The sequence below is a fragment of the Triticum aestivum genome, chromosome 3A (assembly GCF_018294505.1).
Source record: "Triticum aestivum cultivar Chinese Spring chromosome 3A, IWGSC CS RefSeq v2.1, whole genome shotgun sequence".
Classification (NCBI taxonomy): domain Eukaryota; kingdom Viridiplantae; phylum Streptophyta; class Magnoliopsida; order Poales; family Poaceae; genus Triticum; species Triticum aestivum.
Window position 1 is genome coordinate 20,115,307 of NC_057800.1, and position 72,089 is coordinate 20,187,395.

The following is a 72,089-nucleotide window of genomic DNA, read 5'->3' on the forward strand; positions in this document are numbered from 1 at the left end:
GGAAAGGTCTGATGAAAGTCAAACAATCTCTGTTTAATAGGATGAAGTTTGTTATTGGAAACGGCACTAGTACACGTTTCTGGGAGGATACTTGGCTTGGCGAGACACCCTTGGCCATTCAATATCCGTCTTTGTACCGTAACGTTCAACGACGAGAGGTGTTCGTCGCATCAGTATTTCAATCTATCCCCCTTAATATTCGGTTCCGGCGGACGCTAGCGGGCAATCCTTGGGAAGAATGGCTCCGTCTAGTTAGGAGACTGATGGAGGTCCAGCTTTTTCAACAACCCGATGAATTACGCTGGAAATTGACTAAGTCTGGAGTATTCACTGTTAAATCAATGTATATTGATGTTATTAATTCGAACTCCATTCCTACCTCCAAGCATGTTTGGGATGTCAAAGTTCCTTTAAAAATAAAAGTGTTTATGTGGTTTGTGCATAAACAAGTTATTTTAACCAAGAACAACTTGATAAAGCGTAATTGGACAGGACCTACTAGGTGTAGTTTCTGTGATCGGGATGAGACAATCAAACACCTTTTTTTTGATTGCCCGTTGGCCAAAGTGCTTTGGCAGACGGTCCATATTGCTTTTAATATCAATCAACCGAATTCTGTTAACGCGTTATTTGGGACATGGCTTAATGAGATTGAGCCTGACTTAGCGAGACACATTTGGGTTGGAGTTTGCGCTTTGCTGTGGACTATCTGGACTTGCAGAAATGATTTGGTTTTTAACAGAATATCATGTATCCAATTTTTGCAGGTTATATTCCGTACTACGACATTGATCCGTTCGTGGTCGCTACTCACCCCGACGGAGGCCAAGGAGCATTTGGTTACTGGATCTTTCCGCTGGGAGATGGTAGTTCGGAATATCTTCAACCGGTTTGGATGACGGTCATGTAATAGGATAGACATTTAGTTTACTTACCTAGCTTTAGCCAGCCGGTTGTGGCATCTGTTCATGGCTAGTTGGTGTTTCTAGCCACTTTTTAGTTATGTGTGAGCTTTCTTTGATATTCATTACTTTTGGAGACTTTGGAACCTTGTTCGCACTTCTTTATTTGGTTAATAAGATGATCGTATGCATCATTCTGATGTAAAGATAGAGGAGTCTTCCTTTTCGAAAAAGAAAACACGATTCAAGTGTTTTGGGACCAACTTTTGTGCTAGGAACAACTCTCCGTCGAGGATGACATTTGCGGAGTGCTTCCGCGTGCGACCCAAGTCGCTACAGTTCCGCTTCATTTCGGTGGTGAAAATAATATTGGTTTTAATCAGCGATCTGTACATATTACTATTGCTTAAGTTAAACCTGGACAAAAGATTTGACTCTATCTTATATCAGGTTCATCAAAAAGTCAAGTAATTGGATCGTAGTTTTGGTCTGTGATTGACGTTCTTCTCGGTTGTCTCAGCTCCGGTGCGAGTCGTATGCTCGGTGCGCTCCTGAGGCATCTCGACTTCTCCATGTCGTATCCTAGAAAAGGCTCCATCACATTCCAGAGTACTCGCTGAGGTGCTGCTGGATACTGGATAAGGCCCACTAACACCAAAGCAGGAGAGTGCTCTAGAACACGGTAGCACCTTCATGGGCCGAAAATGGAAACAAGGAGAAGCTCCTGGAGCCAAACGCTCATCAAATGCAGAGTAGTCGAGATGCTTCAAGAGCAGCACCTGCGACGCTATATATCTGGCCTCCCATCGCCCTGTACCCCAACTCAAATCAGTTTCAAGCAAAAGCAGACAACATCCAACGATCCACAGAATTTTCCGAGCGCACAAGCCGAAGCAATCAACACCACGATGTCGATCGTGAGGCGGAGCAACGTGTTCGACCCCTTCGCCGACCTCTGGGCTGACCCCTTCGACACCTTCCGCTCCATCGTCCCGGCGATCTCAGGCGGCAGCAGCGAGACGGCCGCGTTCGCCAACGCCCGGGTGGACTGGAAGGAGACGCCCGAGGCGCACGTCTTCAAGGCCGACCTCCCCGGCGTGAAGAAGGAGGAGGTCAAGGTGGAGGTGGAGGACGGCAACGTGCTCGTCGTCAGCGGCGAGCGCACAAAGGAGGAGGAGGACAAGAACGACAAGTGGCACCGCGTGGAGCGCAGCAGCGGCAAGTTCGTCAGGCGCTTCCGCCTCCCCGAGGACGCCAAGGTGGAGGAGGTGAAGGCCGGGCTGGAGAACGGCGTGCTCACCGTCACCGTGCCCAAGGCCGAGGTCAAGAAGCCTGAGGTGAAGGCCATCCAGATCTCCGGCTGAGTATTCGGGTCTGGTTCATGTGTGTGCGAGTTCTGCAACCTAAAAGTATGCTACAGTCGTGTCTTTGTTCTTGCCGAGTCTGACGAGCCATCTCTGTATTGCGTTTCTTTTCCCTGTCGTGTCTGTACTCTGTACTTGTGTAATCGCCAACAGATTTGGCGATGAATAAATGAGAAGTAAATTGTTCTGATTTTGAGTGCAGTGCAGAATTTGCATACACAAAAATTGAATATTGTTTTTGCTTGTGTTTCGGATGGACACGGAAAACTTGGCCACTGACAGGCTTTGTTCTACACAAACATCTGCTTAAAGAATGATCGATACACTGAATGGTCTTCTGTCTCACATTCAGCTTTCATTAAGCGTGGGTCTACACTGATCAATACCCTGAATGCCCTGAATGTTGATTGTGTGACTTCTATCTCACCTTCAGTTTTCTTGGTTCTTTCTTGAGAAATACCTTCAGTTTTCTTTGATCCTTTTCCTTTGAAAAGTACATTTTTTTTTGTACACACACCCATATCATCACACATATATTAACTCAAATGAAGTCCAAACTTAAGAATTATCCCGGCCAATGGGTTGAAAATAATGGGTTGAAAATCTACTACTCCCTCCGTTTCTATTTAGTCCACGTATTAACTTTAGTCAAAGTCAAGATTTATAAACTTTGAGAAAATTTATAAAAAATATATTAATATATACAACAACAAATCAATACCATCAGATGTATTATTGAATGTACTTTCACATCATATAAATTTATTATAGAAAATGTTTGTACTTTATTTATAAACTTGGTGAAACTTTATGAAGTTTGACTTCAATCAACTCTAATATGTGAAGTAAATAAAAACAGAGAAACTTCCAGTAATTTTTCTTAAGACAACCCTGCCCCCTCCCGCAAGCGTACTCGGGGGAAACCCTAGCGCGCCACCACTCGACTCCTCCAGCCTTTCTCCCTCACCGTCACCGCGATAAAGCCCAGCTGACGTTAGTGGCAGCAGGGATCTAACCTCTCTATTCGCAGTTGACGGCTGGCGCGGAACGACGCAGCGCCAGGAGGCGTTGGACTGTCGCAAGCCTGGCGGCACAACATCCACCCTGCTGGGTCGTGGCGGCTCTACCTGCCGGCGGTGCAATGGTGAACTGGCCCCTGGCGGCGATGCGGTGGCGAACTGGGCCCCTAACGGCGTGTGGCGGATGCGGAGTAGCGGCCTCTTTAGGCGGTGACATGCGGGACGGACCAGACCAGATCAAGCGGATCTCGCGCCGGCGGCCTATCATGTAGAGGGGACTGCTTGCGGCCTGGGTCACAGGCGACCTGCTCTGACATCGCCGACGGCGGTGGATGATGAGCGTCCAGGTGGGCGAGTAGCGACGGCTTGCTTTTCTGTGCGTCGGCGCAGGCTGTGGGTGGCATGGGCCGCGAACGGCCACCCTGTAGTGGTAGGTGGTGGCAGTGGCGCGGTGGGGGACGGCCGTGATCTTCCCCTCCATTCGTCTGGTGCCCCGACCCGGCGCCTGGAGGCGAGCTCCATCGGTCAGTGGCAGTGGCTGATGCTCTAGGCACCTTCGGCGGCCCGGTGGTGGTGGGAGCGAATCCGAGAGGGAGGCAGGGGCCCCCTGGCAGTCCCGTTGCTGAAATCTGGAGAAACCAAATTGGTCATGGCGGAGGTTTGGGTCTTCGGTGGTTGGGGTGGCTGCAGTTGGCGGCCGTCGTTCACTTCCCCTGCCTTGTACGGGTCGACTGGGCCCTGTCCTCACCAAGGAGCTAGATGTGGGGCTCTTGGCGATGCCTTTTGCCACTTCACCAGTTGTTGGCGTCCGGATGCAATGGTGGCGGCGGAGGGGAGATCCGGGATGCCGGGGCAGCGACCCTTGGTGGTGGGAGCCACGATGCTCATGGGCGAAGCTCGCGGCTTAGGTGTGGACACAGCAATCATGGCAGTGTGGGTGACGTGGTGGTCGATGTTTTAGGCGATCGTTCGTGGTCTTGGAGGCTGGGAGGCATGCTGGGTACAGATTCCTATCTGGCTTGTCTAGACAGACGACGGCGGCATTCAAGGATGTCCATGAAGGCATCATCACGGCTACTCTCTTCAGATCGCTCCGTATGAAAACCATGATCCTTTAGATTGAGCGGCAACGGCGCTTTGGTGTTGTTGCTTTACTGAAGACTTCAGTGGAAACCATGATACACTTTACATACGCATCTCATTTCAAATTTTAAGAAAAGACAAAGTGGTTCGGCGTCCTATACCGTATCTTATATGGTGTGATTTCAACATATTTAGTGATGCTCTTTTTAGTGTAAAAGCCGCAAACACTGAAGCATAACTCAAATATATAATTGCAAATTAGTCTGGTGTAGATGCTAGGCTGCCTTCGGCGACGCGCAACCGCAGACTCCGCCTGCGCCACCCGCCCTTGCCTTGGAGTCGAATGAAGCGCTCAGGTTTGGCCAGTCCCGCTTGGAGAAGTTGGTTGCTAAGCCAGCGTCGACGGCGTCTGATCGTAGGTCCTGGACCGATACAAGGCCTAAGCATCCGCAAGCGCAGGTCCGCGAGGACCCAGGCCGACATGCCGTCAACCTTCACGTACACGGTACACCGCCCAACGCACCTTGTTGCGACGCTTCTAGTGCTCCGCCTCGTCGAGGCATTTCTTGGATGAGGATGAGGACGTGTCGCGACCACCGAGGTAGTAGTGGAGGCATGGGGGCGGCTTGGAGGATGCCTGGAAGAAGGGCTCTTCCTTATTCACGACGATCGGGCGCCACTGGCTGGCCGACTGCCAACACGACGGAGATGCGGACGCCTGCTCCTTGTGGCGGCCCGTGATATGGACGACGCGACTACCCAGCGAAGATGCCGTCTCCTCCTTCACGTGACGTCCGATTTGATTTGAATGCCACGTTGGGGCTCGGTAGATGGCGACACCGGATGCAGTTCGGTGTTGCGTCTTCTCGTTTATTTAGGATCAACTAATTCTAATCCTTACTTCCTAATGCATCAAACAAGAGATCAGAACAATCTAATATTTTTTATTAAAAGGGTATATTCTAATCTTCATCTTTTTTTGAAGGGTTCTAATCTCCATCTTTAATCCATCAAAATCTATATATACAAAAAATTGTGAGGTCTACCGAAGCAAAACTTTGTTTTCATTGTCAAAGAGTGCCAAAAAGGGCCTCGGCAACATTCTTTTCAACATTTGATGTTAGATAATCCGCTAGCATTTGACGCTACCGAGTGGTTAGTTGACTGGCTATGGAATCTATGGATGACCAAATCAGGTGAAAACTGCAGGCCATCCGTGAGCAAGTCTGCAAGTGCGCGTCCTCTTTCTAATAATTGTACCTTACTCCTATATATAAGTACTTCCTCCATTCCTAAATACGTATATGACCTTTTAGACATTCCACTATGAACTACTTCTTCCGTTTCAAAATAGATGACACAACTTTGTACCAACTTTGGAACGGAGGGAGTACATACGGATGAATATATACACACTTTAGAGTGTAGATTCACTCATTTTGCTTCGTATGTAGTCTATAGTGGAATCTCTAAAAGGTCTTATATTTAGAAACGGAGGAAGTACATTACTACTCCTATATATAAGTACAGTGTGATTACTTATAATATGAATGTTGATCGGTTCAACTTCTGAATTCAATCTTTTCGTCAACTTGAACTGACTATATGTATATTACAGTGCCTATCCTGGAATTTGCTCCTAGTACATACACCTACCATTTGAATCATTGCCAAGCTCAGAAATGCAGAGTTACTGCAACCATGAGCCTGTACTTATTAGTAAGATGAATCACCTCATTAGCAAACTCTATGCTATATACAACTCATCCGATCGACAGGGCGGCCTTATTTCTTCAGAATCAATACAAAGCACATCATAACCCGCTAGCATTCGATGCTACCGAGTGGTTAGTTGACTGGCTATCGAATCTATGGATGACCGTGTCAGGCGAAAACTGCAAGCCCTCCGTGAGCAAGTGCGCGTCCTCTTTCTGAGAAGCCTTCTTTTTCATGCTCTTAGATTGATAGTCTCCGTCCCTGACGCAAGTCAGGATCTCCACCACCTCCTTGATCGACGGCCTCAGGTCCCTCTCCATCTGCAGGCACTGGAAGGCCACCTCGGCCACGCGGTCGATCGTCCTCTTCGTTTCGGGATCGGTGTCATAGCCGAGCTCCGGATCAACCAGCTGAACAACTTCATGGTTCTGAATCCTGTTGAGAGCCATGTTGGCCAGGTTGATCTCACTGTGGCTCCTGCTCATGTCCACAGCAGGCTTTGAGGATATCAGCTCCACCAACACGACACCAAAGCTGTAGACGTCGCTCTTGTCGGTCAGCTTGTAGCACTGGTGGTACACAGGGTCGACGTAGCCCGGTGTGCCCTGTGGAACAGTCGAGACATGGGTGACCTCGAGCGGGAACAGGCGTGACAGCCCAAAGTCTGCAACTTTGACATGGAAGTTATTGTCCAGTAATATGTTGGTTGTCTTCACATCCCTGTGTATGATCTCGACTGCATGGAGGTAGGCCAGTGCTTCAGCCGTTTCTATGGCAATGTTCAGCCTCAGAGGCCATGTGAGGCCTCGTTCCGCCGAACGGGATCCATGAAGATGGTCCGCGACGGTCCCATTTGCGATGAACTCGTACACCAGGAGAAGGTCACGGCTCATCCGAGACGTGCAGCCATATAGGATGACAAGGTTCTGGTGGAGCAGGCGGGATAGGATGTCAACCTCATTCAGGAATTGCTCAACCCGTCTGTAGTTGTTCTTGTAAAGGCGTTTCACCGCAACTACTCTCCCATCCTTGAGTTTTCCTGAATGACAAAATGTTCAAAGTTGTCATTGCCAAGTGAATTAAGGGCAAGATAATTTTATCAGAGAATACACTTGAGAACAGAGCTCCTAGCATCTGTAATTTACGTATAAGATTGAGAAGCAACGAGTTTCTGAAAACATGTGTTTTACCTTTATAAACAGTTCCAAAGCCACCATCACCAAGCTCCCTTGAAGCACTAAATCCATCAGTAGCCACTTCGAGTTCCTCAAAAGTGAAGATATGAGGAGAACCACCCAGCTCAAGGTCTTTACTGTATGTCGTCATTGAAGATCCACTTCGCATGAACTCATTTGAACCCATAGCTTTTTTCTTCCTCCTTCGTTGGTGCAAGACATAGATGACGAACACCATTAGTGCAAGAGCAGCGCCTAGTGATCCAACTGTTCACAACAAATATAACGCATTAGCAACATGAAGCAACCAAGGGATCTGATTAATTCTTCATCACGAGATTTCACCCCCTTATTCTCCATATTCTGGTACAATATGGAGCACAGGAAATAAGAACCGAAGGAATAGATGGGCCGAACAGCTTCAGAGTTGATTGACACTCACCTACTATGAAAACTGTTTTCGTCCTTTTACTGTCCCCTGCATAAGAAGAGTCTGTAAATATCTTTGCAGTTTATGAAGAAATAAACAAGTATGAGTAATCACTTGACAAATGAAAAGAGCATTATGTAGGATGACTTGGTATTGTCATGATAATTTTGCGAGGTTCTACATAAAGTCGAACTCCCTTTTGTGACTGTTTAATGAGGAAAATCCAGCAACAGCTGAATTTCAGACTCACAACTGACGGTAGCAATGTATACTAAGAAAAAATTCATAGAAGCCACAATCATGATACTTAGATCCTAAAAGTGACACCAGAAATAACGGATTCATACATTTGGCAGTAGGTCAAAATCTATAAAAAAAAGCAACTGTGCCATCATAGTTTTCAAGAAAACAAACAGAGTTGAATAGATAGTTCCATTGAAGCTAGCTTGGTGCCTTGCTACAGAGAAATTTTAAATGGAATGCTGTAAGCTGCCATAATGATTGGCATCGCCCCACTATTCTGCACTCATTAAGCAGTGTTAACACCCAATTACCATGTGCATCAGCACCGCTAAGTATCAACTGAAACTAACCACAGTGCCCGATTCAACTTTACACCCCTAATTCCACAACAAACAGTTGCAACAACTCTGACTTCCACATGTTTGAAAAACGGGCCAGGGCACAGAAAAGTAAGCGCATCGATCGGCAATTACGGGGAATAGTCTGTTTGGAACCGTCAGTACGGCATCTTTGTTGAATAGCGTTGTTGACTAATTCAACATATGCATTTGACTAGGAACCCATAGGCTCCAATCATCCAACGTCTCAATCAATGGGCTAACTTCATCACTAACTACCAGAAACAAAATAGTAGTCTGCAGGAGCTCCAAGAAACCAAGCAAGCACTCTTTTTTTCCCGCAAAAAAGAGAGTTGAAAGAACAACAAAATATCAGTGTCCAATCAGCATTCTATGTTCCTCCTACCAACAGCGACGTAAAACGCAGTAAATCTGTTCTTGACAGCGATTCAATGGCAGATGGCAGTGTCAAAATTGCTACCTACGTCAGGCATTTTGGGAGTCACTGAATCGGTCGCTAGCACTTGAAGTTTTGAGGGGATTAGCTTGATCAAAGAACTACTTAGTTATTGACTAGGGAAATTCATGGTGGCGGTGTCAGTTAATTTTCGTCAACTCACCGCACATCTCAGGGTACACGTCGCCGGAGCAATGGCAGGAAAACCCGGTGCCGTCATTGGCGTACCTGCACTGACCGCCGCTTGCCTCGCACTTGGGGCAATTATCCGACGGCACCGTCCACTCAAGCAGGAACCCTTGCTTCATGCTCCGGACGTAGTCGTCGCCGCCCGGAAAACCAAGAACCGGCACGACGGAGAGACGGCAGGCCGGCAGGACGGGTTCGCGGTGACTGCCGTACTCCCCGCCAAGGCGGATGAAAGACTCGTTGGCGCAACCCGTGCGGTTGAACCCTGGCGGCGTCACCTTCTGCTCCGTGCACTTGTCGAGGACGAGCAGCTCCTTGTTCCTCTTGCTGATGACGAACGGACTCAACCCGAGACCCAGCGAGATGTTGAACCAAAACTTGGGGCAGCCGTCGTGGAGCGGCAGGTTCCTGTCCACGGCGAGGAAGGAGGAGTTCTCGGCGAAGACTTGAACGACCTGGTAGGCCCCGAGTATGGAGCGGCTGAGGAGAGCTTGGCTGCCGTTGCAGTTGAGCTGGAAGGACGGGGAGCCGCAGGGCGGCCGGCCGGGCTCCTCCAGCCAGAACGGGTAACTGATGTTCAGGTCGCCGCATTTCTTGGGCGAGCAGGCCGCAGCGGCCGGCGCCGGCAGCTCGAGAATTGAAGCGACGAGCAGGAGCAGGAGGAGAGGGGGCTGGAGCGGCGGCATGGATTGTGGTGGGGATGGCTGACTGACCGGAGCTGGCGAGGACTAGTTAACGGGACAGAATGGAGGGTGGGATGTGCGACTTGGGGAACAAGGACGGTGGCCAGAGCGGCTTGACCGGTCAGAGTCAACGCTCTATTTCTTTCCCATTTCCGTTTTTTAATCAGTGTCCCTTAGATTTCGGGGAAGCCGTTGGACAGCGGCAATGCCGCGGCGGCGGCCAAGTAGCGCCAACCATGGCCCGCCACGGCGACGGCTTGCCAACCCGCCATTAATTTTGCATGGCCCGCTGGAGAAGGGAAGCTGAGGCCAGATTGTTTGTTTCCTAGGAACTCGATAGAAAATGATTAATTCAACGACTGAACTCACCGCTACCGGCAGCACTCGGCGGCCGCCATGTGAGGAGGAATCCATCGCTGATGAGCTCTATGTAGTCGCTGGCATTCACCTTCCCAGCCGCCCCAAGCACCGGCACGGCGGTGACGTTGCAGCCCGGTAAATGGTAGCTGCCGGCGATCACGCCCGTCGCGTTGTAACGCCCCCCTGCGCGGACAAAGGTGTTGTTCCGGCACACCGTCGCCGCCAGCCCCGCTCGGCGCACCGTCGCCGGCGACGGTGCCCCGGCGCAGTTGTAGAAGATGAGGTTCCGGTTGAGGCCGCTCATGGAGAACGGAGGGCCGATTTTGCTGGCGGTGTTGGCCTTGGGCACGTGGCATCCTCCCTCGCCGGTGAGATTGAAGTCGCCGAGCTTGTGGACGTCGGAGACGAGCAGGGAATCATTGTTGTAGAATATGTTGAGGATCTGCACACCGAACCCGCGCTCGTAGTACCCGAGGTAGGGGACGCCGTCGGTGCAGTGGACCTGGAACCCAAACTGCGCGCACTGGTTCTCCTCATAGCCCGAGACGACCCCGAACGGGGCTGAGACGGTCACGTTGCCGCACCGCTCCGGCTCGCAGGCCGCCGCCGCCGCGACGAGCATCCGTGCCGGCATCGTGGAAGCGACGATGACAACGACGACAACGGAGACGAAGAGGCAAGGCCCAAGGCGCCATGGGAACATGCGAGGGAGGATGATTCTGGTAGATGGCTTAGGTGAGTAGCAGGATAGGTAATTCTTTGGGCACACAAGGTGGATGGAGGAGGATATAGAATTGTATCAACTGAGATACTCATCGTACCTACCTACTACGTATATGGACATCCATCAGGGAAGGGGGGTCAGTGAGTGATCAGCCGGAACATTTGACCGCTGCAACGAACGTCCACACACGCCCATTTCAGTCATCCCATGTCGTGGTCGAGCAGTGAGGCGACTGGACCGGATAAGGTGCGAGCCCGGGCTCCTCGTGTCGATCGGCTGCGGCTAGTGCACGCTCTTGTCGGCCATGGACCCATGGGTGTGAGCTAGCTGGATACGTACTTGTGTGAGGACTGGTAACAGTGGTCGTACACGTGAACCGGTGAAATGTAAGCGCATACTGGTATAGTACATGCATGGACACCTTTGACAGTACTCCAATTAGCTGACCGTACGTATTGACAGTTTTGACACGAACTTTCCACACAATGGCGTACGTGTGCTCGGTACCTACCGGCTTACAGCATATACTAAGTCCAATGTTTAGCATGTTTTTCAAAATCCGAAATTTTCACTAGAAGACTGATGAATCGCGTATGAACCTTTTCGACACTACTGTCAGCCAGTGCCAGACTTCAGGGCTGAGTGTACAAATTGGGGTGATCCAGTCTTGGGCCGTAGCCTAGCAGTAACTTTGTTTCCACTTGTGCTAATGTATGAGCATCTACTTGTGTAAATTAGAACCCACTTGTACTTGGGAGTAATTTACCTTACATCACTAATCAGTCGTACTAGTACGGTCCTAGTGTAGTAGTTGCCGGCGAGAGAAAGAACTCTTTGTTTGCATAATAAAGGGGGGAAAAGCACCCGCGCTGTGAACTGAGAGCGAGAAAAATCGATCTAGTTACATGGGCAGACGCAGAGACCCACAGAAACGATACTACAAAGATCACCCAGGTAAAAAGGCAAATGCCAGGATAAGTTTACTGTGGGTCAAAAAACAGGATCAAAAGATAGACAGGCACTGCCGCCCAGCTCATCAGAAACTAACGGCGGCGCTACACGTTTACCCGACCATCACTCGTGGCCACAACGAGGTCATGCAGCTACCGCACGCAAGGATGAAATGCACCAACACGACAGACAGCCTACGGAAGATAAAAAGGGTACCAGCACTAACTTGCGCAATGCCAACATGATTGCCGGCCAAGATGCATTGCACCGGAGAAAATCTAGCTAGAACAAGCATGTGTTGCCAGGACGTGCCAACTTGGCTATGGTCAAGTGGACGCACGCACAGCCTACTGAGCGAGCAGGAAGGTGGAAATGCCGCGCCGGCCACATCCATCCGCCGCCACAACCACGTACGGCCTTATCCTCTAATAAGAGTGGCATGATTCGATTGATAGCTTGCTTGATCGGATAAGGGAAATCCAAGGCAAGGCGACGCACGCACTGCGCGTCCGTCGTCGTAGCCCAGCTACAAACTGGATCAAAAGATGATTTGGTGGGTGAACTTACGTGGGAGCTCCCATGTCAAGAGGAAGCCATGGCTGATGAGCCGCTTGTAGTCGCCCGCGTCAGCCTTGCCGTATGCGCCCAGCACCGGCGTGACTGCAGCGTCGCAGCCCTCGTAGCCACTGTAGCCGCTCGTCTCCTCGCTGTAACGGCCTCCCGCTTTGGCATACACCTCGCTCCCGTTCCCGCACCTCATCCTCGTCGGCACCAGCTCTCTCTGCCGGCGTGCCAGAGCCGCTGCTCCCGCCTGCTCCGTGCAATTGTACAAGACGAGGTTCAGGTTGATGGTGGTGTTCCAGACCGGGAATTCGCAACTGCTAGAGGCGTTCAGCAATTTCAGCTTGCCTACATCAACCACGTGCAACCTTTCTTCCTCATAAGAGATGTTGACGATTGCAAAGCCGTAACTGAGGGGTACAGAGCTGAGTAGAACTGGAGTACTGCTGTTAAAGCAAGTGACCTCGAAGTCCGGGTAGCCACACGGTCTTCCCGTCTCCCAGTCATTGAGCCAGAAAGGGTCGGAGATGGTGAGGTTGCCGCATCTCTTGGCCAAGCCCGAGCAGCCTGCTTCCACCTGCTGCACAGCCGCCACGACCACGAGCACCAATGGTAGCCAGAGGGCCAAGAAGAACCAGCAGCTCGGAGCCATAGGTGTAGAAGATTTGGGAAGATTAGAGTGAACAGCAAAGGAGGACCGTGGCTGGAAGGGTGGTCATAGGCTACAGGTATGAGAGAATACGGTTGGACGGAGCACGAACGATATATGGCGACGGACGGCGAGTGAGCGGACAACATTAGATTGGAAAATTGGGGCAAATGATCGTCATCCACAAAATATACCCCGAGTGAACACATGGCCTAGTATAGCCATGACTTATCAAACTTCAGGGTTCCCCTTTGACGAGGTAAGCCATGATCATGACCTTCTTTTAACCAGTGATGTGACTTCCGAACCAGGATGCTTCGGCAGGTTCTTTCCGGTTCCGACTACTTCACGCTCTTGTCTGCTATCTAACCAGGTTATAATCCTGGTACAACCTTCACACTTGGCTGGTATAGAACCATTAATTTTGCAATTCACACTTGCCTGGTACTCCCTCCGTAAACTAATATAAGAGCGTTTAGAATACTAAAGTAGTGATCTAAACATTCTTATATTAGTTTACAGAGGGAGTACCTACTATTAATCTTGTCTCACAAGGCCTTATAAACCAGCCAATTGTGTAGGACTTATAGACTGAGTTTTTTTCTCCTATGAACCTGATAAGTTTCAAAACCGTCTGAGTTAACACAAGATTAATTGGCATTATAAACCCGGGCAGCGGGAATAATAACAAGTATCCAATGAATAAAGCCTTTTAACCTACAGTTGCATATTTAAAAATTTAAACACAATTTGTTTTTATAATGTTAGACTTTGTGATGTGCGATATAGCCAGCATAGGAAAAAACAACTTCTTAGCCAAGTTACAAATAGCAAATCCATGGAATGATTTGGGCCTTTTTGATCCAAATGAATTACAATGGATTGTGTATAACTTTAGTCTTCAGAATTCTTTCTATAGGACATGCTCGAATCTAAAGATTATAACCCTTATAATTTTTTCTACTCATCGCCTTGTGCCCCAATTCCCAAGAAAAATCCTCCTTGCATTGACTTGTTATAAGGTTTTACTGTTTTTTTTTTCACAAAAGGACGTTAAATAAACTATCAGGGTATGCACAATCAATGCACACTACCATGCTGCAAGAAAATTCTAAGTCCATGTGATGTAACAAAACAACTCTTATTTCTGTGGTTACATTTAAGAGCCCCCGAAACACAAATGGATTGGCGGTCTGCGACCAAGGACAGAAAACAGTGTCACAGGTGACCCTTGCCAACAGATTCCCTTCACTATCGCACGGCAATCCCTACCGTACAATTGCACCGTAGACCCAGACTTCACGAAAAATCCTAGTCCTGCCTTAGGTTGGAGTGAAGAACGGGCACAGATGGCATGCAAATATGAGTTATTCTTTTCTTTATAGTCATTTTCTGCATTGTTATCTTTCTTTTTTGTTTTCTTTTTTGCAGGAATACCTTTCTGTTTTCATATTCACCCTTTTTCCTTTTTTCTTTTACATTTACTTCTAGTTTTCTCTCTTATTTATTTGTCTTTCTTTCTTATTTATTTCCATTTCTTTCTTAAAAGTACCGTCTTACTATATGGATTTAGTTATTTGTTTATTTTTTACTTTCTTACTCTCCTTGTTTTCAAATAGATAGATACTTGTTCTGAAATGCATGTGCATCTCTTTTGAGATACATTATCAATTTCTTATAGGCATGAACAATTATTTCCAAATATTCTGAAATTTTAAAGTTAGTTTAAAAGGTTGGTTTAAGTATGACATAAGTATATTTTTATACACAAACATCCAACATCTCCTTTTGATGTATTTTTGTATGTTATTTCATAAAAATGGTTTCCAAGAGTAAAAAAATTAAATATAGAAGTGTATCATTTTTATAAAAATAAGTTGTATTAGTAGGCTGCATAACAGCCGCCAGAAAAAAATATAGGCCGGAGCTCCATGACTAGACCAAAATTGCCCTAGAAAAAAATATAGGCCCACTAGTCCGAGCTTTCCATAAAGTCTACTATTTGCCGGTGGGCTGTTAGTGGATCAGTTAACAAGTAGTCCATGATGTCAATATTGGCCGTCGTCCAGACTTCAGAAGTTCATCCCCTCAAAAGAAAAAGAAAAAACATTTGAGAAGTTCAGAGTTCAGTCAGACTAGGCATAAGCCGAGAAGCCACTTACTATTCTGTACCATACCCCAGTTGAATGAACATCTAATGGTCCGCACGGCTACGTACGAACCTACTGAGAGCACTGGTTGACATAGCTAGGAATTCGATTAAAAGATTATTTGACGGGGTGAACTGAACTTACGTGCAGGGTGAGGAGGGGGCAGCTCCCATGTCAGGAGGAAGCCATCCCTCATGAGCTGTTCGTAGTCGCTCGCGCTCGCCCCCGCGGACGAGCCCGGCACCGGCACGATGACCGCGTCGCAGCCCTCCAAAGCGTAGCTGCTGTAGTTCCCGGTTGGGTCGTACTGCACTCCCGCACGAACAAGCACCGTTCACTCGTTCTCGCACCTCACTCTCGTCTCCACCAGTTCTGTGTCCTGACGTGCCGCGGCTGCTGCTCCGTCCTCCTCCGTGCAGTTGTACAGGATGAGGTGCAGGTTGACGGAGGCGATCCTGAACGGGCCGTTCAGTTTGACTGAGGTGTTATAGAACACCCCACGGCACTTGTTGGTGGTGTTCAACACGCCCAGCTTGCCCATATCAACTGCATAGAAGCTGCGTTGCTTGTAGGAGATATTGAGGATTTCAAAGCCCTGGTTGAGTGGTATGGAGCTCCGTAGAGCTGGAATACTGTTGTTGATACAAGCGACATCGAAGTCCGGGTAGGGATCAGGACCGCATGATCTTCCCGTCTCTCTGTCGGTGAGCGAGAACGGATGCAAGATGCTGACGTTGCCGCACTTCATGGTCGAGCAGTCTCCCCCCTGCTGGTCCTCGGCCAACACGAGCATCGGCGGCAGCCACCACACACCGATGAAGAATAAGAACCAACAGCAGCTGGGAGACATCCGAGCAAAAGATTTGGAGAGATTGCAGTGGATAGCAAAGGGTGGTACCTGGATTTGCTGGTCAGGGGCTATGGCTGTGGGAAGGTAGACTACACGTATAAGAGATAATGCCGTGGTGGAAGCACGAACCATATATATATGGGGACCTCGAACGAGCAGAGTATTACTGGTCATTTGACTGGAAATTTGGGACAAGCGATCATCGTCCAGGAAGTTTCCCAATAGACACCATGGACTAGTAAGCCATGACTTAATCAAATCTGTAGGTAAGGTATGCCATGACCTCCGTGAGCCCATGATATCACTAGAACCAGGACCAGGATATTTTGTGCTCTTCTTTAGACATTTATCTAATCTAATGAAAAGAACTTCTAACCTTCGCTTGCACATTTCTACATCTAGACATTGTATAATGTGCGACCTGGCCTGCGTATGAAAACCAACTTAGAGATAGCAAATCCATAGAATGATCATGGTCTTTTTTATTCAAATCACTTACAATGGGTTTTGTTTTCATATTAATCCTTTTTACTTACCTTTTGTTTTCATATTAATAATTTTACATTTTCACCTTTTACTTTTGATATTTTTGTTATTTGCTTATTTCTTCACTTTTTAGGTCAATTTTTAAAATTACTGACTTACTATATGAATTTATTTATATGTATATTTATTTGATTTTTACTGCACTTTTGTAGTAAATATATATTATATATACACTTCCTTTTGAAGTCTTGAACCCTTTTCTTCAACATGAATATTTGTTCTGAAATGTATGAACAACTCTTTTGACATACATGACCATTTTTCTTATAATTATGAATAGCTATTTTCAAATATATGGACATTATTTAATTAGTATAAAAATTAGGTGTACATATGAAACGAAATTATTTTACATGAATATTCGACATATTCTCTTGATGTATTAAAATGACTTTTTATAAGTCATTGCATTAAAAAGACAGTATTTTTTTTAAATATAGAAGTGTACCACATAGGCGCACTTGCTAAAAAACCATAGGCCGACTAACAAGCGTTGCTAAAAAAAACTAATGAGCAAAGCACCGTGGTTAGGCCGAAATTGCCCAAGAAAAATAAACATAGGCCCACTAGTCCAAGTTTCACAGTCTGTTTTCCACTGGGCTGTCAAGAGGATGAGTGAACAAGCCCGCGATGCCTATGTTGGCCGTGCTGCAGAGTCGAGCAGTTCAGAGTTCAGTCATCGTGACTAGGGACAAGTTCTGTCAGAGGACTTTGTTCTGAACCATACCCCAGTTCAACTGGTTAACGAATGCCTAATGACGTACCTAGTGAGAGCACTGAGCTAACATGATTAATTGCTTGCTTCGATTAGGGAAATCCAAGCAAATTAGGGACTGCGGCTAGCCGAACTAGAATAAAAGATGATTTGACTGGGTGAACTTACCTGGAGGATGAGGAGGGGGCAGTTCCCATTTCAGGAGGAAGCCACTTTGGATGAGCCGCTCGTAGTGGCTCGCGTTCGTCTTGCCAGACGGCAAGCCCAGCACCGGCAAGACGATTGGATCGCAGCCCTCCAAAGCATAGCCGGAGTAGTTCCCGGTGCGGTCGTATGGCACTCCTGCGCGAACAAACGTGTTGCTCGTGTTCACGCACCTCATCGTCTTCGCCTGCACCAGTTCTTTTTCCCGGCATGCCGTCGCCGCGGCCTTCTCCGTGCAGTTGTACAAGATGAGTTCCAGGTTGACGGGGGAGATCTTAAACTGGCGGCCCAGTTTGGCAGAGGTGTTCCAGATCGGCAAGCAGCTGTTGAAGATGCTGGGTGGGTCATGTAATAATTGCAGCTTGCGCAGATCAACGACGCGCAAGTTGCGTTCCTCATAGGACATGTCCATGATTGCAAAGCCGGCGTTGTTGGGCACGGAGCTCGGTAGAAGTGGATAAGTGCTGTTATAGCATGTAAGCTCGAATTCCGGCGGTCCAGGTGAACCACATAATCTTCCCGTGTCCCAATCAGTGAGCCAGAACGGGTGGGAGATGGTGAGGTTGCCGCACTTGGCCGAGCAGCCTTCCACCTGCTGCTCCTCAGCCGCCACGAGCACCAGTGGTAGCCACCAAACCCAGGCGAAGGCGAGGAACCAGCAGCTCGGAGACATGGGCGTAGAAGATTTCAAAGATTGCAGTGCGCACCAAAGGGGATGCATGACTGGGCTACGGGAGATAGGCTAGCTACGCGTAAGATAGAATAGCGTGGTCGAAGCACGAACCATATAAGGGGACGACAAGCAAGACAGAACATTTGACTGGAAAGTTTCTCCAAGCGATCGTCCTCCACGAAATTCCCCAATTGACTGACCCCTTAGACTGGAAAGCAATGACTTATAAACCTGAGGCCTTGAGAGTTACCCCCTTGGCCCGTAAGCCATGACCATGACCAGAGAGACCCCGTATGTGACTTGAACCAGGATGCTTATTAGGTACGCTGGTTCTGTCGGTTCCTGGTACTCCATGCTCTTGTTCTACGGCATTCACACTTGACAGGTAACTATCCGTAGGAATGAAGATCCTTGTACTGATTGGCTATTGGGGTTGCGCATTTTAGAAATTGAGTGCAATTTTCCTGTCTGTGCAGGGGAGACGTCGTCCGTTCAAACCTAGAGCTCACACATTTTACTTTGCGTCATTTTAGCCTCTGTAACGTGCAACTTGGCAAAGTTCTAAATAGTGGTTTTTTCCAAGGACTTGAAAGCATTAAACCCATTTCCAAACTGATTCTTTACAACGTCTTTCTAATATATATTTTTAAGCAACGAGCCTTCTCATGGATTTTCATTATAGAAACCGCCATAACTTTTTAATCCTGTTAAGAAACCAACTATCCAGTGCAACGAGCCTCAAATAAGACTCAAAGATGACACTCGGATAAAAGTACGAGCGAGGATGTGGGTTTATGTATTTGCCTAGGTGACCCAAAACAAGGTTCACAGGCTATGCTGACAAACCCTATTCGACGCCCATTAAAATGTCGGCATAACACAAAAGAGGATGCATAATTGGGTCTAGCACATCTCCTGGTTCGGTCAGTTTTATGTTTTGTTCTTTTCTTTTCATTTTTTGGGAATTTCCTCTAGTTTTCTGTTTTTCTTGTTTCCCATGTTTTTAGGTGGTATTTATTTTTTCTAATTTTCCTTTTTGTATCAGTTTTATATTTATTTTATACATATTTCCTCTTTTGATTATTTTTCTTCGGTTCATTAAAAATTATGAAAACTCTTTAAACATCTGAATATAATTTTCTCCATATGTGAAAAAATAAAATATGTGATGAACATTTTATTTCACATATACAATTTAAAAAAAATTCCATGGATTTTTTATAGATGAATACAATTGTTTGTATGAATGAACATATCTTTCATTTCCCACAATCTCTTGTGCACTTCTTAAAACTGATATTTTGACAACATTTTGAAATCTTATTAAGAAGAATACATTTTTCGCAAAAAGAAACACGGGCTAACATGGGTTGTGGCAACAGCTGGCCCAAATAGCTGCTTGTGGTCGTTTGTCCACCTATTTGACGCCTAAGAACTCCGCTACGCCAGACAGAATTCCACTGTTGTGGGCCAACGCATTGTAATCCAACGGGCTTTAGCTACATGTCAGTCAGCTGAATTTTGATTTCGAGTCAGTCGATTTTGAATGAAGGACGGAGGAGGAAGGGCCTCGTCGGAGAGAAGGAAGGGGCTCGCCGTCAGCACCCTATTATCTATCTTAGGATTCAAGGTGGTTCAGGGGAGGGCGGGGCGGCGAGGCGGTCGCAGGAGCGCCGCCGGCCGCGGGGGGCGGGGGCCGGTGGAAGCTGGCGGCTCAGGGGTCAAATTTGAGGTTGAAGAGAAACAGTGCATGCTCAGAGGTTGAAGATAAAGTTGTGGACGTTGGATCTTGATCCAACGGTTGAAATAGAAAATTGGAAATCGACTGACCCTTTAAATTTTTTGACTGTCTTGTAGCCACTCCCAATCCAACCATCCAAACGTTCCAAATAATTAATATGTTGTCTGAAGCTGAAAGTGTGACTGTGTCTCAAAATGGAAAATTCTGAAAGTGTGACTGGTCTCTGACTGGATTACTGAACAAGTGCGTGATGCCAATTTTGGCTGTTTATACGGCCGACTTCGGGAGCTCAGTTCAGACTAACTAGGGCCTGTTTGATTCACTGGATTTCTAAAATGTAGGAATAAGAAGAACAAAAACTATCAACTTCATCCTAATCCTCGGTTAGTGAGTAGTAACATGTTTGATTGTTTGATCGATTATGGGAATCCATGAAAGTTACTTAGGCACTCCACGTCCTAGCTTAGCTACGAACTTTGATTAAAAGATGATTGGCCGGTGAACTTACGTGTAGGGGGTGGATCCCATGTCAGGAGGAAGCCATCGCTGATGAGCTGCTCGAAGTGGCTCGCGTTCGCCGAGCCCGACGAGCCCATCACCGGCACGACGATAGCATCACAGCCCTCCAAGGCGTAGCCGCCGTAGTTCCCCGTCTCATCGAAACGCACTCCCGCGCGAACAAACACGTTGCTCGCGTTTGCGCATCTCACCTCCACCAGGGCCGCCCTCTTCGTGCACTTGTACAAGATGATGTTCAGGTTGGCAGGGTTGACCTTAAACGGCACTGCCAGCTTGCTGGAGGTGTTCCAATTGGGGAAATTGCAGGTGCCGTTGGTGACGTTGAAGTCTTCTTCTTTGTGTACATCAATGACACGCAAATTGCGGTCCTCGTACGAGATGTCCATGATCGCAAAGCCAGTGAATCCAGAGCTCCGGAGAAATGAAATGTTGTTGTTTGAGCAACTGACCTCAAAATCTAAGGGACCACACGATCTTCCCGCCTCCCTGTCAGCGAGCCAGAACGGGTGGGAGATGGTGAGGTTGCCGCACGTCTTGGCAGAGCTCGAGCAGCCTTCCCCTTCCTGCTCCTCAGCACCAGCGACCGTCAGTGGCATCTCCCATGCTACTACCCAGACGAACACCAAGAACCAGCAGCTGGTAGTAGCCATAGGAGCAGAAAGATTTGGCCGTGGGGCGGTGGAGAAATGTGTATGAGAGGATATCGTGGTTGAAGAAAGATATATGTGGACGGATCCTATGGTGGTACGAACGAGTGACTGGAAAATCGGGGCTAAGCTATCGTCATCCACGAATTCCCTCAACCACCGCTTGGACTTGTAGGCCATGGTTTCTGAATTTCTAATCCTAACACACCATTGACGGGTAAGCCATCAACATGACCTCTGTGTGCCCGCGATGTGACATGAACCTGGATGCTTATAGGCTGTTTGTTTCCATACCAGCTACTCATGCTTTTGTCAGCTATCTAAATACAAGATCCCTTTGACCCTTTATCAAGGAAAATTTAGATAAAATACCAGATTCTAATATCTGTACAACATTCAGACTTTCAGTATCCGATGAAAAAGAAGATCATTTATTGGGTTATTGGTTTGTGCAAGTTAAAGAATATGTGTGTAAAGATCACATATTCACGTACTTTGTCTTTCAAGTACATCTTGTTCATGGATTCCTGGATCATGATAGGTGTGTAAAGATCACATTTTTCAGGGAAAACAAAAACTACCCTCCATCTCAGGCGAGGCCATGCACGGAGTGCGCCTGATATGGGCTGGCAGCATCGCAGCCTTCTCAGAATTGAGGGGAGTAAACCAAGGGTGCGTCTCACGGTGATGTTACAGGACACACAGATTAGCAGCGAGTAACCTCGCTGGAGTTGGTTGGAGCATATAGATCAACGGTGCCTGACAGAAATACTACATTATGCGGGAGGTCGCTTGCCAACGAGCACGAGAACAAAACGAGATGAGATGGAGAAGGGGAGACAGTGGCATGTTGCATCTCAGCCAATGGCGGAGCCAGGATGGGCTGATGACCAGGGTGAAAAACAAAGGGCCGAAAACCCAGTTTCAAGGTATGTTTTCAGCTCTTGGTTGCTTAAACAGAAAACAATAAAAGCAAAATGCTGCTTTTTTTTCAATGTTATATTCCAACTAGACGCGATGCTCATTGTACCAATAATCAATATCACTGGGCTTGAGTTGGACTAATACGAGTGATATTATCAGTTGTTCGAGTTGAAGGACTCGTTTCCGTGGATCCCTTGGTTTGAACTTAAAAAGAAAATGTTATTGTCTTGTTTCGTTTTTGTTTATTCATCTTACGTCCACGTAAAGTTGTAAAATTATATAGATTTTTTTTACTAAATGTCTAAATCGGTTTCCATGTTTATGTTGCAAATGGGGAAGCACAAACAAGAATTAAATATCATCATCATTCATCAAACAGAGGCATCTAAGCAAGCAACAATGAGATTTGGAAGAGGTGAGATGGCAGTTTTGTGGGATGGCCGGATGGGGGAATACCTCCGTGCAACGGCGGAGCTGGGGCCCTGAGGCGGAAGAACGAAGGGACCGGGGTGGGCTGCTCCTGGCCTCCTGCGGTCCTGCCTCCTGGCAAAGGCCGCCTCGCCCGGCATCCTGCCGCCTCCCGGGGTTCGCCGCCTCGACGAACATGTCCACAGCCAAGGAGAAGGGGATCGAAGGGGAGCACGACCGCACGAGCACGACGGCGGGCGGCGGCGGCCTGGCCGGCAGGGTAGGGTTGGCAAACGATAGCTTCTCGGTCGCTAGGTGGTATTGGGCCAGCCTTCTCAGACCTGAGGCCCAGCTAGAGGATTATGAGGAGTGGGCTGCGCCCCAGGCCGATCTAATTTTTCAAACTATGGGCTTGAAATTTTTCTGATGGCCCAGACCATTGCCTGGGCTGCCTGGAGGGGACCCCAGCGCCTCAACAACGGCATTCCGGCAGGCCAAACTGCCTCTTCCATAGCATCGACTGGCTCCCTCTCCTCCAACGTGACGTCGGCACTGCATCTCCTCCGCAGTCCACGGCGGTGGCAGCGCGGCTCTCCTACACAGCAGCATGACGCTTGCTTTCCTCCGCCTCGGCACCGGTCTAGCGGGATAAGTGTCGGCAAATGCGCTTAAAGCAGGATGTATTCTCCTCTCTTTTTGTTCCTCCTAGATGGAGATAGAGGGAGCTCCTAAGTGGCGCCGCTCACGCGCCCCCTGTTCTGGGCCGGCCCTGCTCGATTGCTTCAACCGCCACCTCCCAGATCGCTCTAGCGGGTCGCTTCACCGCCCCACTGCTGCCAGATCGCTCGAGTGGCACAGTACAGGACCAGCCCCTCAAAAAAACTAGTCGTGGTTGGCCAGTTGACTGGTCAACCGGACTTTTAAAAAAATATGATTAAAAAATAAAAATTGTGAATTCGAAATTGTTTATGGATTTTTATTCTTTTTAGCAAACTTCAAAAACGTTCATCGAACTTGAAAAAAGGTCATTGAACTTGAAAAAAAGTTCACCAAATTTGAAAATGTTCAACAAATTTGTAAAAATTCATCATTTTACTTGAAGTTCATCAAATTTGTAGAAAATGTTCGTCCATTTTTAAAAAAGTGTTAATCAATTTCGGAAAAAGTTCAACAAATTTGAAAATAGTTCATCAATTTTGAAAAAACGTTCATCGGATTTGCAAAAAAGTTCATCGATTTTGAAAAAAATTCACGAATTCAAGAAAGGTTCACAAAAAAAGTTCATCAAATTTGAGAAACGTTCATCGGATTTGCAAAAAGTTTATGGATTTTGGAAAAAGTTCACGAATTCAAAAAAGGTTCACAAAAAAAAGTTCATCAAATTTGAGAAACGTTCATCAGATTTGCAAAAAATTTATCGATTTTGAAAAAAGTCCATGAATTCAAAAAAGGTTCACAAAAAAATGTTCGCGAAATCAAAAAAGGTTCACAAAATAGAAAAAAGAACAAACAGAAGAAAACTGGCGAAAAAAAGAAAGAAAAGAAAACAGGTTCACGTTCTTTATTTGAAGAACTGTGAAAGATGCTCTCAATCGCCAAAGGATGTTGACCCCGGTGGTTACTGTGCAGGTAAGGAGACTGTGTGGTGAAGGGTTCGAATCCTCCCCTGTGCACCTTCTTTTGAAAGAATTTCGAGTAGAAGGAAAAAAAAGGGTAAGACGGGCCAGCCCAGTGCGATCTTATACTTAATTAGTAGGAAAAACAAAATTATCCTTCGTAGCTTTTAACTCCACACAAATTTCTTTCTCTATAGGGGAGAAGTCCATTTCAAACCTAGAGTTCACACATTTATTGGGATTATTAGCATTTGCAACGTGCTACTTGGTTGAGTTAGAAGTTGGACTAGTACAAATACTTAATTAGTAGGAAAAACAAAATTATCCTTCGTAGCTTTTAACTCCACACAAATTTCTTTCTCTATAGGGGAGAAGTCCATTTCAAACCTAGAGTTCACACATTTATTGGGATTATTAGCATTTGCAACGTGCTACTTGGTTGAGTTAGAGATTATGAATTTCCAAGAACGTATTTTTAGGGCTTAAATTCTTTTATTCAAACGGCTATCTAAAAACGCGTAGAATCTAAATGCTTAATATATTTTATTCAAGCTTACGGATTGAGTGTTTTTTTAGTAGCTACTGTTCTTAAGCTATGCGCGGGAGCTAGTTGTGGTCCTTTTTTTTTGTGTGTGTTTGTTTGTTTCAGTGTCCTTGTAAGCTTGAACCTGCCGGTCGTTTGGCCAGCTGAACCCTCTCTTGTTATTAATATATTACATGCAGTTCTTCTGCATGGATCAAAAAAGAAGTATCGAGCTTTTTTTTAAGGGTAAGAAGTATGGAGCTAATGTCAAAGATAATATTCTCACCTTGTTTTTTTGAGACAAGATAATATTCTCACCTGATGGCCAATAGCTCAATACCTATCATTGTGGGCCGAAGAGATGTAATTCAGCCGAAAGTCCTATTAGTATATAGATATGGGCTTAACAGGCCGTACGTCCGAAAGTGTATGGAGGACTGGGCTCTGACTGGACTGAACAAGTGCAGCATGCGAATTTCGGCCGCAGTGCTAAAAAAAACAAGATTCAGAGTTTTTTTTCTCTACGTTCAGAAGCCACTTGTTGTATACCCAGTTCCACTTGTCCAATGACGCGTTCATAAAATAAAACTTGTCCAATGGTACACGCGTCTACGTACCTACTTTTTTTTAGATAAGTATACCGTACCTACTTTTTTTTAGATAAGTATACACGTACCTACTTTTTTTTTAGATAAGTGTACACGCACCTACTGACCGCACTCGTTTACATGCCCACCACAAACCGAATCTTCTGGCAGCTACGTACTAGACCTAATACTTGATTCTGTCTTCAAATTTCAATGGACAAACTGCACTAATAACTAGTGCTGTCGCCCCTCTGCTCCCACCGAGATCGAGTAAACCTTGGAACGAAATGCGTAAAAGTTGGGTAAAACCTTGGAACGAACGGAGAAAGGAGACGACCGCGCGCGCGCGTTTACGGGACGATCTCTCGTGCCGGCGCACAGCAATCCACCAGTCAACCGTCAATGGCGCCGCCACCAGCGATGTACTCATCGTGTTATTAGCCGGTCAGCCGCCTGAATATCTACCGGGGGAGAAGAAGAAAAGCCAACGGTGAAATCTTCCAGGGGCCTACGGAAGATCGGGACGGCAATGCATGGCTGGCTAGCGCGACGACAATACGGCACCATGCGGCGGAAATGCAACGAACCAGGGAGGAAGATCAGACTAATAATCAAACGCGCACGTGCCAATACCGCTATCCGTCTCGGCGCCCGCTGATTGGTACAGTCGAGTAGATGCAAGTGGCGGCGTGGGCGAACTCACCGGCGCATGTCGGGCCGCGCAGCTTCCCGCCGGGGCAGAGGCAGGCCAACGCCCCGATCGCGTTCCTGTACCGGCACTGGCCCCCGCTCGCGACGCAGGCGGGGCAGTCGCCGATGCCGCCGGTGCCCGCCCAGTCCAGCAGGAACCCGGCCTTGAGGAGACTGCTGTAGTTGGCCGCCGTCGACACCGCCGCCTCCGAGCCGAGCACCGGGAGGTACGTGTACGTGCAGTTCCCCGTCTGAATCGACGGCGGCGTGTCCCGGTCGTACCTCCCGCCAAGGTAGGCGAAGATGGGTCTATCGCAGGTGGCGGTGGCGTTCGCATACCCGCGCCCGCCCGGCTCCGTCCCCTTGCAGTCGAAGAGGAGGCACAGGGCCATGTTGCTTGGGCTGATGTTGAACGGGCTGAGGGCCAGGCTGGACGACATGTTGAAGTCGGCGCGGCACACGCCGTCCACCCGCCCGGAGAATCTGCTGTGAGAGGCCACGAGGGAGCTGGCGCCGTAGTCGATGCTGAGGACCTGGATGGCGGAGCCACGCATGGACGCCGAGGCGTTGCCGCCGCCACACCAGAGCTCGAAGGCCGGATGGCCACAGGACGGCTCCGGCGGGGGGTGGCTGGGCGCGCCGAGCCAGAACGGGTACTTGATGGTGAAGTTGCCGCACGCCACCGGCTCGCACTCGGCGTCCACCACATGTACATGGTGAAGGAGGAAGAGGAGGAGGAGCGAGGCCGGGAGGCTGACCACGGCCGGAGGCAAGGGATGCGCCGCAGCCATCTAGATTTCTAGAGTGGATGATGTGTGCTGCATGTGTCTCTGGTTGGGATGCGAAACAATGGAGTCTTTGGTGGGAGGATGTAGAAGCTAGCTAGGTGGACGAAAGGGGAAATGCCAATGGTGTGCGCCTTTGTTTGACTGCTCTTTTTCTATACATTGGACTTTCTTTTATCAACAGGACTGGGAAAACCGGTGCTGCCTCCTGACTTTTGAGGGCTGACAGGGGAAAAGAAAGCTCCACCTTGTGTGGTTCTAACAGTGTTATTTTCGAGCTGCATATGTGGTTCCAAATTTGTGATTGCGATGTGTATGTTGCCGGTAATTTAATTCCGGGGTTTATGTCATATGTGCCGGCCGGCCTGCCGCATATGTGGACAACTCCTCCATCATGTGACTGTGATGAGCTATTACTAGTGAAAGGTTGGTGATGTTTGTGATCAGGAGGAAGGTAGAAGAAAGTCATGGATTAGTTTGTAGGTGGATGGAACTACCTTATCCCAAAAGCATCACATCAGGATAAATTTGGGGCAGTGTTCTTTTGCGATAATCATACTTCAGTTTTTTTTTTTGGGTAGCAACTAAAGCTTATTCATCTACCAAATGACGGGCGACTATGTGTTCTTCCAATTTCGGCCGATTTCACGAATTTCGGTGATATTTTGGCAAAATGTTGCATGGAATTTGATCATTGAGGGTTGAAGACACATTTCTAAATAGGTTTTCAAATTTCAGAACATCTTTGGGTTCCAAAATTCCACCCGAAACAAATAATAAACCATGGGAAAATAGCTGACTGTGCCCGACAACTAACTTTCTTGTTAGCAACATTTTGACTGATTGTACTTGAAACCTTTGATGTATAAAGCTCTTTAAGTTCAACGCAAAAACAAGTACCTCGCCTTAGAAGGGACAGGGGAGAAAAGGGACAACCCCCACGCAATGGTGGAACTAGGCCGTCGTTGGGTCCCGGGCTACTTGTAAGGATTGCTACTATAGTACCTCAATATAACAATCAATTAAAGGATTTTGGTGTCACGATTTGGATGGGGGAACCTATTATCGTCTTCGCCTCTAACTTCGCACACTTGTCAGACAATCTATTGTATCGATGTCGATGTCAGTGACCATAATAGACTACCCAATGCCACCCCAACGATGTATTTAGTGTCTTAGGAGAATATTGCCCGCATGTAAATATCAGGACAACACTAGCTGGCTATAGTGTGTTTGCTATGTATTGCCTGTAGCGAAGAATATAGTGTATTTGCTACAAATTGCGTGCTCCTGCACTTCTTTGCGCTTAGATTTTCCTTGCCTAGTACAGTACTATTAGGTGCGATTTTGTTTTATTTCTTTTCAGGTTTTCTATAGGAGAGCCTACATAGCAGTAGCTACTCCTGGTTTTTCCACGGTGGTCATTTTTTCTCCACCGGTTTCTTTAATTTTTTTTTGTGTTTTTCCTTTTTAATTTTTTTTACATAAAAGTCAAAAACACTTCTTAATTACTAAACTTTTGCATTCCCGAACAATTTTCTAATTCATAGTTTTATTAAACTTTTTACTTTTTTCAGTTTCAGTTTTATGAAAAATCAGGAACTGATCTTTTTTAAAACTCGTAATTTTTTGTCATAAGGACATTATTCAAAATATTTGAAATTTACTCCCTCCGTCCCATAATGTAAGACGTTTTTTGTCCCATAATGTAAGACGTTTTTTGAGTCAAAAAACGTCTTACATTATGGGAAGGAGGGAGTATAGTTTTTTCGTATATTATTTAAATTACGAAATTGTATTGAAAAAACTAATATTTCTATTCAATATTTTTTCATAATATTTACATTTTTAAAAATGGAAATGTTTTCTAATTTTTTTGAGCATTTTTACTTGAAAATCCATACATTGTTTATAAATTCACGAATATTTTTTAATCTGGCCATAAAAAACATAGCTTTTTATTAGGGAATAAACGACAGCCAATATTTCTCTAAGCCACATCTGCAGGGTTTTTTGAATATCGAGCGGAAAAAAATCACCTGTACGCGTGCTAGCCAGGTTACCTAATTAGGAATATTGGGCTGCAGCCCACATATCCTGCGTGGGCGATTTGCCTTCTATTCAGCCCACATATCCTGCGTGGGTTTTTTTTCAATTCTAGAAAAAAAGGACTAGTGCAACGCTGGTATACTGCGAAAGTGCAGTGAACAAAGGAAAATCAAACAAAGCATGTACTACGTGCCCATATATAGGCAAAGTGGCAGCGTTGCACGTCGTACTTACCGGCGCATGTGGAGCCGCGAAGCTCCCCCTCGCCGGGGCAGAGGCAGCCGAACGCCGCCGTCGCGTTGCTGTACCGGCACTGCCCACCGCTGGCGCCGCAGGCTACGCAGTCGCCAAAGCCGATGCCCGCCCACTGCAGCTGGAACCCGGCCTTCAGAAGCCGGGTGTAGTCTGCAGCCGTCGTGGCCGGCGTTGCCGCCACCTCCGACGCGAGCGCCGGCAGGTACGAGTACGTGCAGCTCGCCGGGATCGTCGGCATCGTGTCCCGGTCGTAGACTCCGCCGAGGCACGCATAGGCAGGTCTACCGCAGCCGGCGGTGGCGTTCACGAAGCCGCGCCCGATGGGCTCCGTCCCGTTGCAGTCGTGCAGGAAGTAGAGGGCACGGCTGCCTGGGCTGACCCTGAAGGGGCTGAGGGCTAGGCTGGAGGAGACGTTGAAGTCGGCGCGGCACACGGAGGCGCCCGCGGCGGCCAGCCTGCTGTCGGAGGCCACCAAGGTGTTGCGGCCGTAGTCAATGCTGAGGACTTGGATGGCGGAGCTCCTCATGGAGGCCGTGAATGCGCTGCCGTGGCCGCCGCTGCACCAGAGCTGGAGAGCCGGGTGGCCGCAGGAGGGCTCCGGCGTGGGGCGGTTGGGGGCGCCCAGCCAAAAGGGGTACCTGATGGTGAGGTTCCCGCACGCCGCCGGCTCGCACTCGGCGTCCACCGCCACACGGACAAGGAGCAGGAAGGAGGACAACAGTAGCGGGAGGATGAGCACGGCCGGAGGCATCATGCAAGCGCGCATCTAGCTAGCTTGTCAATGGCAGATGGGTGGTGTCTGTGTCTCTACTTGCGAGTGTGAAGCAATGGAGTCATCGGAGGGAAGATGTAGAAACGAACGGTGTGGTTTGTTTGACTAGTCTTTCATGCATGTCTGACTTTCTTTTTGAAATAGTGTTTTTTAATTCTGGCGAAAATCAACGTGAAATTTTAAAGGTCTAAAAAAATGACACAGCCAGAGACCAGAGGCTGCTAACCAGCCCCCTTTTGGACTTCTTTCCATTTGACTCAGTTTTCAAATGCCATGTTTCAGTTAGTTTGGGATTTTGATTTGGGTTTATATATGATCAAGATAGAATATTTCTTCATGTATGATGCCCGTCAGAAGAATTGTGTGCGGGATAAAGCAAAAACAACTGACCCATCACTAATGCATGCACTTTATATTCCTTGTGAAGGGGACTAAGAGTATCTCCGGCAGTTCTCGCGAAAACCTCCCCTACAAGCGTGTTTAGGGCTTCTTTCAATAAATTTGTTGGATGTCAAAGGTGTACGGGACATGAAAATTCAGGCGGTTGACTATCGTCAACGGCAAATGAGTTAGAGGGAAACTTACACCTCTTCCTCTTTATGAGGGGAGATGAGGTGTTTTTAAGGAGAGATCCAGAAATTTTTGGCCACCTTCTTGTAAACTCGAGCTGCCGGCGCTCCTCGACGATGAGCTCTAGATGCAGCCGACGAAGCTCGACCCTGTACTCTTTATCGCCGCGCGCCGCCTCAAGTCCCTTAAATGGCCTCCTGATTCTCCCACAACTCATAGCAGGAGACCACTCGGGGGTCAATCTCGACCGGCGCCGAGACCTCGTCACTGCCTATGGGGAAGTTGATGTCCGCCCGACTATCGTAGAGACTCACTGCCTTCTTGTCACACGCCCTCACCACGTACTCCGCTGACCGGAAGGAGCCAGGCTAGTATCATCGGCTGGTGTCCACGTCCATTTCGACACCCACGCCCCCACGACTGCAGCTGCATACCGTGATACTTATTCTTCAGCGGCGACAACAGTGGTAGGTTGGTGGTGAGGGAGTGAGACGGCGGAGCCGCCACGTGATGACGGGTCGGCGGTGTGATGCGGCGTGGATCCGCGTTTGGAGTCGGTGGGGGTGACCTCCGACGGCTAGATCCCGCCATTTCAGGACGGCGCCGACCGATTGGAAGCATTGACGGAGGCACGAGGGTGGCTGCGGTGCAGGTGAGGGGGAGGGGGTGCGGGGTGGATTTGGGCAGCGTCAGCATAGATATGCTGCGAGAGAGCGAGAATAGCGGAGTGGCACGAAGGGTATTTTTTTTTTCAAGAAGCGATGCTACTCGAGTAAATTTAAGCGGCGGCCGAGGGGATGATTTTTTTATGGGCTAAAGCCGATAAAGGGTCATTTAGGTCCGATTTTACCTTGAAAACCTAAATTTATGCTAACTAATTTTGAGAGATCGGGTAGCGACTTAATGTATAGATCAACCGATGTACATTCCTTCCAAAGAAAATGTCTCTGTTATTCGCAAAAAAAAGTCTCTGTTGGAAATCGTGACGCTGAATTTGCTGGTCAAAATTATGGATGATCTGGGTATGTTATCCTACCACTTCGGCTGCTATGGAGGGAAAACTCAAGTCAACAGATTAACCAGTCAATCGGTAACACTGGCCCGTTCAAGCTAATCTTATTTATCACCACACTGCTAAGCATGCAAGGTACTGAAAGACCAGAAAATAACAATCTGCGGAAGAAACTATAACAGGCACTCGAATCGCATTCGCATGGAGAATCAGGGGAGGTGTCGAGCAACTCACCGTAGTCACCGCACGTGGCCGGGTGCATGCGGCCGCCGGGGCAGAGGCACCCGAACGCGTTGGCGCCGGGCTCGTACCGGCACCCCCCGCCGGTTGCGGCGCACGCGGCGCAGTCCCCGGGCACCGCCCACTCAAGCAGGAACCCGCGCCTGACGATCCCGGAGTAGTCACCCCACGCCCGCAGCTCCGACCCGGGCAGCACCGGCACCACCGAGTACTTGCACTCCGCCGGCCCCGCCGGCCGGGCCTCGTACCTCCGCCCGATGTGCACGGACCACGCGCCGCTGACTGTGCCGGAGCAGTTGTTAAGCCAGAGCGAACCGCGGCGGGGCGCGCGAGCAGTTGTTGCAGAAGAAGAGCTCCCAGTTGGCGCCGCTGACGGCCAGCGGCGACAGCGCGAGGCTGCTGGACACGTTGTACCGCGTGGAGCGGCAGGGGTCGCCGCTGCCTGACACGAGGTTGCTGTGGAAGGCCACGACGGAGCGGTTGCGCTCGGGCGCCAAGCAGAGGCAGGAACAATAGTAGCACGAGCAGCATCTCGGATCGAATGGCGAAACAGGAGGATATTTTTGGGGTATTTTATGATTGGGTGAATGAGACTGGATCGTACTAGTAGTAATTTGTAAGCGGCCGGCCGGGGTGGTCGTCCATGGGAGAGGAGGTAGCGGGCGAAGGGAGCAGCCGATTTGTGCGACATTTTGGCGCTTGATTACGGAGGCTACAGAGGTTGGTCAGCAGTCCTACGTTAGAACTCGGGGAAGATAGTCTTGATCGATCCTCACGGCGTTATTCAGCTATATTTTCGAATGACTTTCGTGCATGCGTGCGAAAATTGGGAGCGGAACGTGTCTCAGATACTAACTGCAAAGATTTTTTTGAAGGATGCAACGCCAGCGGGGAAGGTTTCCCAATTTAAGCTGAATACTCCCTTGGTTCCTAAATATAACTTTATTTTAGAGATTTTACTATGAACTACATACGGAGCAAAATAAGTGAATGTACACTCTAATTTATGCATATATTTTGATTTTACATGGGAAACATCTTCCATCCTTTCTTTGACTCTTTTTCTTTCTTTACATGGGAAATTATCCCAAATGAGAAATGAATACGTGTGGAAGTTATAATTGTAAATAAACCAGGATCGAATCTATCGAAGCATTGGTTTATACGTTCATTTTAGTTTCGACTTTAGGGATAATTTTTTTCACTATCTTCTTCCGAGAACCACCTAAGGTTCCACCAACTCCAACTAAAAGAATAAAATAATTTCATTTAAGTAAGAAGTCTCCGGATAGGGGGACTTCTTACTTAAATTAGTCTCAGTGTTCTTCAAATGGATCTCTTAATTGTTGAGAGGGTTGCCCAAATGCGATATATAAGGCATATCCAGTAAAGATTACAAGTAAACCAGATATGGAGATGGCGACTAAAGTTGTTGTTTCTATTTTTATAGAATTTTAAGATTACAATGGATCTACGAAAAGATCGTGTATTTACAACTACAACGGAATAGTATACAATGTCAACACCAATGATTAAATAGAATTTATGGCTACACAAACCATTGAAGATAGTTTTAAACCTAGGCCAAAACGAACTGGTGCAGGTAGTTTACTGAAACTCTTGAATTCGGAATATGAGAAAGTCGCCCCGGGTTGGGGGGGTACTCCTTTTATGGGGGTCGCAATGGCTACATATCTCACTGGTTTGGCGTAATTTTTCCGCCGTGTACATATTCCTATAATAATAGTGTTTCTCCATAGTCGGTCAGACAATTATTATCAGACAAAAAGAGGGGACTTGTTACTTTCAAAGAAGACTACCAAATAGGGAAACGACCACCAAATCCGTAAAGAAACAAAATAATAATTGAGCTAAGTGCACTTGTTACTTTCAAAGAAAGTGGATATGTCACTTGCTCCGGGGACTTTGCATCGAACAAGATGCACACATCCCAAGTCATCAATAGGCCATCTAAAATTGCATCACCACTTGATTTGCTAGTGCAACCAATATTTTGGTCACTTTAGATATGATTTTACACGACTATATAATCACATGGGGAGGGAGGAGAAAAAAAATGTGTAGATGAATGTTACCATGTCAACCCATATATTTACACACAACAGCTACTTGTAAGTCATCTGAAAATAGTCGATTTTGGAAGGAAGGAGCGGTCAGAAGGTAAGAAGAATCAGTCGCTGGCTTGCCGGAGAAGCCCTCTGGGTCTATGTCACCCTGTTATTTATCTTAGGGGTGGGTTCGCGCGCAGGGGGGGGGGGGGGGGGGGGGGGTATACAGGTTCGTCGAAAAAATGGTTCACGACCAGGGTTAGAGATGGGGCAGAGCAGCGCAACGTGGGAGCACGCCGGCTGCAGGCGGTTAGGCCTACGGTGGCTTGGCAGTTAGAGGTGGAAGAGGGCGGTCTGGAGATTGAAGACACCCATCTAGCATTTACTAGAAACTAATCGACCGACCCAAAAAAATTGGGTCAGTCAATTGGCTTAAAATATGGAAGGGCAAAAGGAGGGTTTACAATTTGGAATGTAGACATATTTAATTTGCGCCTCCCTAAAATGACTCGAAATTTGGAATCCCGAAATTATTCTGTAATTTTCCTGGATAAAGTCCATCATTTTGTGACAAAATTGAGCACCTAATCTTATTTTGTAAACGTGGGTTTGAACTAGTAGTATACGAGTACATGGTAATACTACTATATGAGATACTCCCTCCGTTCCAAATTACTTGTCTTAGATTTGTCTAGATACGGAGATATCTAACACTAAAATGAGTCTAAATACATCTGTATCTAGACAAATCCAAGACAAGTAATTCAGAACGGAGGAAGTATTTTAAAAAGAGGTAAAAACGAGTGTTGAATTGATTACCTTTTTCTGCGGGGGTGATGAATTGATCACCGCAGATTAAGGGGCCGTCAGACATGCCGCTGGGACATTGTCAATCGAAGATGTCGTAGGTGGGGTTGATCCGGCAAAGCCCACCGGTGTCCCTGCACGCTGTGCACTCGCCGGCCGTGTACTCGAGACGAAACCCGCGCTCCATCAGCTTGTGGTAGTTAGCCGCGGTCGCCCCGGGGTACCCCCATCACCGGCGCCATCATCGACACCGAGCAGTTTCCCGGCACCAGCGGCCATTTGTCGTCGAGCTTGTAACCCCCGGCAAGCCACGCGAACGAGTTGCTGTCGCAGCTCAAGGGCGCCCACGTAGGTGGCTGCTGCGCCGCCTGCAGGCCGATGCAGTCGTAGAGGAAGAAGAGCTCCCGGTTGGCGGCGCTGATGCTAAAGGGCGCGAGGCCGAGGTCGGAGGAGACGTTGACTTGGAGCTCGGAGTCGCAGGTGCTGTGTGAGAGCTCGACGTTGGTGACCCGGAACGAGCTGTCCTCGTAGGAGATGTCCAGGATCTTGTACGTCCAGATGGAGTTCTTGAGGGAGGCCGTGCCGTTGCCGTCGCACGTGACCTGGAAGGCCCGGTAGCCGCGTGCCGCCGAGCCAGAACGGGTACTCGATGCGCAGGCCGCCGCACATCACCGGGCCGCAGGAGGAGGAGGACGACGGCAACAACGTCGAGGTGGTGGTGTTTGTGGCGTGTGTGGCAAGGACGGTAGTCAGCAGTAGTATGGCTGAGCAGAGCACGCCGGCGGGCGCCGGGACACGAAATGGATTCATTGGTCTTGTTGCGGCCGAAGGGAGAAGGGAGGCTCCCGAAGGCGCAGAGAGGGAGGCGAGCAGTTGATGTGATGATGAGAAGTTGAGAAGGAGAAGAAGCAGCGGGACATTCATGCATGCGGCCATGGTTGCCGGCTGTGTTGACGATTCGTGGTCACGGAGTTTGACTGAAGTGGACGCCACCACCTCGCCGGCGAGTGGCCGAGTGGGAGCTCACCCGCCACGTGGGTCCTCACGGCGGCGCTGGCCCGGTTGCCAGTGGCCGGAGGAAGGTCGTCGGTCCGGGTCTGGGTTTGAACGCATCCCTACCTACTGCACGGGAAAACCACCTTTCTTCTTCTACCCTTTTCCGCGAGCAAGTAAAGTAAAACAGCCGCGTGCTCTGGTCGTTACCGTATCCTTCTCCTGTGGCTGTGTGCGAATAATGCATACAGTGACGGCCGGGGGAGAAGGGATCATTTTGATCCGACTTTCCGCGTTCACGGGAGAAGGTGGTAATGGTATCATTCGTACGCGTGGACGACCGTCTTATTTTTCTCACACGCGCTGTAATAATTTATTGTAAGAGTATCTTTAACAGGCGCGTCAAACTAGCGCCGCGCCGCAAAATCCCTCTTTTAGCGCGCGTGCAACTGGAATAGCTGCTCCAGCAGGCGCGCGAAAACCGCGCGCGCGGCATACGTAGTCCAGCGCGCGGGCCGAAACGCAATCACGCGCCGCTTATTTGCTGCGCCCGCTCCTGTGCGCTGGACTCTCGCGCGCTCGCTCGCACCTCCCACCCCCCCTCCAGCCGCGCCGACCGCGCCACCCGGCGACCGTTCCGGCGCTTCCCCGGCCTATCCCCCCCCCTCCCCCCCCCGCGCGCTTTCTCCGGCCCCCCTCTAGGCCCGCCGCCCCGCGCGCATGCTGGTCCGCCGACGAATAGCGCCCGCATGCTCGCTGCCGCTCGGCGCCCGCTAGGTGTTCGACAAAACGCCTAGAAGGTATGTATTGCTCAAAAGCCATGAATTTCGTGCATGTTGATTGTAATTTTTTATTTATAGCATAATATTCAACATTATAGATGAGTTCCTCGTATGATTCTTCCGAAGAAGAATTTGATATGGAAGAGGAGGAGGATCTTGCAATGATCCTAGCTATGCATATTAATAAAAAACCAAAACATGGTGGTTCGGTTATGGGTCGGCAAAAAATTTGGAGGGATAGGATCGATGCCCACAACAGATTGATCAGGCATTATTTTGCGGAGAATCCCACATACCCCGAGTCATATTTTCGTCGCTGATTTAGGATGAGCACCGAGTTGTTCAGGCGCATTGCAGAGAAACTAGCGAGCCATGACCGCTTTTTTCAGCAAAGGAGGAATGCCGCCGGAGAGCTCGGGCATAGCACTTTTCAGAAGGTGACAACCGCTTTGCGTATGTTGGCATACGGTATACCGGCTGATCTAGTTGATGATCACTTGGCTATGGGTGAGAGCCAAACCATCATGTGTGTCAAGCGCTTCGCAGTCGGAATTGTGCAAGTGTTTGGCGAGGAGTATTTGAGATCTCCCAACGCTGAAGACGTCGCAAGGCTTTTGGCGATGAACAAAGCTCGCGGCTTTCCTGGCATGCTTGGCTCAATAGATTGCATGCATTGGAGTTGGAAGAATTGTCCAAAGGCATGGCATGGGCAATTCCACGGCCAAAAAAAGGGTTCCACTATAATCCTTGAAACGGTGGCCGATCAAGAGACGTGGATTTGGCATGCATTCTTTGGAATGCCTGGATCTTTGAGTGACATCAATGTTGTCAACCGGTCACCACTGATGAGTAAGATTGCAAATGGGGAGTTGTCACCGGTGCAGTTTGTAGCAAATGGCCGTACATACAACTATGGCTATTATCTAGCGGATGGCATCTATCCAATGTGGCAAACCTTTGTCAAGCCGTTGAAAAAGCCAGAAGGTAAGAAAAATCTTGATTTCCATAATGCTCAGGCGACAGCTAGAAAAGATGTGGAGAGAGCTTTTGGGATTTTGCAAGCCCAATTTGCTATTGTGAGAGGACCGGCTAGATTTTGGGATCAAAAGATGCTTTGGTACATAATGCACGCTTGTGTGATCATGCACAACATGATCATCGAGAATGAGCGTGGCCAAGATGTAGACTACTCTCAGTATGAGCTCTTGGGATATCCCGTGCGAGTGCGACGGAGGGCTGAAAGGGTGGTCCATTTTGTTGCCTCCTATCATGCCATTTGACGTCCTGCAGCGCATAATGATTTTCATAAGGATCTCATTGAGGAGTGGTGGGCATGGAATGGACGACAAAGAGCATCATGATTTGTGCGTTCGTTATTGTATTGTTGAACTATTTATTGTGTTTAATTGCACTATTTGTTGTATTGAACGATTAACTGTTTGTTTGAGTTGTAATAAACGAAATTGAACTATTTATTTTTGTTTGTTTTTGACTTTTTTGCTTTTGTTTCTGAATGCATATGTTGTTTGTGCGAGTCGCGCGCGCTGCATTTTAGCGCGGCTACTGGAGCCAGCGCTGCGCGCCGCGCCAAACCAGGCGATGTGCGCGTGGCATATGTGTTTTTTACGCGCGGCACGACCGACGCCTGTTGGAGATGCTCTAAACGAATGCTTGCATGTTAAGCATCGATGTCAAAAAAAGAAAGAGCAAGTTAAGCCTCTGTATACGTACGTAGACTTGACTCAGGAGGAGTCCTCCCCCTCCGTATCGGACAAGACGCGTTACGCCTGCATGCATGCATCGACGTGGGACCTATCCGACCAAATCAGTGCATGGTTCTACCATCTACTCCTAGAGCGCCACCACACGGGGCGGCGCCACGGCGTTCCAGCCGCCGTCGCCGGCACGGCATGGTTGACTACGAGTGAAGGAACGAAGATGATAAAGCAGGGAGCTAGCCTTTGTCTTCACCATGTTCTCGGTCTCTTTCTCGTGTTTCTCCGCACGTTCATGATCTAGACACCTTCCGACTTTAATATCTTGATGACCGCTGCTCTCGTCAAGCATGCTAGTAGTCGGTTCCTTTTTCTTCTCCACCCTCAAGATCCAGGTCTATCGCTACGACCGCCATGGTTCATTGCCATCGCCGGAGGAGGTTAGGATGATCAAGGGTGGTGTTCAATCTAGGGTTTCTGCATTTCTTATGTTTATTTTTTGGTCGAAGCTCGTTAAGTTTTTATTCAAAGGCCTGTATAGTTAGTTGAAAGTTTTAGTGTTTTCGGCAGAGATCTCGTGGAGCAACAATTGAAAGCTTAACCTTTTTGTTTCTTAAAATGCTTATAAGTAATAGTGGTGCTTTGAGGATTGTTTGTTGAAAGTTTGATGAATGTTAGTGTTGGACTAAATCCAATTAACTAATAACGGTTCACTCGCTTTTCTTTTATAAGGGCTGTTCTTTTCTTGGCTATGGCCTCAACATTTCCCGCGAGAAACAAGGCTATGGTTCAGTAGTGCCATCATTGGCAACAAACCCACAATATATATGTTCTCACTAAACACTGAGTGGTCACAACCGGCTATGAAGTACATGTCGGAAAACATGAAAGTTGAGGCAGTTGTCTATTGAATATCCACCCAAAAGTAAAAGCGAATGCTTGGGCAAAACAAGGGAGGCTGTCGAAAGTGATTGATGCTACGGTTTACTGCAAAGGACGCTGGTACACACACGACAAGATCTGAACGATTTTCAGACGATGCAGTAGATCACACCGTTCATGCATAGAGCAATAACTGGATATAGCACCGTTAATAATTCCACCGTCCACAGTTTGTGCGGTTAGCTGCCGTCCACATAGTAGTTTTCTATCGCAAATTACCAGTCACCCCACGTCGGGGCGGTGCTGGAGTACATTCCAGTAATGCTACACATACAAACAAGTTACAGGATTATACAAAGAGGGTTAACTTGATTGGTCAATAGGTGAGGGAGGTGGCCCACCCTCCTGTAAAATCATGTATTTCTTTGTAGGTCTAGCATTTTTGGAGTACATTCATAGCAACTTGTTTCTTTGAGTTTAGGCTAATGTTGGTGTCCTTTGTCTCAGGCCACCAGCACTACTGCACTAGTACATATGGTCTAACTTTTTAAAACCTTTTTTGGGTGCGTACCAGAGCTAGTTTGAAGTTTGAACTAAAGTGGCAGACTTTGAAAAAAATCGTTCTCTCTCTCTCTCTAAAAAAATGATTTAGTACGGGAAATGGGACTGCCAAACAATAATACTATAGGGTAACAGAAAGGTGCAGAGAACAATCTCAGCTGATTGAACGAATAAGGCTAATCCTAACTAGTTGCACGCGCAGCGCATATCTCAGCCGCAGCAGCAAAATAGGATCTGAACCATTTGCATGTGCATGCCCCTCTTTCTCTCCTTTTCATCACCTGACACATGCATGCATATAGTGTCCTTCCTCTCTCCTCAAACTTTATTACTTCTAATTTTCTTCTCACAGTTTAGATGATTCATTTCTTTATAATCATAATTTTATTTCTGGAACTTTTAATATATTTGAACTATTGACATTAAGATCTTTAGAACAAGATCAGTCTTGGATAGTTTTTAAACACATTTTTGTTAACTAAAAGTCTAAAACTGAAATATGATTGTTTAGTAGGTTATCAGTGTTTTTACTGACGAACTTTGCTGAAAACAGTGAAGAACTTCTCATTTTTATTGTAATGTGCAAAATAAACAGAATCAGAAGGTGAAGAACTTTTTAAACTGTGGGTTTGCACTTTGTTAGAAATATTAAAGAACTTTGCTAGAAAATGTATTTGAAACAAAAGAACTTTATAAACAGCTTGCCTGAACATTTTTGTGAGGTACATGAAACTTGTTTGAGCCACAGACAATCTAAGTTTATCGAACTTGATGAAAATTTTCAAACTAGTTCAAATATATTCAACATCGGTCTTGTTCTAAAGGTCTTTGCATCAGAAGTTCAAATATGTAAAAAATAATAAATATGAAATATTGGTTTAGAAGGTATAAATGATTTAAGTTTACAAAGAGGTAATAAAATAATGGGTTTGTTTGAGAGAGAGAAGAGAGAGGTACAAGCACTGTTGATTTGACATGCATGTAGGACAGCTGATTTGACTTGCATGCAAGATGGATGGACTGGATATGGGTTGTGCACGTAATGGGTCAGACAAAATCCACACTCCTGATTGAAGGCGATCGAAACAGTGTTGCGTACCTGAAGATTTGGGTGTGGCCCATGCAGCAGGAGTCGTTGCAGTTCTAAAGCACGTGAAAGTCCATGCGTCTCGCGCCGCCTGCCGACGGTGACCGCACAGGCCGCCGGATTTCTCGCAGCCGCCGCACTCCCCGCTCGCCTCCGGCCTCCAGCTCAGCTCGAACCCCATGTTCAGCGCCGGTATGACGGCGTCCAGCGGGCCGCTGGCTGCTGTCCCCGTCCTGCCGAGCAGGGACCTCCTGAGCACCGGCATCCCCACCACGTCCTGGCACAGCCCGGCGTAGCTGTACGGCGTGAGGTCGTCGCCGTCCCGGAAGACGTACGAGTGGTGCCGGCCGTCGCCCTCCAGGCACGCCACCTGGTGCGCCGGGATGCCGATGAAGGAACAGTGGATGAAGAAGGTGAGGTTGGCGTCCCTGGCCGTGAGCGACAGCGGCGAGCCGTCCGGGAGCGTGAGGTTGCGGCCGACGAGCGGGCACGTGTTGGACCGGGAGAAGACGCCCAGGTCGAACAGGGACACCGTGCGGTCGCCGTAGAGGATGTGCGTCACCGCGTAGTCGCCCGACGGGAGCCGCAGGACCGGCGTGTCGCGCCGGCACTCCAGCCGGAGGCTCGGGTACCCACAGTGGTGGGAGCCGTTCAATGTGCCGTTCCCGCCGTCGATCCAAAACGGGTACCGGATGTCCACGGCGTGGCCGCAGCGGTACAACGGGCAGGCGGACGTGGTGCCGGTGGTGTTGTTGTTTGGATTTGGGACTCTCTCCGTGGCCGCGACGCCGGCGGCGACGACGATGCTAGACATGAAGAGGAAAAAGTGGAGAGGACAGGTAACTGGGAGCGTCGCCGTCGCCATTGTTGCACTCTGCTCACGTATGGCTTTGGCTTTGCCTCTGCGACATGAGATTCCATCAATTCTTGTTGAACCAGCAACCGGGAGTAAGATCATGCGTAATTGACTGTTACCATTTCGCGCGGGCAACTCCATTTCATCCAAGATGTGTGACGACGAACTGAAGAGAGAGATGTGTGAAGATATTTGCTGAAATCCTGCCAACGTACAAATTCCATATACCCCGTTCTTTTATATAAGGTGTATTTTTTTTAAGTCAAACGAGTTCAAGTTTGACCGAGTTTTTAGGAAAATATATCAGCATTCACAATACGAAATTTATATCATTTGATCCATTCATGAAAAATAGTTTCATATTTTATCTACTAGATATTGCAGATGTTGTTATTTTATCTTTTTTTTTTGAAATGAGATGGGTTTCCCCTGCCACAACCTTTTATTGAAAAAGCTAAGGCTACAGCGGTTCAGACTACTACAGTTCAAAGGACACGGCTTGTAGTTTAAAGCTAATTGCAACAGCCCTACTTATTACAACCGCCAAAGGCAGCAAAAGACCACACCCAGTTCAAAGCTACAACAATAGGAGATCCTACACTATAGCTTCAGGAGGGTATGTAGGACTAATTTCCACGCGATCCTAAGCAATTCTCCTCACCGATGATCGAGAAGTCTTAGGCACTCGAGGAGCAGTGTAGCTTGAGCATCCGTACCTCCAAATGTTGGGCATTGCATCATTGGCAATTCAAATGGGGTTTTGGAACAAAGTACATGCAATGCTACAAATCCAGATTCAGAACATATAGAAGAGATCAAGGAAAAGAATATAATGGAATTCCTGGAGGGGGGGGGGGGGGGGGGGGGGGGGCTTTGCCCCCTAATGATCTAAAATATCCATATTGCAGACCGTGAAGCACCCAAACCTCACTGGGTATCATATCAGTTTGAAGGGAATATTAGGATTCTGCTTGAATTTATGGACTCGGGATTTCTTGAAGGCTGGCTCATCACTGACGAGACAGTGACGGGACACTGACCAGAGACAAGTTTGTTCCAAAAGCTGCCTCTAATTTCATAATCCAATCTGGTGGTTAAACAGACGCTATCAGCTATTGCCTATTTACACATCCGAAAAATTGTTCATCGAGATATTAAACCAGGCAACACCCTGGTTGATGATGCTAACAGAGTAATTAAAGATTGCCAACTTCGGAGGTTGGTCCCATGCTTAGCTCCACAACCTGCAATGCTAGCTAGGTTTTGAATGTCTTGGTCGAGCCCGCCCAGCCGGTTCCGTGTCTTCCTCTCTTAAAGATGTATGATGAAAATACGCCTTCTACTGCTTTCACTTATATTGAGACTCTCCACTGTTGTATTTTGGAAGAGGCAGAGACCGGGCTAGTTTACCTAGTGTTTAGCCAGTGCGAGGGCTGACGACATTGGATATTGGCAAGGAAGAGATATAAAGGGGTATTGTAACTGAGATATCACATATGAGAGTAGAAATACAACATGCGTGCTTTGCCTCCTATACTCCTATACCATCAATACCAGAATGGTTGATTTCTAACAACTACTACCTACTCTAATGCATCCATCCGATCAATTCCATAAGCAGAGCACGCAGAGTAACTGGCATTGGCCGTTAGTGACCAGTTGGTCGTGTCCTTAGCATCAGTTAGGTCCTCACATAGCGTGACAAATTGCGTTAGCTGATCCTCATTGCTCATCCTTTGCAAACCTTGCATCCAGCGATCATTCGTCAACACCTTCTTGGCCGTAATTTTCTTGAAACGGGCCAGCTTAAAGATCTCCGGGGCAACAGAACATATGAGGACTTTCATGATTTATTTTATAATGAGAAAATATAAGTACTGAAGTACTCCGCATTCAGAAATCTACAAGCTGGGATACTGATCCTGGAGATACATGTCGTTAAAATGATGAATTTAGTGCTCAAAATCATCTCGTGAGCAGAGTCAAAGCTCAAAAAGAAATACTCCCTCCGTTCCTAAATATAAGTCAGTTTTTTTAGAGATTCTACTAGGTGAACCACACTAGGTGGACCACATACGAAGCAAAATGAATGAATTTACACTTAAATGCATCTATATACATCTGAATCTGGTTCATAGTGGAATCTCTACAAAGTCTTGTATTTAGGATCGAGGGAATATATTGTAGTGATATGCTACAATACATCAACGCGACAACCGAAATTTAATTCAGTATTCAGAAACGGCAAGCATAGAAATCTTACGATAGACTTGAGCTAACTCTCGATTCCACTCACACACACACAATCATTATGGGAACACAGTTCGAAGCCGCACCAGCTACGCTCTAACAGCAATTCATCGAACAAAAACCAACTACAGAGTCACAGAGTTTCCACGTTCAGAGAAAAGGAACACCAAAACTTGTAACTTTAATCCACTATGCAGCTATCACGATTTATCTTATAATGAGAAAATATATGTACTGAAGTACTCCGCATGCAGAAATCGACGAGCTGGGATACTGATCCTGGAGATACATGTCGTTAAAAAGATGAATTTAGTGCTCAAAATCATCTCGTGAGCAGAGTCAAAGCTCAAAAAGAAATACTCGCTCCGTTTCTAAATATAAGTCAGTTTTTGTAGAGATTCTACTAGGTGGACCACATACGGAGCAAAAGAATTGACAACACATGTTTAAAATAGATGCATTTTTGGGTCTCACACCGAGCTGGGGGCAATTTTGGTCTAGCATTACGAAGATCAGAGAGATTTACTTTATTATTTTCATTTTGTATCAGAAGATCGTGATGCGGTCGAAGAGGGCAAAATGTGAAGTGAGCACCCTCGAATTCATGTTTTGTTGCAAACCTGGACAAATTTTTTGCAGTGAGCACCCTAGATCTTTTATTTTGCCACAAACAAAGACAAAATTTGAACAAGTCGGGAGAATTTTTGCTCAAAATTTTGGCAGCATAACAGGTGGAAAGAAATGGAAGGGCACAAGGGTACTATGATGTCCATTTTGTATTTCACATGCAAGGAAAACACTAGTGTATGCCGCTACAACAACTCCGCCATTCACCAACTACTTAACTATAGTCGACGACTATATATACAGGCCTAACACAATAGCCAACCCACTACATACACCAGGAAACCACTCATTGTCATGCGCAGCTCCATCCAGGTCCCATGTCCCGTCTTGTGGACAACAACCTAGTTGCTCTTGGCGAGACCTCTGCCTTGAGTCCGAAAACCTTTCCCTTCCCACACTGACCTGGCCACCAAAGCTAAGCTTAAATAAGTCCAGAGGAGGACCATCTTCTCTTTGCCTTTCACAGCTAGCAACTCTTCGTCTGGGCAAAGCAAACAAAAGAACTGTCAACACATGTTAGTTTGTATGGCAAACAAACTAAAAGCTAAGAAACTATGCCGATTCTTCTTATTCCACACAAGCAATGTCTAGTGTATGAAAAGTGTAATATATGTGTGTTCTGTTTTGGAGCACTTACGGAATAACATGTCCACATTTCCAAATCAAGAGGGTTTAAATAATCCAACAACAATAGATGATCAAGCAACAGTGAAAATGACCAAAGGAACAGTAGAATATCAGGAAATGCACTGATTGGTACCTAAGAGCCATAGAAATCGAACAACCATGTCATTGCTAGTAGATAAAATCACACAGTCAAAACAGTCCAACCACTGGCCTGAAGATCAACCAAGACCAACTACAACCGACAGACACACATTGCCCAGCCAATCGACAAGGGAAACACTCCAGCGCGTGCAGCACATCACCCAACTACAATGGCAAAAGGAAAATCACAGGATTAAACTTGAGGGCTAAATCCACTAACTATTATACCAGAATTATCACGAGAAGCTCAAGTGTATGCATCACACACCATCAGCACAGCCCAACCACTGGAGACAATATGTTCACTCGGCATTGCTAACCAGCCCCATGTTAAGTGGCCAGCAAGCAACAATTGATCACCGAGCAGTACAACACAATGATTTCGATGCCATGAGGAACTGACGCATAGGGGTAACCAAAAATAACTATACTAGCAATATTGGAAGAGCAGGAGCAGGTATGATACAAAACAACCAAGTGAATGAGATCCAACATAGAGGTAGGAGAGGTCACCTTTGCCATAAACAGCCTTCCTGGTGGTGATGTTGAGCACCTTGGTTGGCATCCTCACTGGGTCGTCTGCCCACAGTTGCTTGCCCTTGGCTCCCTTTAAGGTGACTACAGGTCACTGATGGTCACCTTGACCTATCGATGGCGGTGGAGGTGATTTGCTTGACATCATCCAGGGAATTGATGAAGTCGATCAACCTCTCATGCACCCGCACCTTGAACCGGTCCCAGGTATTGGTACCTGATTAACAAGCAAGACAACATTGTAAGACCAAACTTTTTTCTTCCATATATGATAAGAAACTTTAGCAGAAGCACAGAAGAGATGAACCTATAGAAAAGCTCTTTCAAACATATACTCAATAAATATAAGTAATGGCCGTAAAAGAGAAGTTTCAACAGGAATGATAGGATGAAACAATAGCATGGTGAAGTCATATTTCATAAAGGGGATGATTGCTCCATGTGGTAAGAGCATATCAGAAATGGACCAGGATATCAGCCTACTTTAGGATTATGAAAACAAAGCTTTGGTGCTAACCTAGAAGCAAGCAGAACAATTAATGTGCACATTGTGGAATTTGAAGCAAAGGAAAAAAGAAATTTAGTCATGGTGCTATCATATACAGATCACAGGCATATTTATTTTCTTTGATGGGAGAAATTTAAGATCACAACAGAACGATTTGAAGCATATATAGACTCATATATATACTCATTTGAGGTGAGTTCCTTGTAACAACCAGAACTCTAAGACAATGAATGGATGGCAATGGGTACACAGAGAAGAAGGGAAAAGCGGAGAAGAGGGACCGACCAAGTGGCTTATCTACGGAAGTGGTCACTGGAGGAGGCAGAGGAGGGAGCTCAGGGAGAAGCAGCAGAGGCGTCGTCTGATGTAAACATTGCACCTATAGGAGGTACCTGCTCTGGACCTACATCCTGTGCCTTGCATTGCAAGTCAAAACTCTCTAACTCCTTGAGCATATCAACAAGTTCCCCAGTGGCCAGCCCGCTCTTCAACGACAGAAATCATGTCCATCATCTACACCCAAGAATCAAAATGTAAGTATTATAGTTCAAACCAGTTGTGTGACAATTATGTGGTGAATAATTCGCATACTATTCTGGTTTGCCAGTAGTTATGAAAAGTATTCCAACATTACAAGTGAATTTATTACTTATAATAAAGCCAGAGAAATCATCACTGTGACATTAAAATCAGTGAAGCGGCTAGAAAAAGAAGACATACAAGCATCAGGAAATGGCAAAGCATCTACATCTACTACATCAACCTGTAATCTAATAATAAAACTGAACAACAAAGTTCCATCTCAAGTAGGAAAAATGCAATGGATCCCAAGATCATATCCAAAACAGAGCCCAATGTATATAGTGCAGATCAACAACACGACCCGAAAAGTTGTGAAGCGGCAGAAGGAAAAAACCCTGCAAGCATCACGAAATGGCAAAATATCTGCATCCACTAACGGTCCATCATGCAGGGGTAAAACACAAGCACGTGGGATTCAACTATAGTCATGGACATTGTCCTGATTAAAGTATATTCATGTAGGCAGAACAGAATCCTATATAGTCATGCATAGGTAGCAGCACAACATAGTGGCCACAAAATCTTGCAAAGCACAAATAGTGTCATCGACAAAAGTGATCACAATAACAACACTGGTGGCCGAAAGACAACAACCATATATCCAAACACCGAATCGACAAAAGTGTAACCTGCATTATTTTGCTGGCATAAACTCTCACCAGTCTAGTCTAATAAGAAATTGAACAAACCAAAAAGGTAAAAAGAAAAGCATGGTTACAAGAAGCAGCTCCAGCGGTGGATAGGAAGGGTGTACTATCTAAACATATCAACCAACAAAATCAAAAGAGTCTCATCAATGAAACAGTCAACCATGGCCAAGAAAAATAGATCCCAGTCACTGGACAAAATTAATACTGCAGTAGCAAGGAGGTTGACTAACTAGTTCAACCACTAGAGCACAATACATTCACTCAGCATCGCTAACCAGCCCCAGGGTAAGTGGCTAGCAAGCAGCCTCATTCCTTATATAAAGAAATTATGCATGATATTGCACCTGCTGAGATAGAAGAGATTGATGTTACTATTAAACTTGCCAATAGAGACATTATTTCACCGGTTGGGGTTGTTAGAGATGTTGAAGTCTTGTGTGGGAAAGTTAAATATCCTGCTGATTTTCTTGTTCTTGGTTCCCCACAAGATAACTTTTGTCTCATTATATTTGGTAGACCCTTCTTGAATACTGTTAATGCTAAGATAGACTGCAATAAGGATATTGTTTCTGTTGGTTTAGGGCATATGTCTCATGCGTTTAATTTTGCTAAGTTTCGCACACAACCCCATGATAAATAATTGCCTAGTAAAGATTAAATTATTGGTCTTGCTTCTATTGCCGTGCCTCCTACTGATCCTTTAGAACAATATTTGCTAGACCATGACAATGATATGTTTATGAATGAAAGAAGGGAAATACATGAAGTATTCTTTAAACAGGGACCTATTTTGAAACACAACTTGCCTGTTGAAATCCTAGGGGATCCTCCTCCACACAAGGGTGACCCGTGTTTGACCTTAAACATTTGCCTGATACTCTTAAATACGCTTATCTTGATGAGAAAGAGATATATCCTGTTATTATTAGTGCTAACCTTTCAGAGCATGAAGGAAAGAAATTATTGAAAACTCTGAAGAAGCACCGTGCTGCTATTGGATATACTTTTGATGATCTTAAGGGCATTAGTCCCACTCTATGCCAGCACAAAATAAAATTGAAGAAAGACGTGAAATCGGTTGTTGATCACCAACGATGGTTAAATCCTAAGATGAAAGAAGTGGTAAGAAAAGAAATACTAAAGCTTTTGGAGGCAGGTATAATTTATCCCGTTGCCGATAGTCAGTGGGTAAGTCCTGTCCATTGTGTCCCTAAGAAGGAAGGTATTACTGTTCTTCCTAATGATAAAGATGAATTGACCCCACAAAGAATTGTTATAGGTTATAGAATGGTAATTGGTTTCTGAAAATTAAATAAAGCTACTAAAAAGGATTATTACCCTTTAACTTCTATTGATCAAATGCTAGAAACATTATCCAAACACACACATTTTTGCTTTCTAGATGGTTATTCTGGTTTCTCTCAAATACATGTGTCAAAAGGGGATCAAGAAAAGACAACTTTCACTTGCCCTTTCGGTACCTTTGCTTATAGACGTATGCCTTTCGGTTTATGCAATGCACCTGCTACTTTTCAAAGATGTATGACTGCTATATTCTCTGACTTCTGTGAAAAGATTGTTGAGGTTTTCATGGATAATTTCTCCATATACGAAACTTCTTTTCACTCTAGATAGTGCCCAGAGAAACTATGCTACTACTGAAAACAAATTTTTAGCAGTTGTGTTCGCTTGTGATAAGTTCAGACCTTATATAGTTGATTCTAAAGTAACTGTTCACACTGATCATGCTGCTATTAAATATCTTATGGAAAAGAAAGATGCTAAGCCTAGATTTATTAGATGGGTTCTCTTGCTACAAGAATTTGATTTGCATATTATTGATAGAAAGGGAGCTGAGAACCCCGTTCCAGACAACTTGCCTAGGTTAGAGAATGTTCTTGATGACCCACTACCTATTGATGATAGCTTTCCTAATGAACAATTAGCTGTCACAAATGCCTCTCGTACTGCTTCATGGTATGCTGATTATGCTAATTATATTGTTGCTAAATTTATACCACTTATTTTCACATATCAGCAAAAGAAAAAGTTCTTCTATGATTTAAACATTACTTTTGGGATGACCCACATCTTTATAAAGAAGGAGTAGACGATGTTATTAGACGTTGTGTACCTGAGCATGAACAGGAACAAATCCTACGCAAGTGTCACTCCGAGGCTTATGGGGGACACCATGCTGGAGACAGAACTGCACATAAGGTATTGCAATCCGGTTTTTATTGGCCTACTATCTTCAAGGATGCCCGTAAGTTTGTTTTGTCTTGTGATGAATGTCAAAGAATTGGTAATATTAGTAGACGTCAAGAAATGCCTATGAATTATTCACTTGTTATTGAACCATTTGATGTTTGGGGCTTTGATTATATGGGACCTTTTCCTTCCTCTAATGGGTATACACATATTTTAGTTGCTGTTGATTACGTTACTAAGTAGGTAGAAGCTATTCCAACTAGTAGTGCTTATCATAACACCTCTATTAAGATGCTTAAAGAAGTTATTGTTCCGAGGTTTGGAGTCCCTAGATACTTAATGACCGATGGTGGTTCACATTTTATTCATGGTGCTTTTTGTAAAGTGCTTGCTAAGTATGATGTTAATCATAGAATTGCATCTCCATGTCATCCACAGTCTAGTGGTCAAGTAGAATTAAGTAATAGAGAGTTTAAATTAATTTTGCAAAAGACTGTTAATAGATCTAGAAAGAATTGGTCCAAGAAACTTGATGATGCATTATGGGCTTATAGAACTGCATACACAAATCCTATGGGTATGTCTCCGTATAAAATGGTTTATGGTAAAGCATGTCACTTACCTCTTGAACTGGAACATAAGGCATATTGGGCCATTAAAGAGCTCAACTATGACTTCAAACTTGCCGGTGAGAAGAGGCTTTTTGACAATAGCTCACTTGATGAATGGAGAACCCAGGCCTACGAGAATGCCAAACTATTTAAAGAAAAGGATAAAAAGATGGCATGATAAAAGGATACAAAAACGTGAGTTTAATGTAGGTAACTATACATTGTTATACAACTCTCGTTTAAGATTTTTTTTGCAGGCAAACTCCTCTCTAAATGGGAAGGTCCTTACGTCATCGAAGAGATCTATCGTTCCGGTGCTATAAAAATCAACAACTTCGAAGGCACAAATCCAAGGGTGGTGAACAGTCAAAGAATCAAACATTATATCTCAGGTAATCCTATAAATGTTGAAACTAATGTTATTGAAACCGTAACCCTAGAGGAATACATAAGGGACACTTTCCAGAACGTTTCAGACTCCGAAAAGGAATAGGTACGTGGTACGGTAAGTAAACCGACTCCAAAACAGTTCTAATGGCAATTTTTCTCCGTTTTGGAATATTTTAAAAAAAATAGGAAAATAAGAAGCAATCCGGAAAGTACACGAGGCTTCCATGAGGGTGGAGGGGGCGCCCTACACCCCTGGGCGCGCCCCCTGCCTCGTGGGCACCTCGTGTGCCCTCCGGACTCCGTTTTCTTGCACGATACTTCTTTTGGTCGGTAAAAAATCATTATATAATCTCCTGAAGGTTTTGACCACCGTACCACACAAATATATTTTGTCTTTGTTTCGAGCTGTTTTTCTGACAGATCTATATTTCCATGGCGTCTTCAAGTGCCCCCAAGGACAAGTTCTTCGAGAAGGTCATCAACCCTTACCTCGCGGAGGTGCTGCAACACCCTCAAACCATTGAGATGCGTGAGGGGATGCTGCACATCCGTGATGTTGAGGGACCAAGGAGGACCGGAAGCGTGGAGACAAGGCTTGAGACAATGGAGCAACAAGTTTTCAAGTGCCAGAAGATGGTGGAACATGGACTCGACTCCAATCATATAATGATCATGGAGTTCACCAACAACCACAAGCTGGATGACAAGAACATTGGGGAGGCCATCTTCAAGCTTCACGAGAAAATCGAGCGCCTCCAAGCCCAGATCTATGACCCGCAAAACCAAAACTGTGAGTAAGAATATAGATTCAAAAGGATGAGTTTGACTGCAGATTTGAGGATCCCGGAGACTCGATCATCCTTCTATGATGGTGAGCCTATGCCTTGGAAGATGGACGACAAGCCCACATCATCAACAACTCCATCATCGCCACCTCCGAGGAAGGAGACATAAACACATGGGTATGGGCACACCCCTTGGCAACTGCCAAGCTTGGGGGAGTGCCCCGGTATCGTATCACCATCACACTTTTATCTTTACCTTTTTTCTTAGTTTGATCCTTTTGGGTAATATCTTGATCTAGTAGAATAAAATTTTAGTATGATCTAGTTCTTTAGTTTTGCTTTATGATCCTTCTATGTAATCGAGTCCGTGAGCCATATATAATAAAGATTAGTGTTGAGTCAAGGGCTTGATGATTTTGCTCTGATCTTGAGGGAATAAAAATAAAAGAGAAAGAATAAAAAGAAATAAAGAGATCATATGGATCTTATGGAGAGTAATGACTTCACATATAAAGAGTATGATGAATAAAAGTTGTTGAGAGTTGACAAACATAGTTTTGGTCATCGTTGCAATTAATAGAAAGTAATAAAGAAAGAGAGATTTTCACATATAAATATACTATCTTGGACATCTTTTATGATTGTGAGCACTCATTAAAATATGACATGATAAAGAGTTTAGTTTGGACAAGGAAGACAACGTATAGGTTATGTTTTCTTACATCTGAAATAAATTATATTGTCATGGATCATCCAACATGTTGAGCTTGTCTTTCCCTCTCATGCTAGCCAAATTCTATGCACCAAGTAGACATACTACTTGTGCTTCCAAATATCCTTAAACCTAGTTTTTCCATGAGAGTCCACCATATCTACCTATGGATTGAGTAAGATCCTTCAAGTAAGTTGTCATCGTTGCAAACAATAAAAATTGCTCTCTAAATATGTATGATTTATTAGTGCGGAGAAAATAATCTTTATATGATCTTGTGATGTGGAAGAAATAAAAGCGGCGGACTGCACAATAAAGGTCCATATCACAAGTGGAAATATAAAGTGACATTTTTTCACATTAAAATTTTGTGCATCCAACCATAAAAGCACATGACAACCTCTGCTTCCCTCTGCGAAGGGCCTATCTTTTATTCTTGTCTTATACTTCATGCAAGAGTCATGGTGATCTTCACCTTTCCTTTTTACATTTTATCATTTGCAAAGCACAATGTGTTGGAAAGATTCAGATATATATATAGCTAATTGGATGTGAGTTTTCATGAACTATTATTGTTGACATTATCCTTGAGGTAAAAGGTTGGGAGACAAAACTATAAGCCCCTATCTTTCTCTGTGTCCGACTAAAACTTCATAACCATAAATATTGCGTGAGTGTTAGCAATTGTGAAAGACTAAATGATGGTTGAGTATGTGGACTTACTGAAAAGCTCTTATTGACTCTTTCCTATGTTATGATAAATTGCAATTGCTTCAATGACTGAGATTATAGTTTATTAGTTCCCAATGAAGTTTCTGATTCATACTTGAAATTGTGATTAGATTGTTAGTTTAGCATAAAAGATCATATGAAGTTTCTGACAATATATATATATATATATATATATATATATATATATATATATATATATATATATATATATGTTGCTATTCTAAAAATGATCATGATGCCCTCATGTCCGTATTTTATTTTTATCGACACCTCTATCTCTAATCATGTGGACATATTTTTCGTTTTCGGATTTCGCTTGAGGACAAGCGAGGTCTAACCTTGGGGGAGTTAATACGTCCATTTTGCATCATGCTCTTATATCGATATTTATTGCATTATTGGCTATTATTACACATTATGTCACAATATTTATGCCTATTCTCTCTTATTTTACAAGGTTTACATAAAGAGGGGGAATGTCGATAGCTGGAATTCTGGGCTGGAAGTGGAGCAAATATTAGAGACCTAATTTGCACAACTCCAAAAGTCCTGAAACTTCACGGGAGCATGTTTTAGAATATATAAAAGTATTGGGCGAAAGAAGTACCAGAGGGGGGCCAACCATCGTCCACGAGGGTAGGGGATGCGCCCTACCCCCTGGGAGCGCCCCCTGCCTCGTGGGCCCCCTGGCAGCCCTCTAATGCCCATTTTTGGCTATACGAGGTCTTTTGTCGAGAAAAAAAATCATAAGCTAGCTCACGGGACGAAACTCCGCCGCCACGATGCGGAACCTTGGCGGAATAGTTCTGGGGCTCCGGCGGAGCTGTTCTGAAGAAGAAGAAGAAGAAGAAGAAGAAGAAGAAGAAGAAGAAGAAGAAGAAGAAGAAGAAGAAGAAGAAGAAGAGGAAGAAGAGGAAGAAGAGGAAGAAGAGGAAGAGGAAGAGGAAGAAGAGGAAGAGGAAGAGGAAGAAGAAGAAGAAGAAGAGGAAGAGGAAGAAGAAGAAGAAGAAGAAGAAGAAGAAGAAGAAGAAGAAGAAGAAGAAGAAGAAGAAGAAGAAGAAGAAGAAGAAAAAGAGGGGCCATTTAACTTTGTCATATGCCTTCTCAAAATCCACTTTGAAGATAGCCCCATCTAGCTTCTTCGAATGGATTTCGTGAAGCGTTTCATGCAATACGACCACTCCTTCCAGTATGTGTCGCCCTGGCATGAACGCTGTCTGACTAGGTTGTACCACAGAATGAGCAAGTTGTGTCAATCTATTGGTACCCACCTTTGTGAATATTTTGAAACTCACATTAAGAAGACATATGAGCCTGAATTGTTCGATCTGAACCGCTTCTTCTTTATTTGGTAACAACGTAATCATGCCAAAGTTCAAATGAAACAGCTCTAGATGACCGTTAAAGAAATCATGAAACATAGGCATAAGATCATCCTTAATAATATGCCAACATTTCTTATAGAATTTAGCAGGAAACCCATCTGGCCCTGGTGCTTTATTTGGTTTCATTTGGTAAATAGCATCGAAAACCTCCTTCTCGGTAAATGGAGCAGAGAGAATATCATTCTCCTCTACCTGGAGCTGAGGAATATCTCCACAGACAGATTCATCTAGGGTCACCGTACTTGCTTCCGGATGTCCAAAGAGTTGTTTATAGTAGTTAGATATATATGCTTTCAGATTCTCATGTCCTACTATTGTCCCCTCGTCCTGTTCTAGCTGTATGATTTTCTTCTTCCTATGTTTACCATTTGCAATCATATGGAAGAATTGTGTATTGTCATCCCCTTGGACAACCTTAAGCACTTTAGCACACAGTGCCCATTTGAGCTCCTCTTCCCTTAGAAGAGCCCGTAAGCCTTGCTCAGCTTCGGACATGGAGCTTTGCTCATGAACCGTAAGGAGGTTACTTTCAGCTTTTAAATCAAGCGCTTCAATTAATTGAGTCAGTCGTTCTTTTTCTTGTTTGTAAATACCACTCTCATTTCTGACCCAACCTCTCAAGAACTGTCTCAAATGTCGAATCTTATGTTGTCATCTCTCAATATTAGTACTTCCTACTATTATAACACACACATCTATATTAACATCATCCCGTTGCATTTTCAGCTTACCACTTATCTTTTCAACCACGGGGTGGCAGGCAGTACAAATGGACAACCAAAGCCACTAGTACTCCTATTGAAATTAGTTTGCTATATATTTTCATTCCACTTATTACCCTGATTGACAACATACTCCTATCTTCTCAAGGACGCCACCTCATTCTGCAAAAAGTAATTTGCCAAGTTCTACCGCCATTTCAATAAGAGAAGCTCAGAAGAAATACACAGGCGCAATTGCAAAGATGAAGGGCACAAAAGACCCGGCGTTTATAACTTTCAAACTGGAGTCCAAGCCTCAACACATCGCTAACCAACCGTGTGATAACCATCATTATCTTCCATGGGATACATTGTCGAGTATGAAAAGAATGGGATACCATATATCCAGGTCATAGTAATTGAAGAACACACACCTACAGACAACAACATATATATCGAGTAAGAACATAGTACATGCTACAAGTTGCTATAGTTTTATCAAACGCTATATGGTTCATGCTACAAACTGCTACGACTTTATCATATGTTACATATTTGTACCAACAAGAAATTTCAATCATTTCCTATATAAATAATCTACCATTTTATGGATTGAAATTGTGTTCTTCTTTAAGATGTCGATGTTACGTTGAAAATCCACATACAAATTTTTGCAGCAATGCGCGGAGTATCATCTAGTTTAAGAAAACGGAGGCATCCGTTCCACACAGGAGAAACAGAAAGACAGCGGCGAACAGCCACGGTAATTAAGCAATGCCGCCGTTGACCCGAATGACCTGGCCGTTCACCCACTCGGCCGCGTCAGTGCAGAGGAACCCGACCGCCGGCGCGATGTCGCCCACCTCCCCAAGCCGCCCCATCGGGTGCCCAGCCCTGAACCTCTCCACCGCCTCCTCGCTCTTCCCGTCGAAGAAGAGCTCCGTCGCCACGGGCCCCGGCGCCACGCAGTTCACCGTCACCCGCGCCGACCCGAGCTCCTTCGCGGCCACCCGCACCATCGCCTCCACGGCCGCCTTGGACGCTGTGTACGCCCCGTAGCCAGGGAGCAGCGTCACCGCCAGCGTCGAGGACACAGCCACGATCCGGCCCCCGCCCCCGCGCCGCAGCCGGTTCGCCGCCTCGCGGAGGCACAGAAACGCGCCCCGGGTGTTCACCGCGAACACGTTGTCGAAGTCCGCCGTGGCGGTGTTGGCGAGCGACGGGTACGTCCCGATGCCCAGGCCCGCGCAGGCCACCAGGATGTGCGCCGGGCCGCCGAAGGCGGTCTCTGCGGCGTCAAAGAGGGACCGGACGCCCGCCTCGTCGGAGACGTCGGCCTTGATCGCCACGGCGCGCGGGAGCTCAGCGGCCAGCGCGTCGGCCTGCTGAGAGCTGGAGGCGTACCCGAGGACCAGGCTGGCGCCGAGGGACGACAGGTGGGTCGCGATGCCGCGCCCGATGCCGCCCGACGCGCCGGTGACGATGGCCACGCGGCCCGCCAGGGGCAGCGTTGCTGCCGGAGCCGGAGGGGATGTGATCGCCGAGGTGGCCATGAGCTTGTTTGCGAGATTGCGAGTTTGCGACGGGCTTTGCGACTGACTTTGCGAGTTTGTGATCGCCGAGGTTGAGTTCTTATAAATATGGTTTTGCTAGCGGAGAGCACACTCGTCATCGGTGACGCAGAGCGTGGATTATCAATCTTCCCCTTTGAGGCTTTGACCATGGGCACGCCCCAAGAGATACTACCTCTCCATGCTCTCATCCATCCATGATGTCGGCCAACTTCATGTAGTAACTATCATGGCGGCATCGTCTTTAATGCATGTGGGGAATTTTTCTTTTTTGCGAGTCACGGTCGTTTGTTTACTGTGTGGAAAATTACTAAGGAAAAAATGGTTCCTCTTCTACATTTTCTTCTGTGAATTTTTTTATCTATTCATCTTCAATCATGTCAGTACAACAAACGCCATAAATAATAAAAAATATATCCAGATTCGCAGGCCACCTAATGACGACCACAAACACCGAAGCATCACCATCATTGTCGCTTCCCTCGCCGGAATCGAGCAAAACTTGTTGTAGTAGATAGCCGGAAAGTCGTCGTGCGAAGGCATCATAGGACTAGCGCAATAGAACAGCAACCGCCACGGATGAAGAGTGGTGTATATCTGAAGGATCCAACCTGAAAACACGCGAACGTCGACGAACTACGACCAGATCCAAGCAAATTCACCAAGGACAAATTCGAGCAAATCCACTAAGAACAGATTCGTCGGAGACACATCTCCACACGCTCACCGACGATACTAGACACACCACTGAAACGGGGGCTAGGCGGGGAAAACTTTATTCCATCTTCAGGGAGCCGCCGTTGTCTCGTCTTTCTGAGCAGGACACAAACCCTAACAATACTCGTTGGAACATCTAAAAACAGAGATCTCCCGCCGACAAACCCTAAGGCCACCGGAGACGAGCGCGGAATGGCGCCGGCGGAAGGCGGAGGAGTCCTAGACATGCGAGTTTGCGACTGCCTGTCTGGGTTGAGTTCATATAAATATGGTTTTGCTACGGGAGAGCATTTCTTCATGAGTGACGCAGGGTGCAGATTATCTATCTTGATTACCCTTTCAGCATGGGCAGGTGTCTGCGTTAGAGTCTTGTTCCCAAGCATATTTATTTTACATGTTAGTAGTAATTTACACATATCTATAGTCATCACAACTATTATATGAACTAGGTGGCTGCGCTAGAGTCTTGCGACGCGCCGGTGACGATGGCCACGCGGCCGGCCAAGGGGAGCGTTGCTGCCGGCGCCAGTGGGGATGTGATCGCCGAGGTGTCCATGAGCTTTGTTTGTGATTGCGAGTTTGCGACTGGCTGCCTTGGTTGAGTTTATATAAATATGGTTTTGCTACCGGAGAGCATTTTGTCATGAGTGACGCAGGGTGTGGATTATCTATCTTGAATACCCTTTCACCATGGACACGCGGGACGCAGCTTGTCTGCTTGTCCGCTTCCTTTTCATGCTTTCATCCATGCTGTTGACCAACTCTAGCAGGTTGACATCACCTTTAATGCATGTGTGGAAAATTACTATTCCGTACTAAGAAAATGGTTTCTCACATGTACATATCCTATATGGTTACTGTCATCACAGATATTATGCTAAATAAAATATCACGTACGCACAGAATATCTTTATCTAACGAGAATTTTCTAGAATAGTAAATTGTATCAAGACACAAATTTTGGGCTTGTTGCAACTCAAAACCACAACTCTAGGGATCTTTACCTTAGACTCTAGGGGCAAGTAAATATCTCCATCAAGAAGATTAGTTGGTTTATAAGCAAAAACCTTACGGACGCACATACTCCCTCCGTTCCGAATTACTTGTCTTGGATTTGTCTAGATACGGATGTATCTAGACTCATTTTAGTGCTAGATACCTCTGTATCTAGACAAATCCAAGACAAGTAATTCAGAACGGAGGGAGTACCTGATACATCTCATCATTGGCTCAGCTGTTTTCATCTTGAGCCTTTGATTCAGATGAGCATGAGCCGCGCCAAAGCAATAAAGTTTAATAATTTTATTCAGATCACCAGGATGTGTGCCGGGCCGCCGAAGGACGCTCGCCTCGTCGGAGATGTCGGCCTTGACCGCGTCCGCCTACAGAGAGCTCGAGGCGTACCCGAGGACCAGGCTTGTGCCGAGGGAGGATAGGTGGGTTGCGATGCCACGCCCGATGTCGGGCGACGTGCCGGTGACGATGGCCACGCGGCTGTCCAGTGGCAGCGTCGCTGCCGGCGCCGCCGGGGATGTAATTGCCAAGTGTCCATGAGCTTGTTTGTGATTGCGAGTTTGCAACTGGCTCTCCGGGTGGAGTTTAGTGAGAGTAAGAAAAAAGTGGTTTCTCACCTATTTATTCTACATGTTTCTTTTTGCGAAAAATCTTTCGATCTATTCATCTTCAATCATGTCAATACAACCAACATCAGAAATAATAAAAATTGCATCCAAATCTGCACCACCTAGCGATGACTAGAAAAACTGAATCGAGCCGAGCGCGTGCCACAGTCATTGCCCCTGCCTGGCCGGAGCCAGGCAAAACTTGTTGTATTAGACAATTAATCATATCTTTACGAATGATAAAGTATTAAAAATGTTTATTAAAAAATAGACATAACAATTTATATCTCATAAATGTGAATCATATATTTGAAAAATGCTAACCCTATATTTAAAAATGGTAAAAGTGTTTTTAAATGTTCTTGATGTATATAAAAAATGTACAATCATATGACAAAGGTAGACATTTCTTGGGAAAAAAATCTAAATAAAACCTGTGGAAACCGAGAAGGAAACATACAAAATCGAAAAAACTAAAAAGCCCAAAAAATAACACTATCGACAGTGAAAAACCTATAAAAACCTACACAGACAAACAACTTGCACCACTGCAATATTAATTGCTGGCCCAGTAGCGCACTGCAAGGCGATCTCCGACTGGGCTGGGAATCGAAACTCGTTCCTCATGGTACAAATCAGGCGCGGCCACCGACACACCAAGCCCACGCTTCTGACAAGTTTGCAGCGTCCGTTTTAAAGAATCAAACCTACAGAGCAGATCCGAATTATTTTCAGCATTTTGAATGATTTTTTAAAAACTGAGTGTTTTCTGAATGCAAACACTTTCCAAATTGGGAAATTTCTTTTAGAAAAGCAGGAACATTTTTCGAAATCACAAACATTTTTTTCCAAAACAGGAACATCTTTTGAAATTCCAAAAGAAAAGTGGGCAAACGCAAAAATTCTTTAAACTCCCGACAAAAATTTGAAAACACGAACATTTATTTGAAATTGGTGAACATTTTTAAACGGGAACATTTTTGGAAACTCCAAGAAATGAAAGCATGAACAATTGTTTTAAACAGGAATTTTTTTTGAAATACCGTACAAGTTTTAAGAAGTTGTGAATTTTTTGAGCACAAACATTCAGATTTTTTTTGAAAAAACAACAAACATTTTTTTAAACGCGAACATTTTTTGAAATTATGAAAAAAATTCTAAAAAAACTACATTCAATTTTATCATCTTTAATAAGCTAGAATATTTTTTAAAGTTTGTCAACAGTTTTCAGAAAATAAAAATAACTTTTTAAAAACGATTTTTTTAATACATGAACAAATTTTGTGAAATACGAACAATTTTTGAATTTATGAACATAATTTGAAAACACTAAAATTTTGAATTCTGATATGTTTATAAACGCATGGATATTTTAAATAAATTCCAAACTCTTTTCCGAAAATAATATAAAATTAAAAAGAAAAATAGAAAAGAATCAGAAACATAAAAAACGAAAAGAAAAAGAATCAGAAACAGAAAAACCAAAAAAGAAACAGAAAACAAAATTTGAAGACGCGAACATATTTTTAAACTCACAAAAAAAAGTGGAAAACACGAACATTTTTTGAAACAGTGGCCACATCGTCTTTTTACTGTTTTTGTACGTTTTCTGTTTTTTTTTGTAACTTTGCTCATCCTTTAATTCTTTCCTTCGCTGCTAAGACATCACACGAAATATGGAACCTCCATCGAAACTGATTGACGCGCAGTGACTATTTTCTTTCACATCGCTGCCAAGAGACTTTGGAATTCAGTTCGAGCTGGAATAATCTCTCACGAGCAGTACGTACGTGCTGTGCTGCCCAAGGTTCATTCAACTCAGGATGGCACCTCCAGATCTTTCTCGACAGGAAGGAAATGTTCCGTCAGATTTGAGCTTAGTGGAAAATACATATTCCTGCCATCCACCCGTCAGGAAAGATCGTCAGGCATACATATACTCCCTTCGATTCTTTTTTCTCTGCATATAACTTTTGCCGTTTTTTCCTAATTAGTCTGCGTACTACCTTTTGCTGGTCACTATTTTCATCTATACCCCGCACCTACCGTGTACGCATTCATTACTCTTGCAGCAGCACGGGCGCTCCAACCAATCAGAGCGACATGCAAACGGGTCCAAGGAGCATGCGTGCAGGAGAAAGAAGCAGATTGAAGCGGCCACCCAATCTGTTGCATGCAACGATTAAACAAATTGTGCTTTCTTCGTGCATGCACAAGGGCAAACTCGTCCAAAATGTAGAATTGTATTGAATAATAATTGATACAATATTGTGCTAGTACAAGAAGTATATATAAGAGCTAAGCCGCACCTGACCTAGCCTTATTTCAAACCGAGTAGGAGTCATACTCCTAATACAAGTTGTATTCTAACATCCCCGCATTGTCAACGGTAGGCTCGACGACGTTGAGACTGAAACGAATGTCTTGAAACGGAGTAGTCGCCGGGCCTTTAGTAAAGATATCAGCAAACTGAGCAGAAGTAGGCGCGTGGAGAACGCGAACTTGACCGAGAGCCACCTTCTCTCAAACAAAATGAATGTCGATCTCAATATGCTTGGTGCACGGTGTTGAACCGAATTCCCTGACATGTAGATAGCTGAAATATTATCACAGTAAACAATGATAGCTTGCTCAATAGGACGGTGCAGCTCTGACAACAACTGGCGCAAACCGTATCAGCAACCGCATGAGGCACAGCGCGATACTCAGCTTCAGCAGACGAGCGGGAGACCGTAACCTGCCTTTTTGAAGACCAATAAACCAAATTGTAACCAAGAAAAACACAAAATCTGGATGTGGACCTACGAGTATCTGGACAACCAGCCCAATCTGCATCAGAGTAAGCTGTCAAGGAGGTGTGAGAGGATTTGTTGATATGAAGACCTAAGTCTAGTGTGCCTTTGAGATACCGAAGAATACATTTGACATGATTGTAGTGTGGAATACGAGGATCATGCATGTATAAACAAGCTTGTTGGACAGCAAAAGAAATTTCAGGACAAGTGATAGTGAGATACTGAAGTGCACCGATAAGACTACGATAAAGAGAAGGATCAGAGAAAGGATCACTGTCGGCAGAGAGTTTGGAACCTGTATCAACAAGGGTACAGAAAGTTTGACAATCAAGCATACCAGCACGAGAAAGAAGATCCAGAGTGTACTGACGTTGAGACAAGAAAAGACCAGAGGAGTCACGGATAACAGCAATACCTAAGAAGTGGTGAAGAAGACCTAAATCTGTCACAGAGAATTCGTGGCGAAGAAGAGAGATAATATGATCTGAAAATTGTTGTGAGGAAGCTGTGAGGATAATATCATCAACATATAAAAAAGGTAAGCAGTGTTGTTGTTGTGATGAAAGGTGAAGAGTGAAGTGTCAGAACGGGAAGGGGTAAAACCGATGATTTGGGCATATGTAGAAAAGCGTTGGAACCATGCACGTGGTTCTTGTTTAAGACACTAGAGGATACCCCGCACGTTGTTGCGGGAATATTATGCAACACATTTCAATGTGATTCATTGTACGAAACATGAATATTTGAAGCAATAATATAAAAGGCTAAAACTAAAAATACATATAATTTATTATGTTTGATTACTATATGAATGTAAAATGTATAAATAGCATAATAGAATGAAAATTCTCATGTCCATTCGCATGTTGAGATGTGTCTTTTTTCATGCATATTTCACGATCAAGTGACATGCTTGTATGTTAAAAGACATATGATAGTGGGGGTGGACTTTTTCTCATGCATGTTGTGTGATGATGTGGCATACTTGCATGTTGAGAGAAATAGTTAATGGGGGCTAGCTATTTAGATATAGAAGATACAGAGATTTTTGAAGAAGACAAACATGATTAGGATAGGAGGAATGTTCGAAGCCAAGAGGTTGTTGACAATAGACTATTTCTTGAAGAGAGCCATGAAGAAAAGCATTTTTGACATCTAGTTGATGAATTGGCCAGGAAGAAGAGACGGCGATGCTAAGGACAGTGCGAATAGTGCTGGGCTTGACAACTGGAGAGAAAGTCTCATCATAATCGATGCCGTGTTGCTGAGAGTAACCACGACATACCCATCGAGCCTTATAACGTGCAAGACTCCCATCAAAATCAAATTTATGGCAAAAAACCCATTTGCCCGAAACGATATTTGTATTGGAAGGACGAGGAACTAACTGCCATGTGTTATTCTACGGAAGGGCGTCATATTCATCTTTCATAGTTGCGGCCCAATTAGGATCTAGGAGAGCTGATTTGTAAGATTTGGGTAGAGAGGAAGGAGATAGAGATGCATGAAGATTGACATGATCTTTTGCAGGTAAATGTAACCCAGACTTAGCACGTGTGCGCATGGTAAGATCGTTAGTCGGAGCTGAAACGGGAATAGCATGAGCAGGAGGGTGGGGGAAGATGTGGTGGACGCGTCCGGCGCAGCGGAGGAAGCGGACGCGGGAGATGGCGGTGAAGACTGTGGCGGCGGGAGGTCTGCTGTGACAGAGTGTAATGGGTTTTCCTCTGCCGGAACAGAGGTGATGATAGAAGTGGTTGCGGCAGGATCCGCTACCGCGGTAGAGGATTCGGCTAGTTTCGCTGGATAGGTCGGTGGGTGAAAAAGGGAAGATGGTTGCGACGAGTGGGACTAGTGGACGGCATGGGTGAGTTGGGATCTAATTGTTGACGCTCGGAAAAGGGAAAAATGTTTTCAGCGAATGTTACATGACGAGACACATGAACACGACCACTAATAAGATCTAGACAACGATAACCCTTGTGCTCGTCAGAAAAACCTAGATGGACACACGGGGTAGAGCGCGGGGAAAGTTTGTTAGGAGAAGTGGAGTAGGAGTTTGGGAAACAAAGACAACCGAAGACGCGAACGTCGGAGTAATTTGGATGAGAGAGAAATAAAGAGAAATAAGGAGTAGTTTGTGGGTTAACTTTGGATGGACGAATATTGAGTAAATATAGGGCCGTGTGGAGGGCCTCAGCCCAAAACTTCGGAGGCATAGAAGATTGAACAAGCAGAGTGTGAATGATGTCATTAAGAGTACGAAGAGAACGCTCGGCTTTGCCGTTTTGAGGGGAGGTATAAGGACAGGAGAAGCGCAAGAGAATTCCATATTGTAGAAAGAAATTTTGATTTTTAAAGTTGTCAAATTCACGCCCATTATCACATTGGATGAATCTTGTAGGGAGGAAAAAATGGACTGAGACATAGCGTTGAAAGTTAAGGAATATATTATGAACGTCGGATTTGTTGAGTAAAGAAAAAGTCCAAACATAATGAGTAAAATCATCAAGAATCACAAGATAACACTTAAAACCAGATACACTTTCTATGGGTGATGTCTAGAGATCATAATGAAGTAATTCGAAAGGAAAAGTACTAGAGGGTTGAAAAGATCTAAAGGGAAGGCGAACATATTTGCCCAATTGACATGACCGACACATAGAAGAATTATGAGTCTCTATTACAAGGTATTGAAAATTCACTAAGAAGTGTGGATAACACATTTTTATTAGGATGACCGAGACGTTGGTGCCACATATCAATAGAGGCCACCATAGATGTTGGAGGAGCAGCGACTGGAGCACCATGGAGAGAATATAAATCACCGGAGCTATTGAATCGAGCGATCTCGGCTTTGGTCATGTATTCCTTTACAAACAAACCAAAGGGGTCAAACTCAACAGAAACATGATTATCAGTGGTGATTTGGTGAACAGAAATCAGATTTTTAATAAGAGCAGGAGCTACAAGAACAACACGAAGAAGCAAAGGCTTAATTGCGATTGGATTTGAGCCTGACAGACACAAATAGGAATAGAAGATCCATCACTGAGAGTAATAGAGGGAACAGACGAAGGTGTGCAAGAAGAAAGCAAATTACTCGATGCAGACATATGATGAGAAGCACCAGAATCGAAAATCCAATCCGTATCTGAGTTCCCTTGTGTGGCAAAGTTGTCCATGGCTTGTCGAAAAGCAACTTGGTCCCAACTCAGAGTCGAAGTAGAGGCTGGTGTAGTCATGGGAGCTTGCGGGTGTGGTGGCATCGGCAGTAGGGCCGGCATCGGCGTAAAGAGAGAGACGCCATCATTGTACTGCTGCATGTAGGGGGCGATGGAGTGCCATAGGATGCATAAGGACTGGTGTTGTAGATCGGTGACGCGAAGGAGGGAGCAGCATGGTACGCGGCCGTCGGCTGTCGAGGTGCGAGGATGGGCACGCCGGTGTGAGGGCGAGCACCGGGCTACCAACCACCGGTATAGGCAGGCGGGGCACCATATGGTGTAGGGGCGGACCAGGGCATAGGACACGCCTGGACTAGCCCTGTCCATGGATCAGGAGATGGGCGCCATCTGTTGGGAATGCGGTAATTTCAAAAAAATTGCTACGCACACGCAAGATCATGGTGATGCATAGCAACGAAAGGGAAGAGTGTCATCCACGTACCCTTGTAGACTGTAAGCGGAAGCGTTATGACAACGTAGTTGATGTAGTCGTACGTCTTCACGATCGACCGATCCTAGTACCGAACGTACGACACCTCCGCGATCTGCACACGTTCTGCTCGGTGACATCCCACGAGCTCACAATCCAGTAGAGCTTCGAGGGAGAGTTCCGTTAGCACGACGGCGTGATGACGGTGTTGATGAAGCTACCGACGCAGGGCTTTGCCTAAGCACCGCTACGATATGACCGAGGTGGATTATGATGGAGGGGGCACCGCACACGTCTAAAAGATCAATGATCAACTTGTGTGTCTTGCTTGCAATACGGATGGGTGCCTCTAGATAGGAACATACGTAGTTTCTTGATTTACTAACATGTGTGTGGATCCCAATGCGCATCTTCTTGATGAAAACTATCCTTTAACCCTATAGTGTCATGTGGCTTTATCAAAGTCAGGCCATTAATGGTTTTTTAACAAAATTCTATTTGACTTGCAAATATATCTGCAGTGGCATACTATTATTAGCAGTCATCTAAATATTATACGGTTCCAGTGATAGATGAACTGGTCTATCAAATATGCATTGCTTTCTGTATTACCTAGCCCCGCCTTGATTACGTTGTTGTTATACTAGATGTTTATTCACCTGTTGTGATAGCATATCTGATTGTTTATGTTGTTTGACATGTATTCCATGCACAGAGTCACTTGGTTGTTTGATGTGTTCGTGCTCGTCGGCGGGACGGTGAAAGGCGCAACTCTGATGCGGTTCCTTGCCGGTTGGACAACGTTCAAGCGCAACCCCGGCGCGCACTGAGTACTGCCTCGGCTACAACCTCCCTCAGTGAGTTCCATCTTCCTATGGGACATGGCCATGGCTATATTGATGTGGGGCTCGTCTGGTTGATGCTCTATGCCCTACTCATCCATCGATTCCTACTTGAGCTCTGTAGTTGTGGATCCATGCCATTTTAGAGGTTGCAGGCTGCTGTTCATGTTTAGTTGCTATCATAGGAGCTCATGTGATGCTCTGGTTTACATGTGGATGCCCTGGTCCTATAGCTATGCTCTTGGATTTGCTAGACTGATTAGTGGCGTTCGTTCTAGGGCGATGATGATTAATCATGGCTGAAATAAGTGTGCCTTTGAGCAATCATGGCACATGTGCGTATCAGGTTGGATCCTCCCTCTTGTCTCTAGAATCCTTTTTTATCCTGTGGTACTTGTTGTTGTCCTTGGATGGTCATTCTTGTTGAGTGATAACCAGGGCAGCTCCACTGTATAAACAGATTGATCTGGTGATAAGAGATGACGGGGGTAGGTTATATGATCGAGGAAAGGCAAATCTGAGCCCACTATGCAATGAACCCTGAAACCTTTCTATTTGTATTTAAAGGTGTTGCTTATCCAAAAACAAGAACCGAAGCAGACCACAGGCGCTCCAAGAGCTCAGGCCCTCTCGGCCGTTTGATCTATTTCTTGATGCGATTCAAGCCGTCGGATCTCGGGTTTGGCTCACGTGAGACATCGCATATTTACCAGATCGCTGTGAGCCGTTAGATAAAATTCCAATTGAAACAAAATGTAAATACCATGCCCCCACCAGGGCATTTGTGTCATTTCGCGTACCGGCTATAAAATGATCGCGGCTTCCTGCGATGAAAACCTAGCAGCCGCCTCCTCTCTCACTCGCTCCTGCAGCCACCTCCCTCCCTCCCTCCCACGCAGGTGGCTCCCACCAACCACGGCGGCAGCGGCCACGGAGGAGGGTGGCAGACCAGCGGCGCCGGTGATGGCGTCCATGGCAGCTATGCAATGAACCCTAAACTATTTTTATTTGTATTTAAAGGTGTTGCTTATTTATGCTCAGGTGGTGTTTGTGCTAGGGCGATGATGATTACCTTGGCTGGAATTAGTGTGCCTTTTAGCAATCGAGGCACCTATGGGTATCAAGTTGGATCCTCCCTCTTGTCTCTAGAATCCTTTTTGATCCTGCGATACTTGTTGTTGTCCTTGGATGGTCATTCTTGTTGAGCGATAACCAGGGCAGCTCTACTGTATAAACAGATTGATCTGGTGATAAGAGATGATGGGGGTAGGTTATATGATTGAGGAAAGGCGGATCTGAGCCCACTATGCAATAAAACAACAGCTACCTCCCCTAATGTGTGTAATATTTAAGGCAAAAAGAACTTTTCATGTCTTGCTACTTTAAAATTCCAAAAAGGTTCATTCTTCCTTTGCTGGTTACTTAACCATGATTTTTGTTTTGCTTTGGTTCTCGTTGAGATACTAAAGGTTGTTTATATATGAAAAGAACAAACACTTGTAGTTTTGTATGCCTCAACTGTTACTTAGGATCCAGTGTTGTAGTGCTTTGCCTAATTACAAATAACTCTAATCAATAATAGTGGTTCTTTCCTTCTGATTTGAACTGAGAGAGAGCCACTGATTCTTGATCTTAAGGTGACCCCATTTTTCTATGCCTCATGTTCATGCTGCTCTATGTTCCCTTTAAAAAATTCTTGCTTGCATTTTGGGTTGGTTTCTGCTCTATGTTCCCTTTTAGCGTTTCTTTCCGTTGTTGTTGCACTCCCTTTTGGGCGTTCATTGCATGCCCAGGATCTTGCAAATTGTGCCTGTGCCGAGCTTGCTTTTGTGTACGGGCTGCGGAGACGTCGAGGACCTCAAGGTGAGACACGTTCGATTAAAGACGCGGGACTCCTCTCCCCATCAATCTCGCACTGATTCCGCTCACCATCCATCTCTCTGACCGCTGCATGTCACCGATGTTGTGGAGCTGGACGAGGTTTCCGGGCAGTTCATCGACCGCCTATTCTTCCTGGAGAAGGTGAGCAATCGTCATCGATCCATCAAGATAGCTCTTCGTCATGCATGGAGATTGATTGCAGACAGTCCTTTTTCTGCTGGTTACAAATTCCAGGTCTAGAGATGATTTACTCTGCCAGGCGGCAGCACTCGAAGCACACAGGATCCTGAACCTCAACAACAACCCCTACTTTTCTGGGCCCTAATGCAAGATCAATCACGCCTATTACTTCGTACTCTGAAGTAATCTGAAGTCTGAAGATTTGATAGCTTTGGATCATCATCATGCATGTGGGTGCTGTGTTGATACATGCTCTCTGCATGCATATGTTGTTGTTCATTCTGAAACAGGCCTGAACTTAACTTTGAGTCAACTTCGTCCATGGCAGGTTGCAACGGCCGTGACGGCGTCGAGGCTCGGGCGTGTGGTCGTCGACGTGGAGCAGGCAGAGGAGGAGCGACTACTACCCCAACGGCAACCTCTTCTCCCTTGTCCACGGTCAGTGCCTCTTCTCCATTGCTGGTTGCTTTGCTCCTTTTATGTTGTTGTACACTGAAATGAAATGAAATGAAATTGATGCACTGAAATGAAATGAATATACTCCAATTTGAAAAGGAGTATATAGGTGTTGAGCTGTGCCATGAACAATAATGCAATAGAGCTAATCCTCCGTTCTCTTTTTCTCTTTTTCTTTTGCAATCCATCACTGCATTATTATTCATGCCACCATCCTCTACTCGGGAGACACTCTGTTTCGGATGCTCTGTTTTTATTATTGTTCCTTCTAGTTTCTGCTGCTGTACTCAGCCCAAATATGCTGTGTGTGTCTATATATATATATATATATATATATATATATATATATATATATATATATATATATATTCTTTGTACTTCCCTTGATTATTTTAGTGAGCGGAGTTGTGATCTGTAATGCCAATTTTACATTTCTTTTGTTAGCGGAATCGTGGTCGGTAATGCCAATAGGCAAGGAATCTTTTTGTTTTATGCATCAATGTGTCGGTACCATGTATTTGATTTTGTCTTGGTACACACATGACTTGATCATGTGAACGATCAATGCCAGTCACATTATGGTAGTTCTTTTACAAGCAACAGAATTTAGCTAATCCCTCCTACTATATAGAGGCTGCCTCAACATATTCCCTCTTTAGTTTCCAGTCTCCTACTATTACGGTTTAATTTCCTTGGAGTTTATTTGTGATAGTCTAACAGGCAGTCATTGTTTCTTTAAGCATGAAAGCACAAATTGTGAAGGAAATAAAATGCAAGTATGTTTTGTTTACTCTCTCTTCCCCCGCCTCTGATATGTCCACCAAACTGTTGGGTTCACTTGAAGGTAAGGATGTTATTAATTTACTCTTGCAGGAATTTTTATAGAAAATATATAGTTTTACTTAGCGACGAGGGCTCACCCTCGGATTTCTGTTATCATAAATCAGTGTCCTATAGGAGATAGAAAGTATATAGCAATTTTTTTAGTTTCCGTGATGTTTGTGTCTTTCATGTTCAGTTGGTCTATTAGTGGAGTGCTTATTGAACTTCTTTTGGAAAGGAGGCCAGTAAGAAGATGTCACCATGCATCTCAGTGCCACTGATTTTTTGCTTGGGTACACTATTTTTGGCTGTAGCATTCTGAATAATAGTTTGAATTTGTCTAATTAAACATTCAGTATACATAGAGTGTTTTATGTTTTTTACCACCGAAATCCATGGTACTAAGTAATTTACTTAATCTATTCACATCTGACATACTTCATATATTAGGCAAATGCAACCTATGCCTCAGCTAATTGATATATTAAACCTCCCTACCATATTCAGAACTGGCATGATGCAGAACTCGCATGGCGTACCCTGTTACAAAGGGAAAAAATATTATTTTGTTATTTTGTACATTTTGTTCTTGGTTTTGATCTGAAGAACCAAGTGGAACCTAGATTTTCATCGATCTCTCTGTCATTGTTCATTATCTAGAACTATGCATGATATTGCATCTGGGCACTTAAATCTCGGTTTAAGTTTTGTGGGCTGTGCATATCCGATACGGAAATCATCTTGCCCTATCATTAGGTCAGCTCAATCCCAGCGGACAATTTCTGTGTTGCTCTGTTATGGGGCTGTTTGGATTGGATCCCAGAGCCGCGGTGCCAAAAAATTGGTCGTTGACTGAGTGGTCGCTATGCGTTTGGAGGGACGTCGATTCTTTGGCGTGCCCAGGCTAGCTCCACATCTTAGTTCAATTCCACACCAGTTATTTGGCGAGAAGCAGGCGGCCGATTGCTCTGCCAAAATTTTGGTGCCCCGGTGATTGGCAGGGTTGGCTCGGGCAGCATCCAAACAGACCATATATATTTATATTAAACCATACGTTTATATCTTTCTGGTGATGCATTTGGTTTCTACATTGATATTTTTTTAAAAGTGCATTGATCCTTGGTGGTGAGAAATTTTTACTACAAGTTCAGTTTCTTTAGTGTTGCAGAAAAAGTTGACTACTAAATACTCATGCATACTAGACACACAACTTATTTGATTCCCATTGCCATATATCAACCTAGCTGAACTAAAGATGACTATTGATGTTTCTGGATGATTTGCAGTTCGGTCGGTGCCGTGGCGGAGGGTTGTCTTGTGGTTTGCCCGGAGAGGGAGCACACCAAAGAAGCGATCTCGTCCCCATTAGTCAGGTACCCTTCATCTTTCTCTCGTTCGACCTCTCCAAGAAAGTTGTATAGGTAGAGTAAGCTAATTGTGTTTTCCGGGTGCTGTAGGTTAAAGATTGTTCTCATTTATATTGATGTTGCTGATTATCAAATCAATGGCTGTTATCTAGAGTGCTTCTCCTTCAGATTTGGCGTACTATGTCTTCCAGCTTATACTATATATGATTTCTTTCCATGGTTTTAACTAATTATGGATATGTATCTAATTATGTTATTTTGGCATCAACAAATTACTCACCTAGCATTTATTCTGCTATATGGAAACAATCGGTGCCTATTTCTTTTTGATCTGAACTCAGACATTATTCTGCTATATGTAAACAATCATTGGTTCTTTCTTTTCTATCTAAACTGAGAAATAACTCTAATCACTTGTTTTTTATTTACTGTCCAAGTATCATTCTTACCTAAAACTTGTGCCAAAACTGGTTTTTCTTTCATATGTGCCATAGATTATCCAACCCCTTCTGCTTCTGTTACAATTTTGTTGACTTATCTGGCATTTTCTCGTCCGTGTGGAACCAGCACATGTACCTGTGGATCTCCAGGATATGGTACCATCGGGGTGGCTTCGATGATGGCCCTATCAAGAGTATACATGTGTGCTCTTCTATAGGGAAATCATGCCAAAGAGACGGTGCCTAATGAGGTCATAGACATGTTTGTGGACACTTTGCATGAGAGAAATTTATACAAGTGTGCCAGGATCCATGTGAGGTTCCCTGTAACAGTTCTGAGGGCAATGGAAGGCACGTATATGTTATGGTTTAGAGCATCTCCAGTCATTCGCCCCCCTCCCCCCCCCCCAGGACGCATAACGGCGCTGGGGGCGGTTTTGCGCCCAGTCGTCGCCTCCAGCTCGCCCCCAGGCGCCGATATTGGCCCACTTCTCAGCCCCATTTCGGCGAATAAAGGGCCCATATGGGCGACAATAGGCCCATATTCGGCGTGGTTCGCCGTTGTTCGGCGTTGAATTATCCACATAAAAAAATTTATCACATATTTCATCACAGAAATATCAAATACTTCAACAAAAAAGTACAACATCAAATAGTTCAATACAAATTATATAGTTCAACAAATAAAAACTCATATTTCATCACATGTCGCGCCCGGCGTCGCCCTTGAGCCTCCATAGGTGCTCTATCAGATCTTGCTGCAGTTGATGATGCACCTGTGGGTCTCGGATCTCCTAACGCATACTGAGATAGGCAGTCCAGGTTGCCGGTAGCTGGTGATCAACTTCGGCTAGAGGACTGAGGGAGTCCTGGATTAGGGGGTGTTCGGGTAGCCGGACTATACCTTCAGCCGGACTCCTGGACTATGAAGATACAAGATTGAAGACTTCGTCACGTGTCCGGATGGGACTTTCCTTGGCGTGGAAGGCAAGCTTGGCGATGCGGACATTCAAGATCTCCTACCATTGTAACCGACTCTATGTAACCCTAACCCTATCCGGTGTCTATATAAACCGGAGGGTTGTAGTCCGTAGGCAATCAACTCCATATACAACAATCATACCATAGGCTAGCTTCTAGGGTTTAGCCTCTCTGATCTCGTGGTAGATCTACTCTTGTACTACCCATATCATCAATATTAATCAAGCAAGACGTAGGGTT

General features: G+C 45.5%; 3 protein-coding genes and 1 pseudogene across 9 annotated transcripts; 1 reads left to right on the forward strand and 3 right to left on the reverse strand.

Moving 5' to 3' along the window:
- The first annotated feature begins 1,692 nt into the window (after positions 1-1,692).
- On the forward strand, positions 1,693-2,467 carry LOC123057621 (16.9 kDa class I heat shock protein 1-like). The gene has a single exon (XM_044480550.1). The coding sequence runs from the start codon at positions 1,811-1,813 to the stop codon at positions 2,264-2,266; it is 456 nt and encodes a 151-aa protein (XP_044336485.1). The 5' UTR covers positions 1,693-1,810; the 3' UTR covers positions 2,267-2,467.
- A 3,426-nt stretch (positions 2,468-5,893) lies between these two features.
- On the reverse strand, positions 5,894-41,157 carry LOC123059907 (LEAF RUST 10 DISEASE-RESISTANCE LOCUS RECEPTOR-LIKE PROTEIN KINASE-like 1.2). Of its 7 annotated transcripts, none has more exons than XM_044482448.1 (4): positions 40,229-41,157; positions 7,702-7,737; positions 7,275-7,526; positions 5,894-7,123 (listed from the first exon to the last, which is right to left on the reverse strand). In XM_044482448.1, exons 1-4 carry the CDS (start codon positions 41,079-41,081, stop codon positions 6,183-6,185), a joined length of 2,082 nt encoding a protein of 693 aa, XP_044338383.1. In that variant the 5' UTR covers positions 41,082-41,157; the 3' UTR covers positions 5,894-6,182. The 7 variants fall into 7 exon arrangements, with proteins under 7 accessions (XP_044338383.1, XP_044338385.1, XP_044338384.1 ...); XM_044482450.1 differs by lacking the exon at positions 40,229-41,157 and adding an exon at positions 25,651-27,054; XM_044482449.1 differs by lacking the exon at positions 40,229-41,157 and adding an exon at positions 20,232-22,235.
- Positions 34,203-35,314, reverse strand: LOC123059908 (LEAF RUST 10 DISEASE-RESISTANCE LOCUS RECEPTOR-LIKE PROTEIN KINASE-like 1.2; annotated as a pseudogene).
- Positions 41,158-54,953: 13,796 nt separating the features above from the next.
- LOC123059909 (NADPH-dependent aldehyde reductase-like protein, chloroplastic) lies at positions 54,954-56,179 on the reverse strand. The gene has a single exon (XM_044482456.1). The coding sequence runs from the start codon at positions 56,069-56,071 to the stop codon at positions 55,286-55,288; it is 786 nt and encodes a 261-aa protein (XP_044338391.1). The 5' UTR covers positions 56,072-56,179; the 3' UTR covers positions 54,954-55,285.
- Between the last annotated feature and the right edge of the window lie 15,910 nt (positions 56,180-72,089).

Bases quoted from the DNA above. Each gene is read 5' to 3' on its own strand.
- LOC123059909 (XM_044482456.1), bottom strand. From the start codon at position 56,071: ATGGCCACCTCGGCGATCACATCCCCTCCGGCTCCGGCAGCAACGCTG.
- LOC123057621 (XM_044480550.1), top strand. From the start codon at position 1,811: ATGTCGATCGTGAGGCGGAGCAACGTGTTCGACCCCTTCGCCGACCTC.
- LOC123059907 (XM_044482448.1), bottom strand. From the start codon at position 41,081: ATGGCGACGGCGACGCTCCCAGTTACCTGTCCTCTCCACTTTTTCCTC. The intron at 7,738-40,228 runs GTACGCAACACT...CTTCTTATGCAG, and splicing joins GGCCACACCCAAATCTTCAG to GGGACAGTAAAAGGACGAAA. The intron at 7,527-7,701 runs GTGAGTGTCAAT...TGTTGTGAACAG, and splicing joins GAAAACAGTTTTCATAGTAG to TTGGATCACTAGGCGCTGCT.